The 60,948-nt window shown below is 38.2% G+C and overlaps 1 protein-coding gene and 1 long non-coding RNA gene across 8 annotated transcripts; both read right to left on the bottom strand.

Moving 5' to 3' along the window:
* Window positions 1–40,609: 40,609 nt before the first annotated feature.
* Window positions 40,610–42,341, bottom strand: LOC145804487 (uncharacterized). Of its 2 annotated transcripts, XR_014346284.1 has the most exons (4): window positions 41,979–42,341; window positions 41,366–41,453; window positions 41,202–41,246; window positions 40,610–40,935 (listed from the first exon to the last, which is right to left on the bottom strand). It is a non-coding gene; the product is annotated as an uncharacterized LOC145804487 (long non-coding RNA). The 2 variants fall into 2 exon arrangements; XR_014346283.1 differs by lacking the exon at window positions 41,366–41,453.
* LOC114310273 (uncharacterized) lies at window positions 42,342–45,688 on the bottom strand. Of its 6 annotated transcripts, none has more exons than XR_014346282.1 (7): window positions 45,059–45,688; window positions 44,841–44,975; window positions 44,551–44,721; window positions 44,177–44,317; window positions 43,252–43,292; window positions 43,027–43,137; window positions 42,658–42,867 (listed from the first exon to the last, which is right to left on the bottom strand). XR_014346282.1 is itself a non-coding variant. In XM_082898487.1 (7 exons), the coding sequence occupies exons 2-5, from the start codon at window positions 45,095–45,097 to the stop codon at window positions 44,222–44,224; spliced, it is 414 nt and encodes a 137-aa protein (XP_082754613.1). In that variant the 5' UTR covers window positions 45,098–45,353; window positions 45,491–45,681; the 3' UTR covers window positions 43,083–43,137; window positions 43,252–43,292; window positions 44,177–44,221. The 6 variants fall into 6 exon arrangements, 5 of the variants coding, with proteins under 5 accessions (XP_082754616.1, XP_082754615.1, XP_082754613.1 ...); XM_082898487.1 differs by lacking the exon at window positions 42,658–42,867 and having other exon boundaries at window positions 43,083–43,137; window positions 44,578–44,721; window positions 45,059–45,353; window positions 45,491–45,681; XM_082898490.1 differs by lacking the exons at window positions 42,658–42,867; window positions 43,027–43,137 and adding an exon at window positions 42,342–42,647 and having other exon boundaries at window positions 44,578–44,721; window positions 45,059–45,683.
* Window positions 45,689–60,948: the final 15,260 nt, after the last annotated feature.

Below are 60,948 nucleotides of genomic sequence, written 5' to 3' on the forward strand. Positions count from 1 at the left end.
GTAGCTAGTTAGTTGGCTTATTTATTCGGACCCTCCTTTGCGAGGGCGTAATGTTGTAATAAGTGTGCGTGTGTGTGCATATTTTCCAACCCCACGTCTTTATCCCTTTTATTTAATCGCTTTTGATAGTTAGATTAGGACATGTTTTGATTAGCATATCGCATGCTTACATCCATTCATTCGTATTGCATGCACCGAGGCTCGGCGCATCATTCAAATTACATTGTCATTTCAATATCTTATTTGAATACGTGTTTAACCACATGTTATCAAGTTATTTCATCTGCCATATTAGTAGCCGAGCCTATTAATTGCATTATTGCATGTTGTAGACGTCCCCGAACGCTCCCGGGAGGAACGAGCTCCCGTTCCGTTCATTTTGGGGTCACTACAGCTCAAGACTCTCCAAATTGTCACGGTTCTAAGTCTGAACCAAAGAGTCCAAATCCGGCAAATCGTTTTGAGAAACAGATTTTTGAAAAGAAGTGCCAAACATGGACTGCTTTGCCAGATACAGAGTCGCCACTTAAATGTTTTTTTTAATGGGAAATTTAGGAAACCCTGACTCGGTGCCAAAGGCTACGTGTCCGTCATCACCAAAGTTGCCTCGGCTCGGGAACTTGGGTACGATTGGGGAAGGTCACTTCGTGAGCACCGCCGCTCGCCCGATCAAAGATCGGCCTCTACTAACCATGATATCTATTTTTGAAAACTTTGTGTGTCCTTATTCCGGTTATTAGCCTAGGTTACTATGTGATGCACACAGCATATAAGTATAGACTGGGTCGCCCGAATTGGAACAAAACATTTCATGCTTGTTTATTTAAAAGATGGTTTGCTACTCGGAAGTAGGCTTAAAATGCAGATTTTGCCACCCGCAGGTGGGCTTAGAAAAGATGGTTTTGCCACTATCTAGTGGGCTTAAAACAAACAGTTGATGATTTATTCCAATCCAAGTAACCCAACCTTCACCCACAGGCATTCAGGCAGTTATATCAAATAAGCATTTAGCCTCATGGTAAGCATGCTATTTATGGCAGTCACTCACACGCATGCAAGGATGCTAAAGCATAAAACTCACCAAGTACTCCAAGCCAAAACAAAAACTCATTAGAAATCATGCATGAATCCTAAGTATACAGAAATGCCTAATGCAACACATGCAAGAATGCAAACTATAGCAGGCTCGGCTATTCTAAACATGGCATATGGAATGCTACAGCTAACATGTATTCAACTTGGAATTGAAATACAAATGCAGTTAGTATGATGCGCCGAGCCCGGTGCATGCAAAACAGATGAATGATGCAAACATGCTGTCATACTGTATGCTAATTGAAATATGCCCTAATCTAACCATCATAAGCGGATAAATAAAAGGGAGAAAGACGCGGGGTTGGAAGACATACAACACACACACGCACACTTATTACAGTTGTGCCCTCGCGCAGAGGGTCCGAATAAATATACAGTCCCGAATAAAAGAATATTAGAGTCCAAATAATACAGTCCAAATAATATACAAATTCCTAATTAATTAATCAAATTAACTAAGAAAGCTGTAAAAACTGGCGTGCAAGCCAGGGACTGCCTTGCTTCTGATGAATGATGCATGTCTGGGCTGCCTTACGCGGAAATCCACTGGGATGCCCCAATTAGCCTCTGTTTATACCTTTTCTCGAAATGCGCACCAAACTCCAAAAAGTTACTGATTCTTCATTTTGCTGCAACAGAGAGCAGGAAAGGGGCATGGCAATGTATTTTCACAGATATATGCATGCCTCGATCCTCGTGCCACCAATCACGCATATCGATGCATGATGGCAGAGGGGTCGAAATGTGCAACTCAATATGGAATGAATGCACGTATAAACATAACAAAACCTAACTCCATCATGAGTAATCCGGTGTGTCGGTGACTGGGGAATTGAGACACGTTCCATCACTCGGAGTACGAAACGTACCTCGTTTCCCGTGCCCAGGCTAACTCCTATTCCGAACACAATGCAATATGCATGACATGCATGAATGCAACTAAGATACAACCTAGCATGCACAATGCTATGAAAATGAGATGCCTCGAAGTGCGTGCACACAGGCACGCAAACCAAGGAAATGCATGAATGCGATCTAAGATACAACCTAGTATGCACAATGCTATGAAAATGAGATGCCTCGAAGTGCGTGCACACGGGCACGCAAACCAAGGAAATGCATGAATGCGATCTAAGATACAACCTAGTATGCACTATGCTATGAAAATGAGATGCCTCGAAGTGCGTGCACACGGGCACGCAAACCAAGGAAATGCATGAATGCGATCTAAGATACAACCTAGTATGCACTATGCTGTGAAAATGAGATGCCTCGAAATGCGTGCACACGGGCACGCAAACCGAGAAAATGACATACGCAATGCAAATGATATGGAAATGCGATATGGGCTTACACTAACATGAGAGAGCCTCAGCCACACTCACATAAGAGGCCGATGGATGAAAATGAAGTGCCCCAAAATGCGTGCACACGGGCACGCAAACCGAGGCAATGGCATATGCAATGCAATGGCATGGAAATGGCATATAGAATGCAACATGGACTTATACTAACATGAGAGAGCCTCAGCCGCACTCACATAAGAGGCCGATGGATGAAAATGAAGTGCCTCGAAATGCGTGCACACGGGCACGCAAACCGAGGCAATGGCATATGCAATGCAATGGCATGGAAATGGCATATAGAATGCAACATGGACTTATACTAACACGAGAGAGCCTCAGCCGCACTCACATAAGAGGCCGATGGATGAAAATGAAGTGCCTCGAAATACGTGCACATGGGCACGCAAACCGAGGCAATGGCATACGCAATGCAAATGACATGGAAATGTGATATGAAATGTAACATGGAATTTAGGCACTGAAATATGGGGAAAACAGCCCCGAAAATGAAGCGAAAACCCACCCGATGCATGGAATCTCTCCCGAAATGCAAAATTAGGCACCCGAAATGGCCTATAGCTATACCAAATATGCATAATTGGCACATGGAATGAAAATACAGGAGCAAGGAAGCCCAAAAATAAGCATTTTACTAGTACAAAACATGGCCAAACAGCAAGCAAAGATAGGGCAAAATTAGCATGCGAAAATGGCCCTAAACATGAGGTTATGAAGCAACTCATAGCTACTGTCCTCAAACAGGTTAGGACCCTTCAACAACATTGAAGAGGGACCAAAAATAAGCACTTTCACAGAACTGTAAAAACCTCAAAAACAAACATGGATAAGGCTAAGTTCTTATGCAAGAAAACGGACCGAAAGGTGGCCAAAGAGGCAAGTGGTATATGAAAAGCCCAAACTGAAAAATTCCCTTCTACAACATTGAAGAGGGACCAAAAATAAGCATATTCACAGAACTGTAAAATGGCCAAAAACAAAAGCATGATAGGCTGCCATAGCTTGAAAAAATGGGACCAAAAAGGGAGTATAAAGGCAAGTATAATATGGAGGTCACAAACAGTGTTTAACCCTTCTTCAATGTTGAAGAGGGGCTTAAAATAAGCCTATTTACAGTTTATGTCATGCTCCAAAACAGATTACACACGAGCTAAAAATATCATGCAAGAAAACGGTATTTAAGAAGGGTATTGAAGCAAGTATAATATGGAGGGCTCAAACAGGGTTGAGCCCTTAATGAGACATGAAAATGAGCTCAAAATAATGCCACTTTCAGTTATGGCCGGAGCTCAAAGAAATAAGCATGTATAGCTAAGAAATGATGCCAAAATTAGCTCAAAAAAGGAAGAACACTACTTACCCTTGAAGACTTGATTTTGGTTGCCTCTTGGCTTGAGTTTGTGGTTCCCTTAGGCCTTGGAGAACACCTCCTTGCTGCTGGAAATGGAGTGGTGGTGGTGGAGCTTGGTGTTGTAGAAGAAATGGTGGTGTAGGGCTTGGAGTTTCTTGCTTGAAAGAGAGGGATAGAGAGAGATTTATGTATGCAACCTTGAAGGTGATTTTTTCTAACCCCTATCCCCAATGCCACCTGCTGGTTATATGAACCAAAGAAGGGAGCAAAGGGAGACAAAAGGTCAAGGAAAAGTAGGCAAGTTTTCCCCCCATAAAATATCCCCCGGATTGGGATATTTTCTGGGGGAAACAGCTACACAGCTGTAAAGTGCCTGGCACAAGGAAAATGGCCGGCCCCTTATTTTTGCTCCAGGTGGCCGGCCGGCCACCCCCCCTAGCCGGCCGGCTAGGGGTCAAAAAGGTCAACTTCAAATAGTGGCCGGCCACCCCAAAAAGGTGGCCTCTCAGGTCTCCTCTTCACAACCCTGTGGTTCGAATTTGGAAACTCCAAAACATGAGAGAGAACAAGCCATTTTCAAGAGGGGTTCAAAAGGGTCAAGTGGAATTAGTGGCCGGCCATAAACTTTTAGGGTCCTCCCATGTGTGTACAACACAAATATGTGGTTCAAAGTTCAAGAAAGTGGCCCCAAGGTATTCAACATTAGCCCGGAAGTGTGAAAAACGGACGTCGGAGGGCATCGGAGGATATATAACTGGTTGCTGCAACAATTACTGGCCTCCCACCCTTCAGTGACCTTCCTAGTGATAAAACAGAGGTACCTGCTAAAAATGAACGAAAACCGTCGCAAAACGAATGTTCGGGGGCCAAAACGCGCAGTTCGGGGTCCCGAAAATGGGCTGTTAAGCACCGAAAGTGGCATTCGGCCACGAAGTGGGTTTCTCGGACCCCAGTGTCCCTCAAAAGGGAGCAAATAAGATGTATGCCAAAAATTAGAGCAAATGGAGACGGTTAAGCGGTCCCGAACCGAGGCACACGGCCAACGGTCCCGAAAAACCGGAAACCGGACTCCGAAATGGGCAAAATGGCCTGTGGCCACAAAATGTAGCCCACGGCCACTGAGAGATGGTCTACAGGACCTCTCCCTCCCCTCAGGAAAAGAAACAGAGAAAACCGAGCCTGGTTCGTAAACCGAGGTAAGGCACAGAAGAAGGTTCGGAAGTCCGGAGGCGGGGCTCACGGCCGCGACTCTGAGACTTCTGAACGAGCACGATATGCAACGTCATCGAGCGCTCAATCGGTGATGTCTGAGTCTTAAGGTCGGTCAAAAATGGGGTGTCTACAGTTGCCCCTCTTTGACAGAACTCGAAAGTCATAAGTGACGGGAGTGAATGTCAAAGCCCAGAGACGACTCATTTTTGACAAGGCCGAAGACTTAGACAAACATACAAAATAAACAGATACGTGCCCGCAGGCATGCCCGCAGGCAGAGGGGGCAAAATGCAAAATGATATGCAAGAAGATTTTGAAGATTGGACTTATACGCTACGCGAAGCCGGTTATCACTCATGATCATGCAAAGAGAGCTGTAATGAAGCAATTATGCGAAATAAATGCAACATTTTAAGCGAATGCTAGGCAAGCAAGTAAACTCGAGCCAAACTACACCTCGTGCAGAAAGGATGTAAGAAAATTATGGAATTCTCACTGCAAATACAGTGTGCATGTGTGATAGATACACAGAGCGAACATGTGATTGATACACAAAAAGGTGAACACAAAGCGTGATAGATGCACTAAGTGAACAAGTATGATAGATATACTGAAAATGAACACAAAGTGTGATAGATGCACTAAGTGAGCAAAGCGAGTGTGTGATAGATGCACTATTTGAGCAAAGTGTAATTGATATACAAAGGGCGAAGTGAGCAAAGTGTAATGGATACACACTAAAGGTGAACGCAAAGTGTGATAGATGCACTTAATGAACAAGTATGATTGATATACTAAATGTGAACACGAAGTGTGATAGATGCACTTGGTGAGCAAGTATGATAGATATACTAAAAGGGAACACAAAGTGTGATAGATGCACTTAGTGAACGAGTATGATGGATATACTAAAAACGAACACAAAGTGTGATAGATGCACTATGTGAACAGAGTATGATTGATATACTAAATGGACACAAAGTGTGGTAGATGCACTTAGTGAACAAGTATGATGGATATACTAAAAGCGGACACAAAGTGTGATAGATGCACTATGTGAACAGAGTGTGATTGATACACTAAAAGCGAACACAAAGTGTGATAGATGCACTATGTGAACAGAGTGTGATGGATATACTAAAAGCGAACACAAAGTGTGATAGATGCACTATGTGAACAGAGTGTGATTGATACACTAAAAGCGAACACAAAGTGTGATAGATGCACTATGTGAACAGAGTGTGATTGATACACTAAAAGCGAACACAAAGTGTGATAGATGCACTATGTGAACAGAGTGTGATTGATACACTAAAAGCGAACACAAAGTGTGATAGATGCACTATGTGAACAGAGTGTGATTGATACACTAAAAGCGAACACAAAGTGTGATAGATGCACTATGTGAACAGAGTGTGATTGATACACTAAAAGTGAACACAAAGTGTGATAGATGCACTATGTGAACAGAGTGTGATTGATACACTAAAAGTGAACACAAAGTGTGATAGATGCACTTAGTGAACAGAGTATGATTGATATACTGAAAATGAACACAAAGTGTGATAGATGCACAATGTGAATAAGGTATGATTGATATACTGAAAATGAACACAAAGTGTGATAGATGCACAATGTGAATAAGGTGTGATTGATATACTGAAAATGAACACAAAGTGTGATAGATGCACAATGTGAATAAGGTATGATTGATATACTGAAAATGAACACAAAGTGTGATAGATGCACAATGTGAATAAGGTGTGATTGATACACTAAAGAAATGAAGTGAAGTGTGAAGTGCGATTGATACACTAAATGAATGATCTTAAACGGAACTTCTTTGAATGAACCGTACATACAATATCATGTATGAATAAGAAAGAAACTTGATAGGTACAGTGCAATACAATGCATGATGCTTAAGGAAAGCAATAAATGGACAAAACAGCGTTTTAGAAAGTACCTCATGAGGTGAGTGGTGGTGAACCGCTCTGCTCTGATAGGGATCTTCCCCTATGCTCTTCGAACACTTACCTTCAACTTACGGTACCAAGGCTCTGAAATACTGACAAGGGTTCTTCATGTAGAACACTTTGGACGTTGCCTTTCTTCCTGATCATATTCACAACTTTCCCTATTCTCTAACGGGGTGACAGACTAGGTTGGTTCAGTATCCAGAATTGAGGTGCATACCCGCTATCTCAACCTATGGGGCTTCCATACAGATTTCAAACCGAGGACACGCCTCTGGGTATTTAAACCAGACTTTAGTCTCGGAAATCCCGAACCTTTACGTTCTAGGCATCAGCCATTCGAACTCTAGTTTCCACCGTCGCAGTTGGTCTCCTAGGAACTCATTGTGAACACAGCCAAGATGCCTTTGGCGAGGAATGGTACTCAGGGAGAGCACTTTTGATCGCCATTCTGGCTTGAAGCAGACTTGATCTTGGGCTTGAGGTAGAGGCACACTCATACTTCGGAGCTTTGGCAAGACTTGAAAGGGTACACATGGAATGTAGTTTTGGAACTTACTGAAGTTGAAACAAACTCAGATGCTCGACATTTCCTCTTTTGCTTTTGCTTTGTAGTCTGGAACCCATATAGCTTCAGATAGGTCCTGGTTCTACTGTTCTGACGTGACCTGGGTTGAACCCTGCGGTTTTATGAAAGAACGAATCTTGTTTTGCACAGATGTGGAGAACGGCACGGCACTCGGAGCGCAAAACAATTTTATTTTTGAATTGATAAATGAGCTTTTGACCGGGTATTGAGCCTACGACTGAACACAGCAAGACAACTCAACAAGGAAATAAAAGGCACACAACCTAGACACATCGAGTAACACTCGAAACGACTCAAAACAAGAATCGAGATAAAACAAAAAGACACGACACTCAGACGTGCACAGGGAGCCTGTTTCACCGGGTAGTGTTTCCCACCCTCTTTCATTTGTGGTTCTCACATCGCTCGGCCCTCAGGCTCTGTTTTTCTGAAAAAGCCCTTTTCTCACTTTTTCTCTCATCGCACATCTCTCTATTCTTCAATCTCTCATTTTTCATCCCTCCCCTGGGTGGTTGATGGATGAACAGGAAGTTGCAGGCTCACACCCAACATAATCAGCTCGCGGCTATTTCTTTTGGTGACATCTGTCGATGCGCCGGGTGAGGGAATGGAGCATCTCGATCCTTTCCAATTCGTGCTTCGCACTCGGCTTGATACCTCGCTGCTTGGAGGATGAGAGAGCTTTCTACCCTTTGTTGTGCTCTTTTCTGGCGAATACGGTGCCTTTCTTGGCAAGTATGTTGACAATGGGAAAGACAGGAAACCTGACTCAACTGTGCCCTTATTTCATCATTTTGACCATTTTTATTTCGGTTTTAAAACAATTTTGACCAACATGAAAGTAGATTAACATGCTTGTTCAATTTTGATTTGAAATCATGCAAGGTAGGCTGTGAGCACTGAGAGTTTTCCTTTTTTGGGTCCAAGAAACGGTCCAGTTTTGAAAATGGAATACTTTTCAAAAAGGTTAGTCAACCTCAGTAAAAATTCTCAAAAACTATTTTTGCAAACGACCACTGCTCAACGAGCACGGAACCTACTCTTGAGATGCACAACCTCGGATTCGAAGGAAAATTGCCCCTTGCTTGAGGGGAACTGCATGGCAACGGAAAGTTGCCCCCTGTTTGAACGGCACCGCGGCGCATTGAACGGCGACGGAAAGTTGCCCCTTGTTTGAACGGCACCGCGGCGCATTGAATGGCAACGGAAAGTTGCCCCTTGTCTGAATGGCACCGTAGTGTATTGTAATCAGCCCTCAGAGCGATGATTGCAACCGAACTCCCGGATACAGAAAAGACAAAGATGACCAGAACCATCGCATGGACATAATCGAATTATTTTACGGCTGGACTTCAGAATGAAGTTGCCTACGTATCCCAAAGACGGGTATCAAGCCTCACGTAGTTCGGGGTTAAGGTACACTCGGGTATTAACCTCTTCTTTTTAGGCTCTAACTTTTGCCAAGGCGCCCGTTGCGGGTTTTCGACCTTGCGAGCTTTGTTCTTCTTTTCTTTTCAATTCTTTTCATTTCTTTTTCCTTTTTTTGATTTTATTTTTTTGTTTTCTTTTGCATTTTTGTATTGCTTCTTTTTTTTTGTCTTTTTCTGTTGCTCTAACTTTTGCCTGGGTCGCCCTTCCGGGTTTTCGGCCCAGCGAGCCTCTCAAGGGTAAAAGTGTAGTAAGTCCATGCCAACTGGTTTTGAGATCCTGAAATTATCTGAATCCAGGAGAATGGCTGTTGTTCTAGCTTCGCAAGCTTCTTTTGATGACATCTGATCTTCTTGATCTGACTTTCTTGCCTCTTGTTCGAGGGCTGCTTTGAATCCGGCCACACAGGCCTCACATCGTAGTTGATCGTTGAACCTTCTGAATTCAAGTTTCAAGGTTTGGAAGCGAAGGGGTTGAGTCTCGAGGCTGAGAGCGATCCTAGGCTGTACAATCTCAAGAGTGATTCCACACAGGTCTTCGCAGGACCGCGCAAAACATTTTGTTTTTGAAAGTTTTTAAGAAAGCGACAAATCACTCGCGCTGAAGATAGTGTGAAACCAGTCTGGATCAAGCCAGGGTCCTTCTCAGTACTTACGCTAACAAGCATGATTCCATTCATTAAGGGCTTAGCACGCCTTTCTTTCTCTCAATTTGATCAAAGTTTTGCAAATCCCGAGGAATTCCTTCCTCTTTATTTTCACCGCAGTGTTCAAAAGGTTTTGAAAAACTTAGGTCAATGCAATGATTTCAAGGCATAAGAGAGAGCAGGTGGAATGCGCTGCCATTTCATTCAAATCTCGGCACAACTAGCACATGGCAGAGGCAAACACAAGGGTGTGAAAATCACTGCTGTTTCATTCAAATCTGTTGGTACAACTGGCTCCCTGGCAGAAACAGACTCAAAACAAAACGAAAAGACAAACACAAAACAAAATGGTGATGCCCGAGGTAACACCCCCGGGATCACCCGACCTCCTATACAACAGGACTGACTCGATACAACAAGACAGACCCAAAACAAAAGAGACTGACTTAAAACAAAAAGACAGTCTCAAAACAAAACAACAAAACAACAAAACAGACCCAATACCCAAGTCAGAAAGCACAAAAACTGGTATTTACACATTGCTCAGAACAGTGTGTGCCATTCCCACGTCTGAAGTTAATCGAGCGCCGCCCGCAGGTGGTTCAATCTCTGATCAGATCACATTATCTCCCCACAAATTCACTAATCAAGTGCCGACAGACTTTGCGGGACCTGGCGCAGGGATGACCCCGTTGTCAAACAGATCTTGTACATCATGGCGCAGACGAAAGCAACTGTCGGTGTCATGACCGGTTTGTTGATGGTAGGCGCAGTATTTAGTCTGATCATGCTTTGCAGGGATAGGATCAGGTAAAGGCCGTTGTTCCAATGGCTTCAAATGTCCTTTTCGGATTAAGGCCTCTAGAGCTTTTGACAAAGGCATATAAAGCGGGGTGAAAACCCTCTTGACTCGGGGTGGATATTTGGTTCCTTGTGAGCTACTTCCGGACGCACCGGTAAATGGGGTAGCTGTTTTTGATGCGGTGGTAGCCACCATGCCTACATCAGAAGATCTTGCAGCTGCATCACCACTGGTGGTCGCATTCGAATTGCGGCAAACGCCCTCCTGGGCTGTTCCTTATCCTGGTCAAACAGACCTTGCCTCATTGCATCTTCGATTTGTACCCCCATATCGTGTAAATCTGAGAAGGTGGGAAAGGGGATTACAATCATTCTCTGCATTAGCTTAGGCTGGAGATTGCGCATAATCATCCGAATTTGATCTTTGTCCGTGGGCCTCAGGGTCATCATTGAGGCCTTTGCCCTCCACCGGGTCACGAATTCTGAGAAGCTCTCCTTCGGCTCCTGCCTCATCGTCTCAAGATCACGGGTGGTAATCTCGATTTGGGTATTGTATGAATATTGTGCGACGAAGGCCTCGGCCATCTCCTCCCAGCTTTGTTTCACTGAATCCTCCAATTTGGCATACCAGGTGACTGCAATACCCGACAGGGTCCTGCCAAAAAGGGAGAGCTTCTGCAATCTTGTCAAGCCCATCGGGCGCAAAACATCTGAAAATAAACTCAGGTAGACCATGGGATCTCCTGACCCATCAAAACGGTCGATGTGAGGCATCTTGAACCTGTCCGGCAGAGTTACAGCTGCGTCGGTGTACCCGTCCTCAATGCCCGGGATGGACTTTACCCCCTGGGATTTCTTGAACAACTTTTCAAGCTTGCTCAACTTCAATGCTGTATGGTCTACCTCGAACTCAAAGGGAGAGTCCGATGGGTTGATTGGTGCTTTAGACAGCTGGGGTAAGATTGGGGGCGGAGCCGGCCCGCCTGGAATGTCCGTATCTCCCTGGACATTTGGCGTCTCCCCAGGTACTGGAGCTCCTGCTGGGGGAGGAACTTGTTATGAAGTGGACGCGTCGCTTTGCTGTTGCAGCTTGATGATGAGCTCGGCCTGCTGAGCCATGATTGCAGCCTGCTGTTTGGCAAATTCCTTCTGACGGGCAGCATCCTGCTGCATGAGTTTCATACTTTCTTGCATCTGGCGCATCATGGCCTCCATCCCTAACGTGTTCTGCTGATCCATCTGTTTGACTGATGTCTATCCCTGCAGTAGAAACCGAGACCTCAGCCTGACTGTTCACTGGTGGGGTGGATAAGGGCCACTGATCTGGTAACTGTTGAACCGGTGATTTGTGCCCGACTAGCCCTTTTTACCTTGCCTCTGGCGGAGGAACACTGATTGCCCTTGAACTGAATCTCTGACCTAGCAAAGTCTATCAGCACAAGTTCGATGAACCTCGGGGGATATTGGAGCCTTCTGAAGCTATGGTTCCCAGACTACCCCTAGCAAAAGAGAAAACAGACAGCATCTCAGCCTGATTCCATCTGAACGGATACGAGCATAATTGAATGAGTGTGCCCTCTACTGAATTCTGCCCCAAAATTCGGCCTCAAAATCTGAGTCTGATACCCACAGGTAAAGCTGACTCCCAAATACTGATAGTAATGCCTGTAGGCCTGATGCCTAAATTCGCAAACTGGTGCCCGCAGGCCTGATGCCCAAACTCATACACTGATACATGCATTCCTGTAGAGACGCACTCTAAAGCACATAACAGATAAGTGAGAGCCAAAACACCCCTATGAAGGGGTAGGGTTTCCCTGTCCTATTTTGTCAGGAGCTAGGGTTTCACTACGCACGCAGCGGTTTCAAACAACCTATAAACCGGTAAGCAACCTGTCCTAGTTTGGGATGGTCACTATGGATCCGAATATGTACTAGGTCGAATGGTCAAAGAGGGTGCCCTGGTAAAACCGGGGTTTGTGTTCCCATACTGGCAGAGCCCACAACCGGTCAGCCTTGTGGTCATGCCTTGACAAGACAAGCCTCCGGCAAACCGTTCAGGAATAGCAGATGGCAAACACGGTGTCCTAGGCGCACCAATGCAAATGCAATGCAAAGAAACACACAAGTGTAGTCAAAAACAGATATCACGAGTTCGAGTCAAGTTCTCTAAATCCCCAGCAGAGTCGCCAGAAACTGTAGACGTCCCCGAACGCTCCCGGGAGGAACGAGCTCCCGTTCCGTTCATTTTGGGGTCACTACAGCTCAAGACTCTCCAACTTGTCACGGTTCTAAGTCTGAACCAAAGAGTCCAAATCCGGCAAATCGTTTTGAGAAACAGATTTTTGAAAAGAAGTGCCAAACATGGACTGCTTTGCCAGATACAGAGTCGCCACCTAAATGTTTTTTTTAATGGGAAATTTAGGAAACCCTGACTCGGTGCCAAAGGCCACGTGTCCGTCATCACCAAAGTTGCCTCGGCTCGGGAACTTGGGTACGATTGGGGAAGGTCACTTCGTGAGCACCGCCGCTCGCCCGATCAAAGATCGGCCTCTACTAACCATGATATCTATTTTTGAAAACTTTGTGTGTCCTTATTCCGGTTATTAGCCTAGGTTACTATGTGATGCACACAGCATATAAGTATAGACTGGGTCGCCCGAATTGGAACAAAACATTTCATGCTTGTTTATTTGAAAGATGGTTTGCTACTCGCAAGTAGGCTTAAAATGCAGATTTTGCCACCCGCAGGTGGGCTTAGAAAAGATGGTTTTGCCACTATCTAGTGGGCTTAAAACAAACAGTTGATGATTTATTCCAATCCAAGTAACCCAACCTTCACCCACAGGCATTCAGGCAGTTATATCAAATAAGCATTTAGCCTCATGGTAAGCATGTTATTTATGGCAGTCACTCACACGCATGCAAGGATGCTAAAGCATAAAACTCACCAAGTACTCCAAGCCAAAACAAAAATTCATTAGAAATCATGCATGAATCCTAAGTATACAGAAATGCCTAATGCAACACATGCAAGAATGCAAACTATAGCAGGCTCGGCTATTCTAAACATGGCATATGGAATGCTACAGCTAACATGTATTCAACTTGGAATTGAAATACAAATGCAGTTAGTATGATGCGCCGAGCCCGGTGCATGCAAAACAGATGAATGATGCAAACATGCTGTCATACTGTATGCTAATTGAAATATGCCCTAATCTAACCATCATAAGCGGATAAATAAAAGGGAGAAAGACGCGGGGTTGGAAGACATACAACACACACACGCACACTTATTACAGTTGTGCCCTCGCGCAGAGGGTCCGAATAAATATACAGTCCCGAATAAAAGAATATTACAGTCCAAATAATACAGTCCAAATAATATACAAATTCCTAATTAATTAATCAAATTAACTAAGAAAGCTGTAAAAACTGGCGTGCAAGCCAGGGACTGCCTTGCTTCTGATGAATGATGCATGTCTGGGCTGCCTTGCGCGGAAATCCACTGGGATGCCCCAATTAGCCTCTGTTTATACCTTTTCTCGAAATGCGCACCAAACTCCAAAAAGTTACTGATTCTTCATTTTGCTGCAACAGAGAGCAGGAAAGGGGCATGGCAATGTATTTTCACAGATATATGCATGCCTCGATCCTCGTGCCACCAATCACGCATATCGATGCATGATGGCAGAGGGGTCGAAATGTGCAACTCAATATGGAATGAATGCACGTATAAACATAACAAAACCTAACTCCATCATGAGTAATCCGGTGTGTCGGTGACTGGGGAATTGAGACACGTTCCATCACTCGGAGTACGAAACGTACCTCGTTTCCCGTGCCCAGGCTAACTCCTATTCCGAACACAATGCAATATGCATGACATGCATGAATGCAACTAAGATACAGCCTAGCATGCACAATGCTATGAAAATGAGATGCCTCGAAGTGCGTGCACACAGGCACGCAAACCAAGGAAATGCATGAATGCGATCTAAGATACAACCTAGTATGCACAATGCTATGAAAATGAGATGCCTCGAAGTGCGTGCACACGGGCACGCAAACCAAGGAAATGCATGAATGCGATCTAAGATACAACCTAGTATGCACTATGCTATGAAAATGAGATGCCTCGAAGTGCGTGCACACGGGCACGCAAACCAAGGAAATGCATGAATGCGATCTAAGATACAACCTAGTATGCAATATGCTGTGAAAATGAGATGCCTCGAAATGCGTGCACACGGGCACGCAAACCGAGGCAATGGCATATGCAATGCAATGGCATGGAAATGGCATATAGAATGCAACATGGACTTATACTAACATGAGAGAGCCTCAGCCGCACTCACATAAGAGGCCGATGGATGAAAATGAAGTGCCTCGAAATGCGTGCACACGGGCACGCAAACCGAGGCAATGGCATATGCAATGCAATGGCATGGAAATGGCATATAGAATGCAACATGGACTTATACTAACACGAGAGAGCCTCAGCCGCACTCACATAAGAGGCCGATGGATGAAAATGAAGTGCCTCGAAATACGTGCACATGGGCACGCAAACCGAGGCAATGGCATACGCAATGCAAATGACATGGAAATGTGATATGAAATGTAACATGGAATTTAGGCACTGAAATATGGGGAAAACAGCCCCGAAAATGAAGCGAAAACCCACCCGATGCATGGAATCTCTCCCGAAATGCAAAATTAGGCACCCGAAATGGCCTATAGCTATACCAAATATGCATAATTGGCACATGGAATGAAAATACAGGAGCAAGGAAGCCCAAAAATAAGCATTTTACTAGTACAAAACATGGCCAAACAGCAAGCAAAGATAGGGCAAAATTAGCATGCGAAAATGGCCCTAAACATGAGGTTATGAAGCAACTCATAGCTACTGTCCTCAAACAGGTTAGGACCCTTCAACAACATTTAAGAGGGACCAAAAATAAGCACTTTCACAGAACTGTAAAAACCTCAAAAACAAACATGGATAAGGCTAAGTTCTTATGCAAGAAAACGGACCGAAAGGTGGCCAAAGAGGCAAGTGGTATATGAAAAGCCCAAACTGAAAAATTCCCTTCTACAACATTGAAGAGGGACCAAAAATAAGCATATTCACAGAACTGTAAAATGGCCAAAAACAAAAGCATGATAGGCTGCCATAGCTTGCAAAAATGGGACCAAAAAGGGAGTATAAAGGCAAGTATAATATGGAGGTCACAAACAGTGTTGAACCCTTCTTCAATGTTGAAGAGGGGCTTAAAATAAGCCTATTTACAGTTTATGTCATGCTCCAAAACAGATTACACACGAGCTAAAAATATCATGCAAGAAAACGGTATTTAAGAAGGGTATTGAAGCAAGTATAAGATGGAGGGCTCAAACAGGGTTGAGCCCTTAATGAGACATGAAAATGAGCTCAAAATAAGGCCACTTTCAGTTATGGCCGGAGCTCAAAGAAATAATCATGTATAGCTAAGAAATGATGCCAAAATTAGCTCAAAAAAGGAAGAACACTACTTACCCTTGAAGACTTGATTTTGGTTGCCTCTTGGCTTGAGTTTGTGGTTCCCTTAGGCCTTGGAGAACACCTCCTTGCTTCTGGAAATGGAGTGGTGGTGGTGGAGCTTGGTGTTGTAGAAGAAATGGTGGTGTAGGGCTTGGAGTTTCTTGCTTGAAAGAGAGGGATAGAGAGAGATTTTTGTATGCAACCTTGAAGGTGATTTTTTCTAACCCCTATCCCCAATGCCACCTGCTGGTTATATGAACCAAAGAAGGGAGCAAAGGGAGACAAAAGGTCAAGGAAAAGTAGGCAAGTTTTCCCCCCATAAAATATCCCCCGGATTGGGATATTTTCTGGGGGAAACAGCTACACAGCTGTAAAGTGCCTGGCACAAGGAAAATGGCCGGCCCCTTATTTTTGCTCCAGGTGGCCGGCCGGCCACCCCCCCTAGCCGGCCGGCTAGGGATCAAAAAGGTCAACTTCAAATAGTGGCCGGCCACCCCAAAAAGGTGGCCTCTCAGGTCTCCTCTTCACAACCCTGTGGTTCGAATTTGGAAACTCCAAAACAGGAGAGAGAACAAGCCATTTTCAAGAGGGGTTCAAAAGGGTCAAGTGGAATTAGTGGCCGGCCATAAACTTTTAGGGTCCTCCCATGTGTGTACAACACAAATATGTGGTTCAAAGTTCAAGAAAGTGGCCCCAAGGTATTCAACATTAGCCCGGAAGTGTGAAAAACGGGCGTCGGAGGGCATCGGAGGATATATAACTGGTTGCTGCAACAATTACTGGCCTCCCACCCTTCAGTGACCTTCCTGGTGATAAAACAGAGGTACCTGCCAAAAATGAACGAAAACCGTCGCAAAACGAATGTTCAGGGGCCAAAACGCGCAGTTCTTGGTCCTGAAAATGGGCTGTTAAGCACCGAAAGTGACATTTGGCCACGAAGTGGGTTTCTCAGACCCCAGTGTCCCTCAAAAGGGAGCAAATAAGATGTATGTCAAAAATTAGAGCAAATGGAGACGGTTAAGCGGTCCCGAACCGAGGCACACGGCCAACGGTCCCGAAAAACCGGAAACCGGACTCCGAAATGGGCAAAATGGCCTGTGGCCACAAAATGTAGCCCACGGCCACTGAGAGATGGTCTATAGGACCTCTCCCTCCCCTCAGGAAAAGAAACAGAGAAAACCGAGCCTGGTTCGCAAACCGAGGTAAGGCACAGAAGAAGGTTCAGAAGTCGGGAGGCGGGGCTCACGGCCGCGACTCTGAGACTTCTGAACGAGCACGATATGCAACGTCACCGAGCGCTCAATCGGTGATGTTTGAGTCTTAAGGTCGGTCAAAAATGGGGTGTCTACACATGTGTTGCATTAGACATCTCGCATAGTTAGGATCATGCATCTTTCTAACTAGTTTCTGTTTTGGCTTGGAGTACTCGGTGAGTTTTATGCTTTAGCATACTTGCATAAGTGTGATTGCCATATTGCCATGTTTTGCATACTTGCCATGAGACTATGTGCTTAAATGCTAAGCTGCATGAATGCCTGTGGATGAAGGCTTGTTGTTTGAATTGGAACGATTCAACGAATGTAAGTTTTAAGCCCACTTTGTTGAGTGGAAAATCATGTTTTAAACCCACTTTGTTTGGTGGTAAATCTGCAATCTTTAAGCACACTTGAGGGTGGCAACTTCAAACCATTTTCGCAAACAAACATGAGTTGAAATGTTCCAATTCTTGCGGTGTACTCTATACTTGCTTGCGCACATCATATAGTAAGGTTAGATTAATAACCGAAACAAGAACGCATAATATTTATAAAATATCATATCATGATTAGTATAGGCCGATCTTTGATCGGGCGAGCGAGGATGCTCAATTCATGACCTTTCCCCCTCATACCTAAGTTCTCGAGCCGAGGCAACTTTGGTGATGACGGACACATGGCCTTCGACACGAGTCAAGGTTTCCTAAATTTTTCCAAAAATAAAATATTTAGGTGACGACTCTATATCTGGCAAAGCAGTTCAATTTTGGCATTATTTGATTTAAAATCGATCTTCCAAAATCATTTGTCAGATTTGGACTCTTTGATGTCTATCAATTTCACGTTGCACTTGTGAGACTAGATTCAGAACCGCGGGAGTCCGAACTATAGGGCTTTCTTTCAAACCTTTCGAAAAGGGGCGCGAAAAAGCCGGGCTACACTAACAAATTTCAAATCATACAGAGCTTGTTAACTAAAAATCAACCCATTACTTGAAATCACACCCACCTGTAAGAGCAGCGATAGCACCTTTTGCCACACACAACAGTAGCGGTAGCACCTTTCAACACACACTGCAGCAGTGGTAACACCCTTCGGCACACACAGAAGCAACAGCAGTCTCCTCGGCGGCACACAGGTCGGCTCCTCTCTCTACTCTCTGAACACTTCAATCGGTGCTAATGGGTCTCCAGTCTCCTCTCTCTCTCTCTCTCTCTCTCTCTACTTTGTTCTTTTCTTTTTCTTTTTCTTTTTTATTTCAAATGAAATGTGTGGGTCAAAACTTTGAGATGGGTTGTACAAAGAAATGGGGGTGTATAAAGAACTTGGACCATTCGAGCCTTATAATTTTCGAGTTACGAATCACAACTGTACACCTATGTGAATTGATGAGGTAAGGGTTACACCTAGATTCGAGCTCCTCTCGAGCCAGTCGAATTCAGTGTACCAAGACTTATCCTTATTCTACAACACTTGGATGATGAATGATATCCAAAAGATGACAAGTCATGGATAAGAATGGGAATTCGTGGAAGATTAGGACTATCTTACCTGAATGAAAGTCTTAGGGAAAAAGAAATGTAGCTAGCACAATATCCAATTGGATAGAATATGACCACTTGTGGCCTATGCAGTGCGGTAAATGAATAGAGCTGCTTATGACTAGGCTCAAACTTGATTCGGTAAGAATTTGTTTGAATTTGGTTCGTTAAGTTGTTGTTGTTGTTGTTGTTTTTTTTTTTTTTTTTTTTTTTTTTTGCGTTCGAACTCGAGCTCGAGCTCGTTAAATTTTTAATAAACAAGTCCAAACATTCTAAAGCTTAGCTCGTAAGCTCGACTCGTTAGCTGACTTGTTTAATATTTGTTATTTATATATTAAATAATATAAAAATATGTATAAAAAATAAGATAAATATGTTATTTATATATTTAAAAAATATAAATGTAAATAATAGTTAACTATAGATAATACATTTATATAATAATGGCAGTAGATATTATTATTTTGGTAAAATATTGACTTTTTTTTAGTATGTTTATATATATTGCATATATAATTGTATAATCAAAGTTTTAATTGTAACTTTAGTCTGATACACAAATATGAATTTATAAATTTTTTGGCTCGTTAAGGCTCGTGAATGGGCTTGAGCTCGAGTCAAACCTAAGCCAACTCGACTCAAGCTCAGTTCGTTAAATTTTTATTGAGTTCGAGCTCGAGTTCGTTAAAATCTTAATAAATAAGTCCAAACATTCTAAAACTCTGCTCGACTCGACTCATTTGCAGCCCTAGTCCTAACTAAGGGGAAGAAGTCCAAATATTTGATAGATGTTGTAATCTTCTATCTGCTTTTCTTCCATAAATTATTATGTCTCTGATCCCAATTTATTCGCATATATTTTTTTATTATGAGATTTTTTATGTGATTTAATTATAAAGAGTAAATTGAGACACAAACAATTTTTAAGACAAAAGATACTCGTTGGATTTCCATCACAAAACTATTAACAGTGGTATTACATGTATCAATTGATTTATTAATTAGTGTGCCAATATATACTCTAATATTATCACTTCAAAACTATTACTCTACCTATTATACAAACTATAAAGACTCAAAACCTCTAAATTATGCCACATCATCCATTATTACACTAATTAATATATCAATTGATGAACATAGCTTTAATCTTAAGCAAAATATGATGTCTTGTTCATTGATTACATATTAATTATTTGTGACATTAATATGAGGTGATTATTGGAACTTTTAATTATGTGATGAAGAGAATTTGAATGGAAGATATGATCAGTCAGTCTTAGTATATGGTATTTCAAGATGAGGTGGTTATTTAGAATTGTTGATACAAGTAGTAGTGCACGTAAATGTTTGGGGATGAGTACAAACATTAAATAAATAAAAGGAAGAAAAAAAACTTTGGTACATTGATGATAACATATGGCATGGCATGAAAGATTAAGCAGTAAAAATCAATCTCAGTCTATACAAGGGATTCAAATATAAAACATGTTGGATTATATATTGGAAAAACAAAAAAGAAAGACAAAATAAATAAATAAATAAATAAAAGAAAAAAGAAAAAGTAGAAAATAGTTGTGAACTAGTAAATATTAAATCATTAGGCCAGTTTCTGTTTGAGAGATGTTACATTCCTTAATGATGACCTTAAATTCCACCTCTAATGACGTGGCAAAAATCTATGTGAAGCGATTCCACACTCTTCTCTCTTTCATCTTTAATCTCCCTAATTCCACATCAGCAAGGATGAATCATTTTCATTTTGCTTTTTGTTTACGTGGAGACACACCAATCTTATAGTCAGAGAAAATCCTTAATAATTCAATAAATAATCACAATGCACATTCCTTAATCTTCAAATTAAGATTCAAGTTATACAGTTGGTATGGAGGGTTTGCTTTTGCATGATTTTTTAACTTTTTTAAAAAGTTTAAAAAGTTAATGTGTTTAAAAACTTGTTAAAAAATTATTATTATTATTATTATTATTTTGTAAGAAAAATATTAATATGACATTTTACTTTTTTTAATTGATTACAAATATTTTTTTAATTTTTTTGACCAAAAATTGGCTTTTTTTTGTGAGGTGCTTAAACCACCTCACAATATTGTATGAAAAATGTGCCTACAAAAGAAAAATTATTAAGTGGTCTTGGGAAGCTATATAGCAATACTTTCACCAATCACCAAATGGCTTGCTTCGAGTCCGGATCCTCTGCCATACTTTCCTGCCATGCCCCAAAACGACGTCGTTTTGGGGCAAAATTTCAAAACAAAAAAAAAAAAAAAAAAAAAAAAACAGAACCAGAGAAGGGGATGAAGAAAGAAGACAAGAACGACGGAGAGGCGAGACGCCTCACTACCTGTAGATCGGTTCGAGAGGCTTGAGAAAGCTTTGGTATGCTCGTCTTTTTTTCTTGTTCGCTGCATGTCTATAAATCTCTCAATTTGTATCCAGTCATGGCTATGATTACAAAGAGAGTGGCTTGAGTGGGTTTTCAGATCCGATTCGATGTATGGCGAGAGAGAAAGTCATGATGTTGAAGATCGAGTGACTAAGGTGCCGCCTTAGGGCTCTTGGGGTCTGAAATCACAAAAATCTCTCTTGATTTTCTCTCTCTTCATCTTCGATTTGGGGTTTCTCCCACAATGACAGACTTCCAAAATTTACACTTGATATGAGCCCTAAATTGGCAATACAAAAGAATTTGTGTTTGTGTTTGTGTTTTGCGTTTGTTGGGTTATCTGAAACAATAGTGCATACATTGAAAGTCTGATTTTACTTTGAATTTACGCCAAACAAAACCCAAATCTGATACATTGAAAATTTGATTTCACTTTCACTTCTTCTTGTTCTTCTTAGTCTGTTTCGTATTTGGGCTTCATTCTTGGTTCAGATGAGAGCTCACAAACCTTTGAGAGGTCAGGGGAAAACAAAAAAAAACAAAAATGATCCTATATATATACATATGTATACATACGTGTGTGTATATATATATATATATATATAGATGATTGGGTTTGAAGGGTGGGTTTGTTTTGTTCTGTTTTACACTTGGTCAAAATGATCCTATAAATATACATATGTATACATACGTGTGTGTATATATATATATAGATGATTGGGTTTGAAGGATGGGTTTGTTTTGTTCTGTTTTACACTTGGCCTTTTCAAATGAGAGAAGAAAACAGGTTCAAAAGGAAAAGGAAGAAAGAAAGAGAGGAAAAAAAAAATAGAAGTGTTCTTCCTCTTAGATTTGGTTGTTTGAATGTTTGAATGGGTGTTTGAATCTCACTTTTTGGAGATTACATGATAATATCTAGAGGTGTTCTTCCTCTTAGATTTGGTTCTTCCTCTGGTTCTGGCCTTCACTTTCTTTTTTTTTTTTTTTTTTTGGGAAAACTTGCCCCAAAACGACGTCGTTTTGGGGCACCGCAAGGGACCGCCTCAGGAGACCACGGCAGAAGATCCTAGCACACCAATCAATATGCTCCTAGCACACATCTGGCCATGCCCCCATATCACCAAATAATTTCTCATGTAATTATAAAAGGGTAGCACAGACACTTCCCAACTAGTGTAACATATATAAAAAAAAAAAAAACATTAAAAAAATTGAAAATAGAGAGCTTTTTTTTTTTTTTTTTTTTTTTTTTTTTTTGAAATGGGCCAACATTAACTTAATAAGGCATTCAAGAATGAGATTTACGCTTATGGTTTATATAGAAGTAAGAAATTTTTTTTAGAGAAAGTTATTTAAACAATAAAAAATTAAAAAAAAAAAAAACTCAAAGTTTAACTTTTGTAACAAAATAAACATTAAGTTTTTAATTTTGTCAATTTAAACTTTAATTTTTTTATTTGTCGTCAATCTAAACTATCTACCTATTTTCGTTAAGTAAATTTAAGAGAAAAAAGGTATTTTAGTAATTAAACTCAACGAAAAATAGTATTTTATATATTTTATGTATATTTACATTGAGTTTAATAACTAAAATATTATTTTTTTTATTGGCTTTTCTTACCGAAAATAGAATGATGGTTTAAATTGAAAATAAATCAAAATATAAGAATTTAAATTGATAAAATAAAAAATTTTGTATTTTATTATAATAGTCAAATTCTGAAGTTTTTTATTTTGTAATTTCTTCAGATTTTTATTTATATGTTATTCAGTCCTTTTGTATTGCTTCTAATTTTGAATCTCTCATTGAGAGCCTTGAGTGTCCCCCTGTAAATAGAAAGGAAAAGATGTATAATGGATAATAATGTGGAAAAAGAGAGTTGTGAATCAAGAGAGCTAAAGCAAAAGAATTGTTGGGTGGAATGGAAAGTGACAGTGTTAGAAAGTCGGAAAGGGTCATGGAGATGACAATTATATTTTCTACAGATTTAGATATAAAATTTTAAAAATTATTTAAAATTTCATATCAATAATTCAGATTTATTTTATATATGACTACACATTTTACCAATTCAATAAATTCTAAATCCCAAATTCGGAGACCATATATGTATATATATATATATATATATATATTTTGCCGGTTAGATTTTATGTCTTATTACAAAGAGGCCCACTTGATCACCATTTCTTGGGTACGAATTGTTTCAATAAAGTTTTAATTTTATTTACATAATTTTTTAACAAATGAAAAATCACAAAATACATTAAATTACTAATTCCTTATCTCTATATTACGTAATAAAAATGAATTAAAATTTTATCACTTTTAAATAATTTCAGTGTAATTGATTGGTAACATCATATGAATACCACTTGATAATTACTCCCCGATAATAGGGTATAGTATTTTATGTTTCAAATTCTTGCGTGTTATATTCTAATATATTTAGAGTCTTACAGTTGTCTCTAAATTTTCATATTACATATCTAATTATGAATATTTAAAATAGAGAGAAAATCAAATGGATTATCCAGTTGATGAATTATGCATACTATTATTTATTTGAAAGGTCATACAGCAATTCTTATTAGCAACAAATATTGATTATTTATAAATAAATAAAAAAGAAAATGGAGGGAAAGAAATTAGAAATAAAGGATTATTCACCCCAACTTGCCAACAATAGGTCTGTGTGAAAATTGAAGAGACAGTGAAAAAAAAAAAAAAAAAACTTTTGGAAAATTACATATCAGTGGAAAAATAAAAATTATTTATAAAAAGGTGAAACATTTTTGAAGATACACAGTTAAATATTTTTTTTGTCTACCCCACTAATGTGTATTTTTTTTTTTTTTGAAGTAAAAATTGATTCAGACCCCCCACTGGTCATCCTATCTTATAAGTTTTTTTAGCATGTGAGTTTATTTTTTGACTTTTTAATTATTTTAGCTCGAAGTTAAAATGTCTCGTTTAGAATAATTTTTTTAATTTTTTCACTTTTTTAAGAGAAAAAATATAATGATTTGGAAAAATTTACAATGTGCACCCTTTTAAATAGTGCACATTGTAAAAAAGTTATAATTTTTTATGATGAATATTATGATTGTTTGTAACGTGTGTTATGACATTTTTTAATAAAGTTAATAAATAACAAATTTATTATGTGCACTCTAAAATTATGAATGATAATGTTAGGACAGTTTATGATTTTTGTTATGATACTTTCAAATTTTGTTATGACATTTTTCAATAAAAAGAAGTTATGACTTTTATAATAAAAAAAAGTTATAACATTTTAAGTTTAAGTTATAAAATTTTATGAATAAATTACAAAAAAACATATCATATATACCTTTTTTGAGATGCATGTCATAACACTTTTTTAATAATTATTATTTAAATGTAACATTTTTCTATCTAAAAGTAAAATATCTATTTTATTTTATTTTTATAACTATTTTAGTTCTAACCTACCCCAACCTGTCTTCCTTCAAGATAGTGGCCCCCAGCAGCCATAATACGTCTATGTGTCAATTTATTTTAATTTTGGCCTTACATGCCTTTTTGGTGGGTGATATCAGCCATTAATTTGGAAGAATAATATTTTAAAGCACTAAATTGGGAGTTTTAGAGCATCACTAATGATGTAGCATAGTAACCCCCACCAAAATGATGTGATGTTTTGACTTGAGTTTGTTTTTTTATTTTTTTTAAACTCATTAAAGCTATTAGTAATCTAAAAATTAATGGGATGAATCACCACCCAATTTGAAATCTCAAATCTCTTTCACCTCCATCACTTTCATCCTACCTCGTGGCTTCAACTTTTCTTTAATTCATTATTTTCTTTTTATGTGGATAATATTATTTTGGACATAGGTCATAGATTCAATTTAAAAAATTTTAAGATAATAATTTCAAGTTTTGATCTTTTTAAGTTATAAGGACAATTATAATTTAAAAAATTATATGATCTTTATCTATCTATCTATTTATATATCTATTATTTTACTAATTTATCTATTTTAGATGTACGGGAAAGAAATAAACCTTCTTGTATAATCCTGTTGATCAAGTCTGCGCTCCTCTGTACGTCGTCGCTTTATCACCTGAAAACACAAACGTGAGCTAGCCAGCGGGTGTGTGCCGAAAATCTCTCCGATGCCTAAGTCAGTAAGCTTGACCAATAGACAAAAGCTCTGTGTATTCAGAAAGTAAAGTTGTGTGTTACCTCTCCAAAGGTGATGTTTGTGAGCTTTTATAGGTTTCGTGTGGCACAATCCTAGTAGGACTTTTACTTCTCCATGCAGAGTCCTCCTAGGATTCATACTCCTGAAGGACAATGCTTATCCTTCAACACCACCCTCACTGCTTAAACCAAGTGAGATGGTTTTTATCATGGCCGAACTCCAATATAACCGAAGTAATTATGATCACGCCGAGCCACAGAGTAGACCGAACAGTCTTTAGTTCAGTTCTCCTTTTCACTACTCCTTATCTCGGTTCCTCATGTACAAAGAATGGCGTGGTTAGACCGAGCTACCGAGTAGCAAGGTTCTAACCAGTCTAACCACAATACGCCATGACCGAGCTAACTCTGAGACCGGTCTAACTTCAAACCGTCTTCCAACCGGCCTAACTCCAAGTCGCTTCCGGACCGGAGTAACATTACATTTCTCTCGGGCCGGAGTAACTTTGTACCTCTCTCGGGCCGGAGTAACTTTACGGCCTTTTTACTCAGCCCTTCGTATTGTGGGCCATAATGACCCATTTCCCAACTCGGCCCAATTTTCACATAAATTACCCTCTCAATTGCCCCTTAATTCCATCTGCGCAGCATGATAGGGATTACCTATTTATCGGCCGAGCTAAAGTTTTAAGCCTTTCCGGCCGAGCTAATTTCACACCGGGCTCTACTTGTCCGGTCAAAACGTTTCTTCAATCACAGCAACTGAATCGCTTCTTATCCCAAGGACACGTGGCATGCTCTCATTGGCTGAAGGCAGCTGTCCCGCCGTCTTCGTACCTCGTATTTTTTGAACAGTTCCCGCCTTTGTCTCTTCTCTTTTCACAAAACAAACTCTTTCACTCACTTTTGAATCACTCACACCACTATTCATTTCCTTCTCTCTCTCTTCGAGCCTCTATTGTTCTTCCAACTTTGCAACTGTGAAGCTCGTGTCCGTGGCTGCTTTCTACTTCCCTTTCCTTCCTCTTATCTTGGTAAGTAACACAAATCTGTTCTCTTTTTGTTTGTTTTCATCTTTGTTCTGATTCATAGCATATTGTTTGTGTTTTTGCAAAACACATTTTCCTGTTTTACCTTGCGTTTTCTAGGAAAAACTTCATAAGATCCTCATGAACTTCATGAAGTAATCTATAAAACAGTGTTTGATCCACAATTACCATATAACCGAACTAAAAAGTAGTTTGTAGTCAATGTCCTTCTATCAGACTTTAACCGAACTAGCACTCCATGTTGGTACCAGTAGTTTCAATAAGTCAAAACCACCTCTTGATAGACCTTAGCCGAGGTAAACGAACCGAACTAAGTCCGAACGTAGCATACTGAAACCTTATCTTTCGACCGAGCTAAGTCTTTGGGGCTAAGCCAGCTTTCTAAGTTTTTAGACCGAACTCAAAAAGCTGCCCCTAGAGGCTTAACCGATCTGACCGAGCCTTTTCTTTAACTAAGATAACGAATCGCTTTGCCAAGACCGAGCTATCGAACCGCCTGCTTAATCCAAGCTACTAAGCATCTTGTTGAAACCAAGATAGAACCTATAGCATCCCACACACCCGAAGTAGGACTCCTATTCTTGCTTTTATTTTGTAGCACGGTCCAATGACCTGTGCTTAACCCCTTTATTTTTCACTTTGCAGACTTAGGTTGCCCAGGCACTCCACTGCGCGCCCAGCCGAGCTACTGAGCACAATTTTGCGACCGAACTAATTTATCCATAACTTCAAAAAATAAATGGGGAAGTATAGGTTTTTGGTAAAAACCCCTGGTGGCCTGGCCGAATTCCGAAGGGATTACAACATCCCTGACGACGTCCAGCTTATTCTGGCCGAACAAGATACCCTTCCATGGGGAAAACATGGCTATGTACCTTTCACCCTCCTATCAATAATAGAAACCGGACTAAGATTCCCCGTTCAACCCTTGATTTGTGAATTTTTAAGACAAACCAGAATATGCCCAACTCAGCTTTCCACCAATTCTTACCGTATAATAATGGGTATAGCTGAACTAAACCGCCGAGCCGGTCTTAACCTCGGTCTAGCCGAAATATTCCACCAATATTCCATTGGCTCCAAAGATGACGGCTGGGTCTACTACCTTAGGATATGCCGTCGCAGAGAAAAAATAATAAAAGATACGCCGGATAAGGACTTGAACGATGATGACTTTTTCTGGGTGTCTGGCAATTTTGAAGACCGGCAAGCCCGGATCCCTGGCCGAAGTATAAACTGGAATAAAGGAGAACCTGGTATAATTACTTCGGTTTTTGGTATGCTTTACTTTATTTCGGTTACCTGCTCCTAAACCGGACTAACAGTTTGTCTTCTTTATGCAGATTCAGCCCATCTTCAATCACTTTACAGCTACCCCAATCTAGGCATTCTCCGCGCCGCACTACGGCATCCAGAATGGAGTTGGGCCAGGCTGTTAAATTTTGAACCGACATACCCCTACAGCGGCCGCCGAAAAGCGAGAGTGACCGACTTTCTACTAGAGGAGGCCCCCGAACCGGACCCAACTTTACCCCAAATTATCTTAGTCCCTCTCACAGCCGAACAAGAAATGGCCAAGAGAAATAGAGTCAGGGCCCTCTTGACCGAAACCAACAAACCCGAAGTACCACCACCGAGCCAAACCCAAGAGACCGTAGTGGCGCTGCCAACGCAACAACCTTCTTCATCTCGATCAAAGAAGCGTGCCCGAACTAACCAAACCGAGCCACGCTTAGTAGATGAGGATGAAACCATCCTTCCGCCGAGCCACCCACCAAACCCTCAACTGGAGCCATCTGACTGATCTACCTCCAAGTGGGTTCCCAAGCTCACGTTTCAGAACCGAGATATCCAAGATACCGACTCGGTGGTTGCTGAGAAGGATCACACACTGGCTTTCAACCTTGCCAAAAGTGTGTGCCTTCCAAAAGACATAGAGCACCACAATCAATTGAACACCGAGTTGAAGGCCATCCGATCTTCAACAAAATTCATGATCCTGGTAGGCAATTCTCTTCTTTGCTTTTTCATCTTTATCATTTTTTCCATCTTTTAGTTCGGTTAAAAAAAGAAAGTTTCTACACTATTGCAGGCCATTCAGAAAAACAACATCGCACACAAGCGAGTGTTGGAGCTCAGGAGAACTACAAGGGAGGCCATGGCAGAAGCTAAAGCCAAGACCACTGAGCTCAAACAATCACAAGCAAAGATGGCCGAGCTGGAGGCCGAGGTAACTCGCTTAACCGGACTGCTTACCTCGGCTAATTCTGACAAACAAAGAGCTCTAACCGAAATGAAAGACAAGCATTTGTGGGAGCTCGCAAAGCTTGAAAGTACCAAAGACGCCGAAATAAAAGAATTGAAGAAGAAAGCTGATGACGCCGAGCAAAAGGGCTACAAAGAAGGCGAGGCTGCTTATATCCAACAATGCGAGGCAGCAAAGGACTTATTTTTCAAGTGCGGCTGGAGAAGTGCTGTGGAGCGGCTCGGCTGTGGGTCCGAAACCGAGGTCTACAATGCTCCGCAGTATTTTATTCCGGCCTCACTAACTCAGTATGCTGCATCCGTTCAGCAGCAGTTCCTTGAGAGTTCTGACGATGATGAAGAAGAGCCAACTGATACCTCGGTCGGCAATGTTCCAACAAATCAATCAGCTCGGGCGGAGCACGCGGTGGAAGACGTAATCATTGAGCAACCAACCGAGACCGTGCTTCCGACCGAGACCATACTTGCGACCGAGACCGAGCTCCAGCCAGAGACCGCGCTTCGGGATGATGGTGATGCCGATCTGGACGCTGAAATAGATGATTTGTTCAATTGATTCCTGTTTTTTTCTTTTGCCTTTTGTTTTGGACTTATATAACCGGGCTGCGGCCCCTCCTTTGTATTTGCTCTTTGATGAATGAAAATTTTCTTATTTTGAACTCTTACTTCGGTTGATCTGCATGTTTGTACTTGTAATGACTTTTCCATGATCTTTTCACTTCCAACTGTTATCTCGGTTTAAATTCCTGTTTGAGCTTGCTTTTTAATAGTAGTGTGGCCGAGATACTTTATTCTTGTTTTAGCTGAACAATCTGACTGAGTTAACTAGCCAACCACTCTTTAGCCGAAATACGTACTTCGGCTGAAGAGTACCAAGAGTGGTTTAATCCAGTCAACCTTTCTTCAGCCTATACCCTTACTTCGGCTGAAGAGTAATAAGAGTTTAATCCAGCCAACCACTCTTTTAGCCGATGTCCTTACTTCGGTTAAAGAGTACTAAGAGTTGGTTTAATCCAGCCAACCACTCTTCAGCCTATACCCTTACTTCGGCTGAAGAGTAATAAGAGTTTAATCCAGCCAACCACTCTTTTAGCCGATGTCCTTACTTCGGCTAAAGAGTACTAAGAGTTGGTTTAATCCAGCCAACCACTCTTCAGCCATACCCTTACTTCGGCTGACGAGTAACAGGAGTTGGTTTAATCCAGCCAACCACTCTTCAGCCATACCCTTACTTCGGCTGAAGAGTAATAAGAGTTGGTTTAATCCAGCCAACCTTTAAGTTAGTTTTTCCAGCCAACTTAGAAAAAAAATTTGGTTATTCCGACCAAACATCCTACAGCCTGGATCCTTATCCTGGGCTTAGGAGGGGTGTTGGTTTAATCCAGCCAACCTCTAAGTTAGTTTTTCCAATCAACTTAGAAAAAAAATTTTGTTATTCCGACCAAACGTCCTGCAGCTTGGATCCTTATTCTGGGCTTAGGAGGGGTGTTGGTTTAATCCAGCCAACCTCTAAGTTAGTTTTTCTAGCCAACTTAGAATAGAATGTTTGGTTATTCTGACCAAACGTCCTGCAGCCTGGATCCTTATCCTGGGCTTAGGAGGGGTGTTGGTTTTTCCAGCCAACCTATAGATTGGTTTTTCCTGCCAACCTTACTTTTGATGTCCCTAACTCACTAATACAATCTCATACAAAAAACAACTATGCTGAAAAGAATTGACTTTGTTTTATTGAGAGAAAGGAAAATTACACATACTCGTAAAAAAGCTAAAAATAAAATAGTTTGAGATTGGCAGTGTTCCATGGCCTTGGAATGGCTTTGTCGTCCTCATCTTCCAGGTGGTATGCCCCTTTGCCAGCTTAATCCGACCACTTTGTAAGGTCCTTCCCAATTTGGCCCTAACTTGACATCTCCTGGTATCAAGGTGTTTCCCATCACTTTGCGCAGTACCCAATCTCCGATATTGAATTGTCTTGGATGCACTGTTTTGTTGTATTTCCTAGATAACTCTTGTTGGTATTAGGCAATGTGAACCAGTGCTCTTTCTCTTCTTTCTTCCGCAAGGTCGAGCTCCAATGCTATGGCTTCTCTATTCAAATCTGGATCAAAATTTTCGCTTCTAATTGTGGGGAGGCCAACTTCGAATGGGATTACTGCTTCCATACCATAGGCTAAGGAGAATGGAGTTTCTCCTGTTGACTGTCGTGGTGTGGTGCGGTAAGCCCATAAAACATGAGGGAGTTCCTCCGTCCACTTGCCTTTGGCTTTTTCTAACAGTTTCTTCAGTCCATCCAATACTACCTTGTTTGATGCTTCTGCCTGACCATTTGCTTGGGGATATACCGATGTGGAATTGTAGAACTCTATCTTATATTCTTCACAAAAGCCTCTAAAAATTTTGCCATCGAACTGAGTGCCGTTGTCTGATATAAGGGCTTTAGGTATGCCGAATCGTGTAATGATATTTTGCCAGACGAACTTCTTCACATCTTTTTCCTTGATTGATGCCAATGTTTCTGCTTCCACCCACTTTGTGAAGTAGTCTGTTGCTGCGAGAAAGAACTTTCTGTTTTCGGGTGCCGTTGGAAGTGGTCCTACTATGTCCAAGCCCCACATTGCAAAGGGCCATGGGCTGGTCAATGGCAGGAGTTCTCTGGCCGGCTGATGTATTTGATATGCGAACTTCTGACATTTCTCGCACTTCTTCACATACTTCTCTGAGTCAGCTTGCATGTATGGCCACTAGTATCCTTGCGAAATGGCTCTATAAGCTAACGATCTTCCTCCTTGGTGGCTTCCGCACACCCCTTCATGTATTTCGAATAAGAATGCTTCCACCTTGCTGGGGTGAACACACTTTGGATAGGGTCCTGAGAACGATTTTTTGTACAATGCCATGGATGGAGAGAGCCAAAATCGCTGCGACTTTGCTCGAATTTTGTTGGCTTCTTTCTTTTCTTCCGGTAAGATGTCGTCTTTTAAGAACAGTATAATGGGATCCATCCATGAAGGGCCTAATTCAGCGCAACAAACCTCTTCTGCTTCGGGGTCTTCAATGCTTGGTCTTGGTAAGAAGTCGATAAGCAACGGATGAGGGATGGAAGTATCTGCCATTGAAGCGAAGCCTGCTAGTTCGTCTGCTCTGCTGTTTTCCTCCTTGCCAATCTGTTCTATCCTCACTACTTCAAATTTCTTGATCTCTATTCTGACCAATTCTTGGTACTTGGCCATCCTATCATCCTTTGCTTCATAGTCGCCAGAAATTTGGTTTACCACCAACTGTGAGTCGCTGTAGACCATTAGTTCGGCGGCCTTCATGTAGGATGCTGTCTTGAGTCCTGCAATGAGTGCTTCGTACTCTGCTTCGTTGTTTGATGCTGGGAAGCCAAGGTTGATTGCTTGCTCCACAACCAGGCCGTCTGGTGAGATGAGGACTATGCCAAGTCTTGCACCATGTCGGTTGGATGCTCCATCCACAAAGAGCTTCCGCATCTCTCCAATGAACAATTTCTAGCAAGTGGAGGGGTCAGATGATGTCGTGGGGTCAAGAATGTTGCTGGTGTTTTCTTCAAGGTCCATACTTGCTGTCTACCTCTCGCTATCTGATTGTACCAAGTCTTTATTTGTTGGTGAGTCTTGGTTTGGTGTAGCTTGGTTTGCTTCTTCCTTGCTGTCTTTAGTCTGGTCTACCTTGGAGTTTGACTGAGCACCTTCTGCTAGGGGTTGCGTTATTCCGGCGTCAACTTCCATCCCTAGTTCGGTTGTGTCAGTTAGGTCGACTGGGCAGATATGATTACTTCCAGGAGTAAACTCTGCGACGAAGTCAGCCAAAGATTGGGCCTTTACTGCGGTTCTGGGTTGGAACTTGATGTTGAATTGTCCCAACTCTACTGCCCACTTCAAGATTCGCCCAGAAAAGTTCGCCCTCTCAAACAAAGCTTTTAGTGGGAAAGCTGTGAGGACGACTATGGTGTGGGAGTGAAAGTAGTGTGCCAATTTCCTGGAGGCCATCATTAAGGCCAATGCTAATTTTTCCAACGGCAAGTACCTTGTTTCGGCTCCCAGCAATGTCTTGCTGACATAAAAGATGGGCAGATGTTGGATTCCTTTTGCACGAACCAACACAGCGCTAATTGCGTGCTGAGAGACTGCCAGGTACAAGAAAAGTTCTTCTCCAGGTACTGGGGTAACCAGTAGTGGTGGGGAAGACATATATTCCTTCAAGCTTTCCAGAGCTCGGTCGCATTCTTCGTCCCACTCGAACTTGACTTTTAAAGCTTGAAAGAATGGTCGTAGTCTGTCTGATGACCGGCTTATGAACCGATTGAGCGGGGCTACCATGCCGGTGAGATGTTGCGCTTCTTTCACTGAGTTTGGCCTCTCCAAATCCTGGATTGCTTTGATCTAGGAGGGGTCTGCTTCTATACCCCGGTTGGTCACAAGGAAGCCCAGGAATTTGTCAGATCCTACTCCGAATGCACACTTGGATGCATTGAGGCGTAGCTTGTGCTTCTTCAGGATCTCAAACATCTCGCCTAGGTCCTTGAGATGGTCATTCTCATCCTTGCTCTTGACCACCATGTCGTTGATGTAAGCCTCCATTGTTCTGCCTAACAATGGTTCAAACATCTTGGTGACCATCCGTTGGAATGTCGCCCCTGCGTTCTTTAGGCCAAAGGGCATGACCTTGTAACAGTACAGTCCTCTTGGAGTTGTAAAGGATGTGACCTCCTGGTCTGGTTTATGCATGGCGATTTGGTGGTAGCCTCTGTATGCATCCAGAAAGCTAAGTCGGTTGTGCCCCGCCATTAAGTCAACCAGTTGATCTATCCGCAGTAGAGGAAAGCTGTCTTTTGGACATGCCTTGTTGACTGTTTTATAGTCAACGCAGACACGCCACTTGCCATTCTTTTTTGGCACTACGACTGTGTTGGAGATCCATCTTGGGTAGTGCACTTCTTTAATTGCTCCTGCCTCCAGCAGGTTACCTACTTCTTCCGCCACTATCTCGGCATGGTGGAGTGCTGATCTGCGTGTGCGTTGGATGACTGGTCTGGCGGATGGGTGGACATTGAGTTGGTGACAGATGAAGTTTGGATCAATGCCTGGCATGTCGTAGGGCGTCCAGGCGAACACTTCGATGTTAGAGGTTAAGAATTCCAAGACCTCTAATCTCTCAGTGCTGGGCAACGACGAACCGAGCAAAAAGAACTTATCCGGGTTCTTTTCATCTATTCTTACCTCTACCAAGTCCTCCACTGCTTTCTGATCAGCCACTTTGCCGACATCTGCGAATAGCTCATTGCTCTCAGGTTCTTCCACCAAATGAGCGTATCCTTTGGCAGCGCAACTGCCATTCACCGTGACGAAGCATTGCTTCGACATGATCTGATCTCCATAGACTTCTTCAATTACCCCAGTATCGTTGGGGAACCGCATTACTTGGTGGTAGGATGACACCACCGATCGCATGGCATGCAACCATGTTCTGCCCAAGATGATGTTGTAAGTGGAGGGAACCTTCAATACCCAGAACTCCACTTGTTTCGTCACACTTCCTGCTCTGACTGGAAGAATTATTTTGCCGACAGGCCATTCTGGCATGGAGTTGAATCCAATTAGGGGAGATACGGTAGGCGCAAAGTCTTTGTCTTCCAGCTTCAATTGTTTAAATGTTTTGTAGTACATGATTTCACATGAACTACCCTGGTCAATCAGAATCCGCTTGACGTCAAAATCCTTGACTCGGAGAGTGACGACCAGGGCATCATTGTGAGGGCAATATATCCGTTCCAAGTCTTTATCCGAAAAAGACATGACGTTTGTGGCCTCTGTCTTCCCCTTTTTGATGGCAGGTTGGGCACTTAGCACTTCTCTTAAGTGTTCAGCCTTTTTGATTGATCCCCTGAGCTCGCATACACGCTCAGGTTCAAAGACTCCATGTATTACATTGATAATGCCTTGAGGTGGGGCGTCGACTGGCATCCCGTTGGGGTTATTATGGTCCTAGGGGGCTGGTTGCGTTCCTCCTTCAATGTATTTATCCAAGTGTCTTGCTGCCACCAACTCCTCCAGGTGCTGTCTTAATGGCGTGCAATTCTCAGTGCGGTGCCCCTTTTCTTTATGGAAGGTGCACCGTGATCTTTCGTCATAGTCCTTCTGCGCTTCCCCTAGTTTGGCTGGCCATCTGACGAAAGGCTCATCTCTTATTTCACTTAGAATTCGGTAAATCGGTTTCTTGAATACCGTGGTTATGGCAGTGCGGACCCTCAACCATCTTTTATTCTGGTCCTCTCCGTTGTCTCGTCTGCCACGTCCGTTTCTGTTCAGGCGATCTACCGCGTTGACCTTTGCTGAGGCCTTCTTTTCTGGTGCTGTGGTCGTGCCAGATTTTGCTTTGGCACGTGTGCCATCCTCCTCCACCCTGATGTGCTGATGCACTCTTTCCATCAGGGCTTCCATGGTGAGGGGCGGTGTCATGGTGATTGAGTCCCTTAGTCTATTCCCAACTGGTAGGCCTCTTTTGTATTGTGCAATGGCGAGATTGGTGGGGCAGTCCCCGATCTGGTTGAATGTTTCCCAGTATCGACTATTGTAGGATCTTAGCGTCTCCTTTTCGCCCATGTCGATGGAGAGTAGTTGGTCAATCTCCACCGGGGGTTTGGTGTTTGTTCTGAATCTTGTGACAAACGCCTCTGCCAATTGCGCCCAGGAGGCTATGCTGCCTTCTGGAAGTTTTTCAAACCAAGTCAAGCCTAGATCGCCAAGGCTTGACGGGAAGAGGATGCACATTAGAGCCTCGTTTCGCCGATATACCGCCATAACCTGGCGGAAGTGGCTTAGGTGAATGTAGGGGTCCGTCTTCCCCTCGTACGTAGTGAATTTGGGCTGAAGGAAGCCTGTAGGTAGGGGCGCATTTTCAATTGCCGGAACGAACGGCGAGGTCTGCAGCCTTGCTAATGCTTTGTCCGTCAGTTCGTAGGCAGGGCGTGGTAATGGCATTCCAACCTCGACGCTTCCATGCGATCGAGGAGCCAATCGTTGAAAGGCAGAAACTCTGCGAGGGTCGTGCGCTCTAGTATCTTCCTTCAAGCGTGCCCTTTCTTCCAGCATGATCCGCAAGTCGGATGATTTGGGCAACTCCATTTTGTTTAGATGTTGTTTGGTGCGAGTGTGAGGGTCGGTAGGTACTTCCCTCTGTATAAGACCTCAATGATCTCGTTCTCTCAGACCTGGAGTAACGAGTTCTGGAGGTTCCAGACTGAGTATCGCCTGTCCTGAGGCTTCTACTCTCTGCTTGTGAAGGTATGGAATGCCTTCTACGGTCTTCTGAGCGGCGATGGGGCGTCTTGTTTTTGCACCCCTCTCCTGTCGCCACTCCTTTTCCCTTCATTTGGCGCTTCAAGGCTTCCATGTCCGCCGCCATCTTCCTTATTAATTCGTCTTGCTCCTTCACGCGGTCCTCCAGAACTTGAGGATCAATCCTCCGCCTTTGCCTGTCAGGACTTTGTGAATGAGAGTGACGGGGGCTGTGAGTCTGCCTCCCCCTAGTATCTCTCCTGGAGTTATGTTGTTGGGGCTCTAAGTCCGCCATGGGAGGGATAGAAGGTAATCATTCACGCCTTGCACCCCTGTCTGGTGTTTTCTCGTCGATGGCGGACTGTGGTAATTCTTCAATATGCGCCATTGTTCCTAAAGAGGTAAAGCTTGATCAAGAGGTTTTTTCCTATCTGCAATTCCCACAGACGGCGCCAATTGTACGGGAAAGAAATAAACCTTCTCGTATAATCCTGTTGATCAAGTCTGCGCTCATTTGTACGTCGTCGCTTTATCACCTGAAAACACAAACGTGAGCTAGCCGGCGGGTGTGTGCCGGAAACCTCTCTGATGCCTAAGTCAGTAAGCTTGACCAATAGACAAAAGCTCTGTGTATTCAGAAAGCAAAGTTGTATGTTACCTCTCCAAAGGTGATGTTTGTGAGCTTTTATAGGTTTCGTGTGGCACAATCCTAGTAGGACTTTTACTTCTCCATGCAGAGTCCTCCTAGGATTCATATTCCTGAAGGACAATGCTTATCCTTTAACACCACCCTCACTGCTTAAACCAAGTGAGATGGTTTTTATCATGGCCGAACTCCAATATAACCGAAGTAATTATGATCACACCGAGCCACAGAGTAGACCGAACCGTCTTTAGTTCGGTTCTCCTTTTCACTACTCCTTCTCTCGGTTCCTCATGTACAAAGAATGGCGTGGTTAGACCGAGCTACCGAGTAGCAAGGTTCTAACCGGTCTAACCACAATACGTCATGACCGGGCTAACTCTGAAACCGGTCTAACTTCAAAGCGTCTTCCAATCGGCCTAACTCCAAGTCGTTTCCGGACCGGAGTAACATTACATTTCTCTCAGGCCGGAGTAACTTTGTACCTCTCTCGGGCCGGAGTAACTTTACGGCATTTTTACTCAGCCCTTCGTATTGTGGGCCATAATGACTCATTTCCCAGTTCAGCCCAATTTTAACATAAATTACCCTCTCATTACATATATCATGTTTGGGTAAATTATTAATAGATACTAATAGATGGATTTAATTTCTATTAAATCCTATTAATTCATCATTAAGAGTTAGTTTTAATAAAATCATCGTTAAAAATAATTTTTTGTAACGATTTTTTACATGTCGTTAGAAATTGACAATAGTAACTTTTTTTTGGTCACATTTTTTATAAATTATCACTAAAACTTATAATTAGTGATGTCTTTCTATTGACGAATTTTTCAAACTGTAGCTGAAAGATGAAAATTAGTGATTTTTTTGTAACAAATTTTTTTAAACTGTCACTAAAACTTATAATTAGTGATGTTTTTGTGATAAATTTTTCAAACCGTCGTTAAAAATTAACAATTTGTGATTTTTTTAATATTGTTTGATGAAAAATACTGCTAATTATCACAGGACCTATTGAGTAATAAATTCACCTATTGGGACCTACACGTAAGTCTCATCTATATGTTTGCCTATTTGTTAACTGTCACTTATCTATCTATCTAAGTATCACTTCGTTGTCCACATGACATCTACCTATTTATCCACTTGTCATCTATATATCCACCTAATCTATTTATTTATATATCACCAGCACTACTAGCCATCGTCGATTGTCACCATCCATCACCACCAGCCGCCAACCACCTTTAGCATCTATGAATTTTCCATCAACCGATGGTCCGATAACAGTGGATAAAAATGAGGAAAAAAAATTATCATTCAAAGTAATAATTTGTCCTACTCATAATAAAATAATTTCATTAATTATGGTGTTACAATCAAAATAAAACAATTTTTAGACATACTACCATACACAACCCTAGAAATGGACTTCTAACCAATTTTTTGCATTATATTTTTAGTAAAGTAATAATTGGCCAAAAAAAAACTCCAAATTATAGTTCCCAAATTGGACTTACATGTACATGCAATTGTGCAATTGCACGTTATGTATGTACGTACACATTGAAGTAACTTTAGGATTAAAAATTGTTAAATTAAACTCAACAAGGCTTTATTCTAATAATACATGAATTTTTGTAATCAAAGGAAATTTATTGTAATTGACCGAATTAGCAAGCTTCAAATGGCCAAATCACATGATGCTCTCATCAAAAATTGTAACGATATACAAAAATAACAAAATTTTAAAAATTTCTCACTCATATGAGTTATTGGTTCTAAGCTGTCAATAGATTAGATTTTTTTTTTTTTTTAATCTGACCCGAATTCGACTATTCAAATCCGTTTACAAAAAATTCGACCTGACAATCCAATAATCCAAATCCATTCAATTTGATTATTAAATGGATCGGATACGCAAAAATCTGATCTAATAATCTGATCCGATCCGATTATTATCAATTTAAATGAAGAAAACACAAATTGAAAAAAAAAATTAATAATTCAAATTATATAAAATTGTAGCTATAAATAAAAAAAATAAAAATAAAAACTAAATGGATCGGATATGGGATAAATGGTTTCGGATCGGATTCGAATGATCTATAATTGGATATGAGATAAATGAATTCGGATCGGAATCAGGTTTGTCTTAATTAGATTGGATTTGATTTTGACAGAACCGATCCGATCCGATCTGATCCGAATATGATCCGTTTGCATCCTTCATCAAATCTGATTCATTTACAAGCCTAGTTGGTTCCATATTATTGTAATAGCCCCCATTTCAAAATCCAAATTCTATTACAAGCAATATGTACAAATGTAGACATACACCAATAACAACTAGATAAGATACACTTAATAGTTGAAATATATAAAAATAAACTAATAGATAAACACAAAGATGTTTAGATTTCATTCTCCTCTGTTGGATTCGAAGTAGGTGTCTTGCCTCCTCTCCCTTGCTGATTGACTTGGCAAATGATTGGCAGATTTCATGAGCCAACCTAGTTGGGTTATGTCTTTCATAGTGATGTTGTTTGCCTCAGGTCTTTTATTGATGTTGTACGGGTACGAAATATTCGTCACACCCATGCTCCTCGTAATTGGATCGCCTCCAACGACATCGTGTAACTTGCAAAACAACTCAAGTGAGCTACCTGGCTGGTGTGTATCGGAAAACCCCTCTGATGCTTAAGTCAATTCTTAAGATCAATATAGGAAAAGCTTTCTAGAATTCTAGTGAGTAAAATTGCATTACCTCTTTAGGTTTTCCTTCTGAGCTTTTATTCATTTCACAAGGTAGACTCTTAGAGGACTCTAATTCCTCTTTGTGGAGTCCTATCCGGAGTCCATTTCTTAAATGATAATACCTATCCTTTAACACCTTTATCTCCAAAATGCGAGTAAAATAGCACAACTCTTAGCTCAGTCAACAAGCCAAGAGAGCCATTCCGGTTAGTTGAGGACCAAGTAACCGTATTGAGTGAGCTTGGTGGCCTTTAAGACTGCTGAGCAACATGTAACGCCAGGCTATCCTTGTACACAAGACCCAGCTCGGTTGTTCGGCTCAATCATGTAGCCAACCCAGCTATCATAACCCGCCAATTGTTGTTCGGTCCTCAAAGATAGCACAGCCCAAACCCCAATTCCAAGATAGCTCGACCCTTACTCTAAGTCCAAGCAACCGCAGTTTGGCCCACTGTGTGGTGCAATGCAACGCCCTTGCAAGTTAGCTCGGTTCATTTGCACACCACCTTAGCTCGGCTCACTGCATGACCCAAATCGAAGATCTATGCAAACTTAGCTCGACTCATTTGCACAATGCAAATTACCCTCTCAGATGTATCTCGCAGTAATTCCTCAATATTTTTCATCAATAAAACTTTTTTTGTTGATAAAAAACGATAAACAAAAAAATATTATAATTATTCAGCTTCATATAAATAATTTTATAAACATAAAGATATCATAATCAATCCTTCCAATTGACCTCTTGATTTTTCAATTGATTGAGTATATAGAGTGGCTAGCTGAGTCAATCCGTTAGTTTACTTTACACTGCAGGAATTTTTAGAATTAACAACGTTTAAAAAACGCCACTATAAGTCTTTAAAACGCCGTTAAAGGATAAATACGGCGTTTATAACTTTCGTCGCAGATACGGCCGCCGTCTTAGGTATACAACGCTTATAAAACGTCGCTAATGACTTTAACCGGCGTTTTTTAAAACGTCATAAATTCTCATACATTCCGTTAGTGAAACCGTCATAGATAAACGCTGACATCGTATGACGACATTTACTGACGTTTTTTAAAAAATGCCATCTTTTCTCTTTTTTTTAAAAAAAATAAATATAAAACACTGCAATTTATATAAAAAGAAAATGTATAATTTCAATTGCACTAAATCTGCAAAATAAAACTCCTCAAAAAAAAAAAAAAATACAATATACAAAATAATGATTCAATTTTCAAATTGCACTATTAGCACTTTACACAAGCACATAAACTAAAAATAAACCAAACAATTTTAATTCCTCTTCCATAAGGCTACAATTTCCATAAGGCTCATTCATGGGCAATAAAACTCCCCAAAAAAAAAAAAATACAAAATACAAAATAATGATTCAATTTTCAAATTGCACTATTAGCACTTTACACAAGCACATAAACTAAAAATAAACCAAACAATTTTAATTCCTCTTCCATAAGGCTACAATTTCCATAAGGCTCATTCATGGGCCAATGCTTATTTCAAGGAACAAGTTGGCCAATGCTCCTACAAGAAAACACTTGAATCAATAATATTAAAAAAAATAAAGAAACTACCCCCAAAAAAAAAAAATAATAATAAATAAAAAGTTTGCAAATTATAATCATAAATAATAAATGACTTGTGACCAAAATTCAAAAGTCAACATTAAAATTCGCTGTACATATAAAGTGATCCTAAAATCTTTTTCCTTTTCTTTTAATTTTCTAACATGTATGCATCTGCAACATGCCATATATGCAAATGTAAAAGATATACAATATTGCACCAACCTTAATACTATTGTTAATTGACGGAGGCAAGCCGTAATCACAAACCTGATGCATAAAATTTGAAGTAATAGATCAGAACAATTAAAATCCTAATTCACAATGTTCATGAACAAGCCATAAAACACAGATTGCAGAACAAAAATGATATTGCAATATACATGCACCAGTTTCTGCAATTAGAACACGTGCCCCCTCTTCTGTAGGAAACCCACAAACTGCTGGAGTAGGATGAAAGGAAGACAATACCTCAAACTGGTAACAAAGCAAACCCACTTAAGAGAAACTAAGCAACTAGACATTCATTATCAACATATGAAACATTCAAAATCTGAAGTCAAATAATTATAGATATACATACCCACATATAAAACAACATGAATGTTCACAATATATTGGTTCAGAAAGACAATTTTAGATGGTTACGTAACAGGTTTCCGATACAGAAGAATGTAGAGAGTGAGAGAGGGACATCAATAACATAATTCCAAACAGGCACATCAATAACATAATTCCAAATATTCAATACCAAAAAAAAAACAAAAAGCAGCAACTCCAAATTCAATAGAAGGACAAGCAGTAATCCCTTAAGCAAAAAATAAGCAATAATCCCATGTAAAAGTATCTCTAACAGCAACAGTCACCAATTAAAATAGCAACATTAAATACACAACCTCTTTAGACAGAAACATAAGAATGGGGGGAGGTTTTTTTTTTTTTTTTTGAATTGATTAAAACTAAGCATATTTGGAAAAACTGAAAACAAAAAATTGCTAGTACCTTTCCGCGATACCAAGGAAACTTTTGTTCTTAGCCATGGTGATGCAAGGAACGGTGTCCAACCACATAACAAAAATCTGTGAATAAATCTTTGTAGTTTGATTGTGTTAACCACTGCAAAAGGGGGCCAAAAAAGGTGAGAAAAGTTTATGTTAGTTTGAATTGAACAACTTGAATATGATTAAAAGAATTTTGTAGTCTATATTATCTTTGTAAACTCAAACAAACAATAAACAAGAAGTCATATGCCAAGCAACTAAGTAGGTTTCAAGAAAGAAGTAGCATTATGAATAAATCCAAAGAGCTCTAAATATTCCTAGGGAAATAAAAGAAGAAGAATTGGGGGTGTTTTGTATTCTTTGCATCATCACATTGTATATGAAAATGTAAATCCCACAACAATTGCAGCTATCAAATAGTCCCTCACAATTTTCAAGCTCTTATCCAAAGGCAATGAATGTAGATAAGCATATCTGCCTGACAGTTTGTCTTCACCCAGATCTCTACATGCTATACAAGGCTGAGAAACAACATCCTAATATGCATGAATTGCCCCTTCTATGTCAAAGATATCAAGCTTTTGAACTTCAAGAAGCCGATCTAGTAACCCTGATCGGGAAATAGCTTCAGTAACAAGTTGCAGGAAATTCGTTGTGCGTAAGCCATCATCTGCCTGAATAACACACTTGAGTACATCTTTGAATGCATTACCAATCATACAACTAGTAATATCTGCCCCACCACCCAAGCCCCCAAATATGAGGGAACCGTTCAAGAAAACACGAAAATTGTTCTGAGGAGTGCAAAAGAGAGCCGTGATCGCTTTATGTACTCTCTCCTTGGATCCAGAGAGCATATCCAAGGGATCATATTCACTTGTATCTGATATCTAAATAAAAAGCCGAACATATTGAGCCAATACTAAAGTGAAAAATAAATAGCTAATTGAACCAAAGCCAAATATAAATGCTGATTTGTAATGCACATGAACTGAGAGATCCCTCCCATTATAGCTTAGCCTCAAAGAGAATAGTAAGAAAAAAATTACCTCTCTTTGATGCAATTTCAATGACTGGTGCATTTTAAAACGAGTTATTCTCTTTTTAATGGCATTTTCTTCAGATATGAATCTTGAATCTGGAAGAAATCCACATTTGGGCTGTATTTTAGAAACAAGAAGAAAGTGAAGGCAAAAGAAAACAAGTAGCATATTAGATTGTTATGGCGAAAACCAAAGAGCAGAAAAACCAAGATGTTCATTGAGGAAACACACCTTTATCTCAACAGAGATGCTGAATTTCCCTTTAAGATTACCTGGACAGAAAAAGAAATCATAATACCACTCATATAAAAATGTAATTAAGAAAAGTAAACTAGTTTTCAACATTAAGCAATGGAAAATTTACTACTTTAAAATCAAACTAGCTATTTCTGTATATATTATACAAGAACTTTTCAACACAAATATAAAAAATTAAAAAAGAAAAGAAAAAAGAACTAGTTTCCAACATTTCATGAAATCATGTGCTTGCATATTCTCGCATGAAGACACAAGTCATGTCTTCCTAAAGCACATAAATTTCAATTGAAACACAAGTCTCTCGCACAAAATTATTTATGAAATTTCCACATGGATTAATAATTAAAATTAAAAAACAAGAGTATTTATTTTTTATAAAAACATCTAACAATTATGTGATAAAAATTATTCAATACCTTAGAAGTAATCACATTGGTAGTTCAAAATTCTCTACCACATGATGAATTACAATAACCAAGTACCAGAATAAACTCCTAAGCCCAATATTAAATAGATTTTGGACAAGAGGCCATGTTTCTTGCATCCTAGCATGACACTGACTAAAAGTTGGAGATATCACTTCAAAAATTATGTCTTACAGAATTTGCCTTCTATGGTGCAAGGAGAAGATCTTATTTGAAAGTTCTCAGGAGATAGTAATTACCCTGGGGAAGATCTTATTCAACTGGCCTTTAGTTTGCCAAATAAACTTTTTTGTGTTTTTTCTGAAAGATGAAAACAGAAAATAGAAGGATCATTTCTTACTATTTCATGAACTAAAATGAAAACACAGAAAACAAAACATATTCTAGTAAAATTGAAAACATAAAACAAAACAGAGGTAGAAAAAGAGAAATTATAGCAAAATGATTTGCTTGTATGGTTTCTTGATTTTTACCATGCAACGAACTAAAGGCCAGTTGACACCCTTGAAGAAAGGATGTCACTTAATTTCATTAGCTCCTTCGCGCGAACCCAATCTGTTTTTGGGATCTCTGTGCAACAACCGGTACATTAACTGCTTTGCTGAGAGACTCACCTGCACCACCACGCACAAAAGTTATTCCCGTGCTGCAGCATTTGATTTTTTTTTTAAAAAAAAACAAAACTATGTGAAAATTCAACTAATTCCAACAAATTAATTTCTATCCACATTATGTGTGTAAATTTAGGAAGTAATTGTTTAAGTAGGCTTGTATCGTCATAATCAGACACCATAATTAGGTTCTGTTAAAAAGAAAACAGTTGAAAGTATCATAAATTAGAAAGTACTTGAACGAAGATGGAGGATCATCTCACCGATATAGCGCCTGGGAATTTAAGATCCTTATGAAGAATGTTGGCAAATGTCTTTTGCCTTGTCTTTCCCCTAAATGGTGTGTATCCATATAGCATTTCATAGAGCAGAATGCATTTTATACAGAGCAGAATGCCCATTCCTTGCTCCAAAAGTGTAGTTCTCATCATTTGATTGTTGGAATCTACCCTCAATTATAATTCAAATACATAAATTTAAGTACATACACACACAAACATACAGAGAGAATCTAAAAAGACAATACCAGCATTGCCGTGGCTGTCTCTCTTGAGTTCCCATCAATACGAAGCACAGTGCTGGCCTCGCTGTAAAACTGGTGAACAAAATCTAGTTGCTGCTGAAGTACCTGGAAATATTGCCCAACAAAGTACGTCCCAACCTGAAATCCAAAGACCTATCTTTTTAGAGAGAGAGTGAATACGTATATATATATATGTATATATATATAGAGAGAGAGAGGACCTGAGCAGCAGTGACGGGCAGGTGAAATGGAGTAGCCATGATGAGTCTCGAGGGGCTCTAAAACCCTAGAGCTCCAATCAAACCCTAGGTCGGCAATGCGGTGGCGAGTCCATCGTAATCGTCATCGTCCTCCTCATCATTCACGCTCTCCTCTGAACTGTCCTCACCATCATCTTCTCTATTACTCCCGTGAATCAACCTATCTTCTCTCCTCCTCTTGCTGCGACTCGATCGATTTCGATCCCGGTCCCTCTCTCGATCCCGATCCTTCTTCATTCAACTGGTCTATCTTCCTCTACAAAATTATCAAAATCAGAATCAAGAAAAACAAAAAATCGTCAAGAAATTTCAACCAAATCGAATCAAGAATCGATGGATCCGAATCGATGGAACTCCTAATCGATGGATCTGAACAAGTAATCGGAATCGAACCTGGTGAATCTCTCAAGGAGAATGAGGAGAGACAGAAAACCCTAGATCTTGGACGGTGACAGAAAATGAGAAGAGAGAGAAATGAAGAGAGAAAGCAGAATGACAGAAAGAGAAATGGAGACGGAGGGAGACGGAGCACGTTATAAAGTTGAATGCGTGTCTTTTAATTTTATTTTATGTCTTCCACAGCGTTTTTCAATAAACGTTGTCTAACAAACGTGGTTATAGGCAACTATTCTTGTAGTGTTAATGGTTATTGAGCGTCTAATTATATATTATTAAATTATAATTGCGGTATTTATTAAGATTTTTTTTTTCAAATATTTATATTTCAATTAGTTCATAACATATTTTTACATTACAATAATTCTATTATTTGAATATTTGATCTACCAAATCCTAATTCTTATATTTAAAGTATTTTATGGATAATTTTATCATTACAAATATTTTTTGAACGCATAGCAACTTGATAATGTAAACATTCATATTTCATAGTATGAATGATCACATCAAAAACATTCAAACTGTCATTGTAAATATTATTATTAGGTGTATTTTGAATAAATATCCCATTATAATTATCTAATAATTTGATATAATTTATTTTTATTTTTGTAATTAATATCTTACGGAATGACAAACAAATTAGCATTGTTGGTTTGTTTCATGCAACAATCTTCACTACAACAAGTTGGGTCTTGAATGACGAAATTTTTTTGTCTCGAAAGAGCTAATTTCGTCACTATAGATATTTGTGACGAAATATTTTCGTCACCAGCTTCGTCATTGAATGTTTGTCACTAAAAACCACTATGACGAAAAATAATTTCGTCACCAATGAAATTAGTTCAGTGACGAATTTTTTTGTCACCAATAAAATAAGATTTTGTCGCCAAAAATTGTCATTTTCGTCACCAAATAATTATTCAATATCATATTTATAATTTTAGTTGACGAATAAATTTGTCACAAATGTTGATCATTGATGAGAAAATAATTTCGTCACAGTAAGATGTAAAGGTGACGAAATTTTTCGTCTCCAAAAGTCATACATGGGTGACGAAATATATTTCGTCAATATATTTATATACGTGACGAAATATATTTTGTCACCAAATAACAAAATCAATGAAAACTTTCATATATGCACTGCAATAAATTTTGTCACAAAAAATGTTTATTAATGACGAATAATCAATTTGTCATAATAACAAGTACAATTCGTCACTAAACCTGTTCCATATTTTATATTTCAATTTCAATTATTATTTCACAAATATCCCTGCTCATATCCCAATAGCCTTTTAATTGTACTAAGAAATCACTAGCTATTATACATCACTCCACAAAAAAAATCAATAAACAATTTATATTATAAATCAAAATATATCCATTAAACAACTTTAATAATATAAACCATTAAGTATAACACAAAAACCACCAAAGCAAATCCCAAAATGAACTAACGTGGAATCCACAAAAAAAAAAAAAAAAAAAAAAATCAACACTCAATCTTGATTTGCAACTACAACTAAGTATCAGTTCAGGAAACAAAATTCAACAGTTGATCTTCATTTGCAAGTATACTTCCAAACGTCATCAAAAACCAATCTGCAAAGAAAATAAACAAAGAAAACATTAATATATTATCAATTACATCTAAACTCATATATAAATGCTTTTATTTTATAAACCAATTTAGTAGAAATGCATCTAACAAATCAGAACTTCAAAGAGTTGAGGTGATCCTTGATGATAAAGCAACACGGATAACATAAGATGCCAAAAGATTGCAAGAATACCATATATCACTATCACTAATGGCAGAATATATATATATATATATATATAATAACTCCAAAATATAACGTAGCATTGAGGTACATTTGATTCACGACAATGGGTTTTTCATGCATGTTGGGTTCTAACCTTTGAAAACAACCACCAAATCTAATTCTCTCTCACAAGTTAAAAATCAACAATCAAACTTTTGCATGCCAATCATAATAAATCATAGTTAAAAAATAAAATATGCATATTTTTTTTAATGTGTAAAGTGGTCTTTCCTATAAAGCAAAAGCCTCTTAACAATTGATCCAACAAAAATCTCTATCTTCTCAGATCAGATTAGCAGCTTTTCTGCACTATGTGTCAACCATAAAATTCCCTTAGCTCTTATTTACATTGTTCGAAACAAGTGATCAATATATTGCACCAAAAGCAACAATTCAGTCAAGAATAATTACAAAATTTCTGCAAAAATAGATGTATCTTCACAAAATAAGTCAAAACACATATTTCATTTAGTTAAAAAAAAAATAATAATAACCAAATGTTTCCTATAGTTGTTCACTCCCAGAAGAATCTATAAACAGTCTGTCAGCAAAGATAAATTCTTGTACCAAAAAAAATTATCTTGAGTAACATGATATTGGCAATTTTAAAATTATGAACCATAATTGTGAGTGTTATGGATTCTGTACAGGTGTCATATTCTTGTAATTTACAATTTTTTTTTATTTCATATTTTTGTAATTACATTTATATGCAGTGTATAGCATTATTGAAGCAGCAAATAGAATAATGATGCTAATCGAAATATCATTATTGGAGAGATTAATAGAAAAGAACATGGAGAGTGAAAGTTGTGACTATAATTAAGAAAGCCAGAGAACCAGTTTCTAGGAGATTGAAGTCAAGATCCATATGTATACCCATTATCCATGCAACCACCACACATAAGGGAACCTGAAAATTGAACAAGTTAATTTAGTATTTAATTTATATATAATTTCATCTTGGGTTTTATTTACTTAGTTATTTATTAATTTCAAGTCTCACCACAAACATTGAAATTTGAGTTGCTGAACCCATAGCCACCACCAGTTAGATATCCTGCATGACAGAGAAAAAATAAAATTAATAAAAAATTAAAAAATTTACTTGTCATATATTCAGAGAGGCAAAACTATAAAGATAACATATTAAAAATACATATGTATATTTGTGACATACCAACTTGTTTTTAAAAGCAAATATGACTGATCCAGCATGTTTTGCTGCATTCTCCACAATTGATAGCAATATTACACTGATAAAGCTAACATAAATTCCCCATGGATCTGAAGCAGCCTATTTTCATAAGAAATATTGATATCCATTAATTTAAAATGTTTATGAAATAGTTCTAAATAATATATATAAATAGGTCTGTAAGGAAGATTTAATAAGAAGTTTATATATATATATATCAAAACGAAGATGAACAATGGCCTTGATTGCAATGACATTCAAACTTGATTCCCCTGTTGTCATCATCCAAGAGCAAGTGAGATAAGATATCTACTAGATACCACTAAATACAAAAGGCTAAGAAGAACTACTGCTGATACAAAAAGCAGGAAGAACAATGCATGATATTATTGAAGAGCATACAACTACTAGCCATACATTGACACAAGGAGCTGCCAAATTTTCATAAAAACCATAATAGTGTATGTCTAGCACCACACACACTCAAAATCAAGAAATAAGAATATCACCCTCATTTTTCATTCCAACCATTAGTTCACCCTCTTCCCCTGCCGCTACCGCTGCATAAAGAAAGAAATGCTATTAAAAACACTAGTCCAAAAAAGGCAAAGATAACATTTTTAACTTAAAAATAAAATTAATTGATAATGACAGATGGAATTCTCACATGGAGAAGGATTTTTAGGGAAAAAACAGATAGTTTCCACTCCCGGAGCTGGACTAAAATTCCTGTCCCCCAAAGCAAATACATCGTCACCAATAATCCCAAGATCACCTCCTTCCATAGCACCTTCGGCAGATTCAAAAACTTCTACATCTGAATCTGATTGAGACCTAGTAACTATCAAGCAACATATAAAACTTTCAACACTGATTTCAAGTCCAAAAAAAAAAATTGATAATATATGTGAGTCAATACCATAAACGATATCCTTCTGTAACACCAATGTCCGTGCACCAGTAGAAATGTTTTGTTATTATTCGCAATTTGTTAATGGTAAATAGAGGCTTAATTCTTCATGGCTCAATGGTAAATAGAGGCTGCAAAAAATGAATGGAATGTTTTAGACAACAATCGACTCTGCATTGAATAATTAAAGAAATGGAAACAAGGAAAGAAATTTATTTGAGAGAGAGACCGTGTCCACACTAACTGGTTTCCCATCCTTTGCAAGCACCTCAACTACTGTTCCAGCTTGATCAGCCTGACACGGACAAACAAAAGGGAAATTTTATTTAATATCAAGGCACCTATATACCATTAATTAAAAAGTGAGTTTCTTAGCAAATTTTTGTGTGAAGTAACCAATCTGCAAATTTTTTGTGTGAAGTAGCAACAGACTGATTCTTTCTTTCACATTTTTTTGGCTAGAACAACAATCTAAAACAAGGTCGGCAATCTAGGATCAAAACAAACACAAATTCACCCAGTTGGTGTGTCTACTATTAAGAAATAATTGGAAATAAATAAATAAATAAAAATCCTATGCCAAATGGAAACATTAGAAGTTATTGAATGAAGAGTGCAATAACAAACTACAATAGAGATATGTGAAATATTTTGAGATGAGGAAAACCTGATTTAAACCGTTTAAAAGAACTTTCTTGAAAACTCCAAATAGTAGGACAACCAAGGTAGGAATTCCAACCCAAGAAAGCACTTTTCCTTTTAGATATCCAATATTATGTGATTTAGCTCTAACCTATGAAAATCAACATTTTGTAACTTACACAAATTGTTTAGAAAAAAGAGAAAACTCCTCAAATATAAATAAAATTTGACAATACAAACCTAATCATGTGGATGAGTTTGAAAAGGTGCAAATCTAGTCATTCTTGAACCAAGCTCCAGTAGTTCAGCACATTCTCTAGCCTTAATAACAACATAATCACATCATTAATAAACCTGTGACAAGGGGACAATATTTTTTTTTTTTTATTTTTTTTTTTTTAAACATGATAGTTAGGGTGGGGAGGGTCATGGTCAAGAAGAGGGCAATCCCCTATTGTGTGTAGCCCATCAAAATTCAACCAAAAAGAAAAAGAAAGATAACTCCAGATCAGCAAATAACATTATATTTGTAAATTTTTTTGCATATTGGATTTTTAACTATAGAACTTCATGTGTGAACTAATCGATACAATCACAACAGTTATACAATGCAAGTAAAACTTATGGTATTGCTAATTGCAGAAATGAAGGGCTAAAAAATGAAAAGAAATAGGAAACCTCCGACAAAAACCCATCAAGTGATAGCCCTCCCGTATTCACAGACTGGGTGAACCGCACACACCTTAGAATCAAGTATCCAATGAGAAGAAAGGTGAAATCCCATTCATTTCAAGAAGATGCCAAGTGAAACAAATTTAACAAATATGTGTAGTATAGTATAGTATAGCTATCACCAAGAGATTACATTCAACCATCAGGGACTCCTAAAGACTTACATCCAAGACTTCTAAAAGTTGTTCAAATTTCTCACAAATCGAATCACAAAACATTTTGGAATAACTAGTTTGAATTCTCTAAACCAAAAATCAAAATTTATTCAGATCAAAACTCCAACTTAACCTCAATTAAATAATCAATAGTCATTCACAATCAAACAAGTTACAAATAATGGTTAAGCACGTTACCTTGAGACTAATAAACCCACAAAGGGCCTCGAATTCTGTTAGTGCCAAAGCCACTTCAGGCTTATAATTATCATCCTTGAAGACATCAGGCAGAGTCTTATGCAGAAACCCAGCAAATTCCTTATCAGGATGGGCCTATATCGACAATGCCTTTGAAACTGAAAGTACCTAACACATTCCAATTAATCAAAAATCTATTCAATCACTTTAATACACAGACCATGAAATTCATAATCAAAGCAAAAACATCAGAGTATTTTTACCTTGAACGTAAAAGGAAGAGTAACGCCCCATTTCTGAATAACCTTATCGCAAAGAACACCAGGGACTTTGGCAATCCACGAGTTCAAACTCAAACCCACACAGTCTGAACCAATCGACACTATCATTGAAGCTTTGGAGGACGAAGGAGGGTTCAGACTCATGAGTGCCCATCCAGAACTCGGCGTAAGGCTTGGCTTCATCGACGTCGATCCCAGAATTCAGAGAGAACAACCTCGTAACACGCGATTGGCGGCCGAATCGACCTCAATCGTAGTCCTGCATTGAACATCTCAGTCTCTGCGCCCTCCTCCTTTGACTCATCGAACCATTAGCCTCCATCAACGTCATACAAGAAAAGCCCCTTCCATAGTGCTAGAAGAAACCCCTTCTGTAAACTGTGACTATACCATCGTCATCAACGGGATATTGAAACCCTAGAAATTTATGAATTTCTAGAGAAATGGCAGAGCTTCTCACACTAACCCATTGTAGCCAAACAATTTCTTCCACTTTAAAAATTACTTTTGTCTTTGGTTTAACAATTAAAAAAATTAAAAACTTGGTTGCCCTCTTCTCTCAGTATATGTTTTTTTTTAATACATATTTCTTTTTTTGGGTGAATTGACGATAAAAATATATTTCTAATTAAATAGTTTTGAAATATTTAAAATTAATTTTTTAAAAAAATATTTAAAATTATTAGCGACAAAAATATTTTCCTCATTAATAATTTTATAATTGGTGACAAATTTTTTTCTCACTAAAAGTCTCAAAATTTTGGCGCCATCCAAAAAAAAAAAAATTAGAGGAAAAATCTTTGGTGATGAAATTTAATTTTTCCTCACCTAAAAATAAGTATTTATTGACGAAAATAAATTTCGTCACCTATTATTTTTACTTTTTATTATATGTGACAAAATTTTGTAATTCGTCACGGATTATTCTTATTTAGTGACAAAATATTTTATTCATTTCTTTGTCACCATAGGTTTAGAGAGTTAATTAACTTGTGTTTTGTTTTGAGAGAGAGAGAGAAATTGATAAGCAAAAATAAAAAGGGGAAAAAAGTTAGTTGTCTATTTTTTCCATTACCGCCCAATATGTCAAAATTTTTCCTCCAAAATTGGTGACAAAATAATTTCTTCACTAAAAGTCTCAAAATATTAAAAATTATTAGTGACAAAAATATATTTCTCACCAAATGGTTTTAAAATATTTAAAATCAAGTTTCTCAAAAAATATATATACAAAATTATTGGTGACGAAAATATATTCCTCGCTAATAATTTTATAATTGGTGACAAAAAAAATTTCTCACCAAAAGTCTCAAATTTTGACGCCAACCAAAAAAAAATTAGCGGGAAAACCTTCGGTGACAAAACTTAATTTTTCCTCACCTAAAAAGAAATATTTGTTGACGAAAACAAATTTCGTCACCTATTATTTTTATTTTTTATTATACGTGACAAAATTTAATAATTCGTCATAGATTATTCTTATTTAGTGACAAAATTTATTTTCTTCACTACTTTTCGTCACCATAGATTACTTTTGTTGTAGTGCTTTTACTTTCAGTTGCACAAATTTCTTTGTTCATATGAAGATACTAATAATGATAACAAATCTTATAAGAAAAATAGCATACAATAAAATAACCCTTTTAACATTCAAGTGCACAAATTCATTTTTCATATGAAGATCTTTATAATGATTAAAAATCATTTTAAAAAAATATCATATACAATAAAACAATTATATTTTCATTTATGTCCAATAATTAGACTTTTTTTAAATAAAAAATAATAATATTCAAAAGCCTATTAAATGCCCTTTGCGTTTTGCTCCAAACCTTTTTGTCCCAATAGGCTTGATCTTGAGATTCAGGGATGGTTTAGGTACATCAAAATGAGTTGTTTATTGTCTTATTTATTATAAGTTGTCAAATTACTTCTCTATTTTTTTCACATAATTTTATAAAAAAAAAAAATCAGTAAGTCACTAAATAAGGTGGTATTTAATAAAGCTAAAAATTAAAAATTAAAAATTAGTATTGAAATTTTTTTAATTAAAAAATTATTTGATAAAGATTTAAGTACTGAACTAAAATAAATTTTTTTAACATATAGAAGATCAAATTTAAGATTTATTATTTTTAAATTGAATATTTCAATTTTATATTGTGATGGTTGTAGTAGTGGTAGTGGTGATGTTACGATGATAGTGGTGGTAGTAGTAATGGTAGTGGTGGAGATGGCGGTGGCAACGGCATGGTAGTAGTGGTAGCAGTGGCGATGGTAGTGGTAGTAAAATAATTGTGATACTTATGACAACAATAAAAATGGTTATAAAGGTGGTAGTAGTGGTGGCCGTGGCATAGTGGTGGTAGTAGTGGTAGTGATAGCATGGTAGTGGTGGTGGTAGTAGTAGTAATAATGATAGTGATAGTAAAACAATACCAACAATAATAATGGTGATGAAGGTTGGGATAGTAGTAGTGGTAGTGGTAGTACTAGTAGTGGTGGTATAATGGTGATAATGGTGGCAGTGACATGATGGTAGTGGTGATGGTAGTGATGATTTTGTAATACTGTATATTGATACTTATGTTTAGTATTTATAAATTTAATCAGAATTAAATAAATTTCATATGACTTAAAATTTTTCCTAAAATTTAATTTACATTTTAAGAGTTACTTAATTTTTTTAGTAATATCAAAATAATTTAATTAATTATTATTTAATACATTCAATTTTAAATTTTGAATTTGATTATCAAACACTTTCTAATCAATGCCCAAATCATTCCTCAATATGTATATGTTTGTACAACCTGAATCATAGGGAGAAGTCTCCATAAGTTTAAGGATTGGCCACAAGGAGAAGGGACAAAGTGTGAGACAAATATTTTCAAGGGTTTGGCTTGGTGAACGAGACTCTGGATTTGAGATTTACTCCATCCATAATTTTAAATTTGACTCTTTTCGTTAGCAAAAATTCTTAAGACTATAGACTGCTAAGTTTAAAATTTCTATTGCAAAAAACTTGTCCAGCCATAAGAATTTAGGGGTTGTTTGGGATAACCTAAATAAGTGCACTTTTTGTCTTTTTACGAAAAGATGTACAGAAAAGTAAAGAGGTAATCTGATGGAAAAAAAATAAAAAGATAAAAAGATGGATTATTTTGATGTTGCCAAACTTGACCTTAATCTGAATCAATAATACTTTACCTAAAAAATAATGATAAAAAAACAGAAAAGAGAGAGAGATAAGACGGGTAGTCGATGGCAGGGGCGGAGGCAGGATAGGACCAGTGGGTGTCCCAGCATGAATCCGGATCCTCCGTCGCCCTTATCTGCGGCCCTTTCCCGTAGCGTCCCAAAACGACGTCGTTTTGGGGCAACTTTTCATGAGAAAAAAAAACAAAAAAAACAAACTCAGAAACAGCGAGAAAGAGGGAAGAAGATGGCTATCTGTTTACCATGACTTACCAAGAACAGAGCTGTGTCGAATGGCCATGGTCATCCAAAGAATAATTTCCCAAGAACACATAGAATAATTTGGACAATCCAAAATGGCAATGGTCATCAACAACAGACCCATTTATATCAATTCTTTGTGTTCTTTGTAGATCCCATTTATATCAAATCTTGGGTTTATAAAATTATTCCAGAGATCCAAAGACCCAAACACTAGAAGCAGAGCATAGCCCAGAGACCCAAACACGCATCATCCAAAATGGCCATTTTTCCCAAGAACACAAAGAATAATTTTATAATCATCATCAACAACAAACCCCGAAAAAAAAAGAAAAAAAAAACAGAGAAAGAGAAAGAAACAAAAACACAAATAATACAAAAAATAAACCCAAGAATTGATATAAATGGGATCTACAAAGAACACAAAGAATAATTTTATAATCATCACCAACAACAGACCCAGAAAAAAAGGAAAAAAAAAAGGAGAGAGAAAGAGAAAGAAACAAAAACACAAAGAGTTGGATCTGGATCTCTTCCCACAACATGGGTTTGTTGGTGTAGATTCAATTTTAATCAACATGGGTCTGCAGCACAAAGAGTTGTCGTTTTGGTATCTCCATTAATCAACACACAGGATCAAAAAACCACACCACAACCCCCCTAATTTCAACTTCTTTAATTTCAAGTTGAAGAACTGAGCATCTGGAAAGAATTCCTAGAGAGGGAAACTATACCCATGAGAGAGAGAGAGAGAGAGAGAGAGAGAGAGAGAAAATGCTTCTTGTGGTTTGATTGATGTTTTGGTCTCTGGGCTATGCTCTGCTTCTAGTTTGTGTCGTTAGATAGCCATCTTCTTCCCTCTTTCCCTCTGTTTCTGAGTTTTTTTTTTTTCATGAAAATTGTCCCAAAACGACATTCCCGGCATAGGACCACATAGTGTCCCATTTTTTGATCCCCTCAGTTTTGAATATTTTTTTTATTTTTTATTATCATGTATAAAATGTTTTTTTATTTTTTTTTAACATGTTCTTTGATTAAAAATTTATTATATGGTTCACAACAAATAGTTATTTGGTACTTTAGGAACATTATGTGATATTATTTATATAATAGTTTAAATTAATAGTGTAACGAAAAATATTATAGATTGAATATAATGAACTCATTATTTTCAAGTAGTTGACATATCAGTTAATGTGATTTGTGATTTTCTATACTTTGAGCATCACGTAAGTAACGTCATATGGTATTCTAAGACTGTTAAATAATTTCATTCAAAACACATCATTTATAAGTAATGTCATATTTTTAATATTTTTCTGTTAAATAAAAATTAAATAAATTTTATAATAATTTGTGCTATAAATGATATGTTTTTATTTTTTAAAATTAGAAATTTTAATCCACAATTTTTTATGTTAAAATTGCAAACTTGCATCATCATCTCACACTGAGCTATTTCACACTATTATAAAATTTTGATTTATTATTATTAATAATGATTATGTAATTTTTTATGTTTAAATTTAGGAAAATTTACCCATAAGTCCTAGTTTTTGAAACGTTGAACCATTTAGTCCTAAAAGTTTTCTTATGCTCTATTTAGTCCCATGTTTACATCAACATGATGTGAATGATGTAAATGATCTGATGTTTCATTCTATAATTTAAAAATTTATTGAAATCTGAGGAACATTAGATGTTTTTCATCCTATATTTTCAAACATTATTGAAATTTGATGAACATTAGATGTTTGAAATCCAATGTTTGTAACATGACTCTGATGTTATTAACATTGTATTTGATGTTATCAACATTGTAATGGGACCTTTCAGTCTATAAGAAAACTTTTAGGATTAAACAGTGCATAAGGTATTAATTTGGGATTTATTGGTGCATCCCCCTTAAATTTATCTCATAAAATTATGATTATCTTAATATTGCTCATGATTTTTTTTAAATAAAAAATTATTATTAATAAATAGGCTTCCACCCTAATTTCTTGGCTCCGATGGCTTGGGTGATGACTCATTCAGGAAATAAAGTTTGGGCCCCACATCTGTGGATGAGGTTGCAAGTGGACCCATATTTGTGACATGGGCCTTATATAAAAGAGTTTGTTGACTTGGATTCTAACAATCTTCTCCATCTGCCACATCAGTTACAAAAAAAAAAAAAAGAGACAGATTTTATTATAAAAAAATGGACAATTTATCAGAAAGTCTGATATGGCGAAATTATATTCCATTTAGTCCCACAAATATTTTATTTGATTGTGCAGTTCATGATAGTAGAGATCTTACTGATAACTCCTTTTTTGAATTACATTGTTATGTAGGGGACAAATATACCCTCACATCAATTATGGGCTGTTATGATTTCATTTTTTTATGTGTAATCCCACGTTTGGTGGGGGTGGATGCAGGTATGATAGTGTATTCCATTGGTCGAAGCCTCAGCCACATTCACCGTGATGGAGCCGGAGACCATACAGCGTATGTTCTCCGGCGAGCTCGGCCCAGTTCGCGACTCGACCCGACTTTTCAGCTCATTTTTTTTTAAGTAAGCACTGCACTGACAGTAGTAAGTATACACTGACTGAACACACACACACACACACACACACACACACACACACACATTTTCTCTTTCTAAAAAATAGCTATGTCCAATTTGATCTTCTTGTTCCTTCTATTCCTGTGTCCCTCTCTGTTGATCATGACACGTGCAGACCTGCCCGGAACGTGGGAAGTGGTGGTGGCAAACGCCGACATTGCATCAATGCACACCGCCGTAACAAGGTTCAACACCGTAGTCCTCCTAGACCGAACCAACATCGGGCCATCACGCAAAATGCTCCGAAAAGGCCACTGCCGCAGCGACACGCACGACCCCCGTGCTCAAACACGATTGCTACACGCACTCCATGCTCCTCGACCGCCACACCTCTCAAATCCGCCCTCTCATTATCCTCACCGACACCTGGTGCTCCTCAGGCCAGTTCCTCCCCGACGGCACTCTCCTCCAATCCCGCGGCGACCTCGACGGAGTCCACATTCACCGTGATGGAGCCGGAGACCATGCAGGCCGGTGTACCACGTCGGCATTGTCCGATCGACCCGAAAACAGAGTACAAGACGATGACGAAGGAATCGGGCTGATCGACGTGAACAATGGGCACAAGATGATCGTCGTGAACATTGGGCACAAGATCGACGTGAACAGTACTAAATCCATTTTTCAGAGGGCCTCTTCTGAATCGATCGTGACCGGTTCGAGTTCGATCGAGGAACCCCAGATCGACGTGAACAATGGGCACAAGATGATCGTCAATCCGGCATGTTGGCGTACCACGTCGGCATCGTCAAATCGACCCGAAAACAGAGTACAAGACGTTGATGACGGAATCGGGCAGATCAATTATTGATTACCTAAATTTAACAATTTGTATGTATATATATGTCTTTTATCGATTCTTTTTCTAAACTTCTCATTAATTGAATGGCTTGATCACTTGATGGGTTCTGTGAATGATGTTTTCATATATTTTATGTGGTATATATATGTATATGTATATAACTGATATAAAAGAAGAATTTGTAGGTTGTTTACATAATCATAATTGGAGAAAGAATTTGTGTATTGGGATTGACTAAAATTGTTTCTCTGTCAAATCTCTTTCCTGGTTTTCAATGTCAACCAATGCATGTATGCTTTGCACCCTATGCGGAACTCGCCGAAGAACACGACGTTGCAACATGTTTCGACATTGAATTCGCAATCCTGGGCTTGCTTTGGTAATTCGGATCCATGTTTTTGGGTTATGTCGCGAACCCAACCAATGGTAAGGTTCACGTCGAAACGTCACAAATGGCAATTGGAAAACGAAGGGTCAAACTGTAGAAAAGCCGAAACGTGACACAACCCACGTTACAAGGAAAAAAAAAAGTGTCAAATTACTTGCATTCACGTCACAACCCACGTCTCATGTTCTGAGTGTTACACACTTACTAAAGTAAAAAAAGCATTAGTGTGCTTTTTCGATCAGCGTGACATACAAACACCCATTCACCTTATCCCATACAAACCCACACCAAATGTGAATCAATAATACTAGCAGTGGCAAAACTGTCAACAAACAAATTAAGGGACCACCCAGTCACTAAGAAAACATTCAGGACCTTATGGATTACAAGTCCACAAAATGAAATTTACTCGTCAATTTCCCTAAAAAAATATTATGAAATTTAACCTGAAATATGAATTACTTAGGCCTCTTTTTCTTTTTCTTTTTATTTTTTTTAATTAAAGAGGCAAACTTTATATTATAATAAAACTAGTAGTTGAGCTGTGTAATTGACGACTTATTTTTTATAAAAAAAATATTTGATATTATAATGTGTTTTATAAAAAAAAATTAAAATTAAAATATGATTTTAATTATTTATTTTGATAATATTGATATTATTATTCTATAAAATTATTAGCTAAATACTTATATATATATATATATATATATTAATTTTAGTTAAATTATTTATGTATTTTAATAATTTTAGTTCTATCGTATTATAAAAGAATAATTATCATATAATAATTTTATATGATATATATTAAATTATAAAATAGTAAAATAAATACTCATTTTGATATTAAAAATTATAGTTAAATTAGAAGAATAATTAGTAACATAAAATTAAAAGTAATTCTAACTATTTAATTTTCTTTTATATTTATTTGAGAAAAAAATATGTAGAAATATAAATTATATAAAATTTAGGGAGACTTATTTATAAATCCTTTTTCAGACACTTATGGTAGGTTAAGTCTTGTGTAATTTCTTATAGAGTTTCAAGTCCTATTTAAATAAGAATGTATTCCACAAGATCCTACATAAACGTAACGTGACGTGACACTTACATAAACGTAACGTAACGTGACACCTATATAAACGTAACATAACGTGACACCTACATAAACGTAACGTAACGTGTCACGTTACGTTTCACAAACTTAATAAGTTTTTATTTTTTTAAATTGAATGTGAAAATGTTGTTGATTTATGTTGGCGTCACGTTACGTTTCATATAAATATGAGCTATGCCAACATTCGATTTCTTATAGGAAATTGAATGTTGCCATAGATCATAGGTGTCACGTTACGTTTATGTATGTGTCACGTTACTTTACGTTTATATAGGAAATTGCATGTTACCATAGATCATAGATGTCACGTTACGTTTATGTAGGTGTCACGTTACGTTACGTTTATATTGACATGATCTATGGTAACATTCAATTTCCTATATATGGTTTTACTATTATTTATGATACTAACAACTAATATTGAGGGTAAATGTGTCAACAAACTTCCCACAGGACTTATGGGAACATAAGTTTTTTAGTATGATCATATATAGCATAAGTCTCCCTAATAGGACTTATAAATAATTTTTCATAAAATTTATTAAAAATATTAAATATAAATATGTTGCAGTTGGATTATTATATAATGATTTTATATATATATATATATATATATAAGATTATAAAATAAACACTCTTAATAAAATTAAAATATCAACTATATAAAAGAAATTCAGTAACGACGAATCAATAAAGAATCATATAACAACAAAACTCAAAAAGAAAAAAAAAATAATGAAAACATCCAAACGATAAATATATCTCAATGTGTGAAGTGATTAATCATCTGTAATATGATGTCAAAACATAAAATAACTTACTGTTCAACAATTGAAAAAGTAACTCTAGTAATAAATCCAAACTTTAGAAGTTACTCAAAAGTATTATTATTGTACAGGTTTTTCTTCCCGTGAGTTATGATTATATAAAATAATATAAGAAAGGAAGTATAATTTCACATATAAAATTATTATAAAATTTAAATGACAAATCCATATTATAGATTAATATGAAATTGATATTGGGTATAGAATAATGTACAAAAAAAAAAAAGAGAAGAAGAAGAAGAAGAAGAAGAAGATAATTTAGCATTAAAAAAAATCCTTGAAAGAATTAAG

This window comes from Camellia sinensis, chromosome 12, assembly GCF_055761805.1.
Source record: "Camellia sinensis isolate YWXY chromosome 12, ASM5576180v1, whole genome shotgun sequence".
NCBI classification, from domain to species: domain Eukaryota; kingdom Viridiplantae; phylum Streptophyta; class Magnoliopsida; order Ericales; family Theaceae; genus Camellia; species Camellia sinensis.

Excerpts from the sequence above, each read along its gene's own strand:
- LOC114310273 (XM_082898490.1), bottom strand. The coding sequence starts at position 45,097 with ATGGCTACTCCATTTCACCTGCCCGTCACTGCTGCTCAG. Across the intron at positions 44,976-45,058 it reads TGCCCGTCACTGCTGCTCAG|GTTGGGACGTACTTTGTTGG; the intron begins GTCCTCTCTCTC and ends TTTGGATTTCAG. Across the intron at positions 44,318-44,577 it reads AATTCCCAGGCGCTATATCG|GTGAGTCTCTCAGCAAAGCA; the intron begins GTGAGATGATCC and ends GTGGTGGTGCAG.